We start from the raw sequence: 72,089 nt of genomic DNA on the forward strand, positions 1-72,089 counted from the left end.
GTGCAGATTCCATTATTTCGAAAAAGCTTTAAGGAAGCATCAACTACAGCCTCATTCCCAATGAGTGTAAATCAGCATAGCTTAATTTACTATAGGGCGAGGCTAGTCCTATTTACATCAGCTGAGGATCTAACCCTGTAATTTTTGTGTTTTGTCTGACTCTTAATGAAACTGTTCACAGCTGTCCTTTCACGGTCATTGGGTTCTTTTTCCAGTCTGTTACCCGTTATGACAGGCAATGCCTCCACTGAATGATCTAGCCTTCACTCCTTTGCCCAATTTATATTTAAAAAAAACCCACCTTGAAATCCCAAATCAAAAGTTCTCCTTTTAATAATGTTTTCTAACATCTCTGTGCAAAAATCCATCCTCTCCAGCATAATACAGACTTTAGCTGGGCAATCCATTTCAGCAAAGGTTTAAATCAAAGGTACATTCTTTTTAACTTGTTCCTATGGAATCCATTTTAGCTCCTCTACTGCTGATTCTCAGTGTGAAAGAAGCTATTTGACTGTCCATTTCTTGGAGAGCTTTTAATGTTGTTTTTAGATTTATAAGAGGAGTATTTTACCAATAAGCCTGTTCAACTTCACCACTAGAATGATATTTAATGGACATCCAGTGGTTTCATACTAAGCAGTTTCCTTTCGCTTTTTTCTCCCTAGGGAAGAATACATTGAATGGCTGGAAGCGTTGGTAATCGCATTAGCTGAAACCATTTTAGTGGCTACAACCCCAGGCATATATAGCCCTTACTCATTTTCCTCTTCCTCACTGCTTTTCCAAAAATTAGGGAAACTTCCTGTAGCAAAATAGGTCATAAAACATTATGGACCAATACTTTGCTAATATAAATGGTATGTTTCCATAGATGTCAATAGGGTTTCGCCATTTAAGGCAGCAGAAAAGATGGCCCCATATGGGCAAAATATTCAGAACTGAAAGAGAACAGTGAAGCAAAGAAAAGGAAGGGAAAGTGTGAGAATCTAAGTGCATTTGTAGCATCCTACATTGATGTAGCAAAACTGCATTGAGCTTGGTGAGAGAGATTTTGCAGAAGTATCCCTGTCCACTCTGTTTCCTGCAGATCCCATTGGCCGGGAGCAGCGATTCGTGGCCAATAGGAGCTATGATTGCTAGTAATAGCAGCAGCTTGCTAAGGGCTGACCCTGGCGAACCGCCACTATATTATTGCCTATCCCTGATCAATATCCTTTTGTTTTTGCATGCTTTTTAGGTTATGTGATTTAAATTCAAAACATGCACGCGCAACTCGCTATGTTATGCAAAAGGTATCACAGGTTATTCTTATCATATGTATGTTGCTTCTGTTTCTCTACTATCTTGAAGAAAAGAAAAACAAGCTTTTATATATTTGAATCACATCAGACATGACAGGATATTTGATAGATTGTGATGTAAACTTAAAACCCCCGCTTATCTGAACCTAACAATCTTTAATACTGAGCCCAACATACTTAACAAATGTGCAAACATTTCTAATTCACATTTGCCATATTTTAAAATGGTATCCTTCTATAGATATTTCCTGGGCTATCAGCATGTATCATTTTCTCTGTCAAGTTAGTTATTTAATGCCATGTATATATAGTGAGCTATGAGTCTGCAGAATTATTTGCATAGATAGTGATTTTACTGCTTCCTGGGAATTAAAGACCAAAAAGTGGTATAATCTGGAATTTTCTGCCTTATTTTTCTTAGCATCCAAAAATGTGAGGTTATGCAATTTCCATAGTGACTATGTTGTCAAAGAAAATAGTGGGAAGTTTTCCCAAAAAAATAGTGTAGCCATATTCTTTTTTTCATGCTGTGTTGAAATGTGTCTTATTATTCTACGGACAATCCTTAAGAAAACAAAACTCTTCTGCATGAGAATGTTTAGATGTAGACTTACTATTCTTCAGTGTATTCCATGTCCTCTGTGATTCTAAGGAAAAGTTTGGAATGGGAAGTTTCTATTCATTTTCCTATTAGCTTAACATTTGTAATCTTCATTTACTTGGAGGAGGGGGGACTCCCTTAGGGTATGTCTACACTACAGCGCTAATTCGAACTAACTTAGTTCAAATTAGTTAATTCGAACTAAGCTAATTCGAACTAACGCATCCAGACTAAAAAACTAGTTCGAATTAGCATGTCCACATTAAGTGGACCCTGAACCAGGGCTAAGGATGGCCGGAAGCAGTGCTGGCAGGGCATCAGATGAGGACTTAGAGCATGGCGCTGCTGCCTCAGGCTAGCCGAGGGCTGTGCTTAAAGGGTCCTGACCCCCACCTCGGACAGACAGTTCTCAGGGGTTCCCCACTTGCAAAGCAGTTCTGGCTTGGAGTGCCCTCAGTGCCCACACTGGGCACATCACAGCACTCGGCCATCAGACCGGCTGCACTTGCCGCAGGCTGCCATCTGGGGAGAGGGGGCAATTGGAGGGCTGCAGGAGAGCTTCCACCCCCAGAAGCCCACAGAGCCAGCCCAGTCCTCCCCATCGGGGGCTCGTACCCCATTCCTCCCTCACCTCCTTCCACTTATCCTTCCCTAGCCCTCCTTCCTGATGTACAAAATAAAGAAAACGTGTGGTCAAAAATAGAATCTCTCTTTATTGAACAAAACTGGGGGAGACTGGGAAAAGGAGGTGGGAGAGGGGAAGAGAGAGGCTGGGAGAGGGGAGGGCAACTAAAATGATCAGGGGTTGGGAACAGGTCCCATATGAAGAGAGGCTAAAGAGACTGGGACTTTTCAGCTTAGAAAAGAGGAGATGGAGGGGGGATAGGATAGAGGTCTATAAAAACATGAGTGGGGTGGAGAGGGTGCATCAAGAAAAGTTCTTCATTAGATCCCATAATAGAAGGACTAGAGGACACCAAAGGAAAGGAATGGGTAGCAGGCTTCAAACTAGTAACAGAAAGTTGTTCTTCACAAAGCAAAGAGTCAACCTGTGGAACTCCTTGCTGCAGGAGGCTGTGAAGGCTACAACTAGAACAGAGTTTAAAGAGAAGTGAGATAAAGCGATGGAGGTTGGGTCCATGGAATGGTATTAGCCAGGGGGTAGGAGTGGTGTCCCTGCCCAAAGGTTGTGGAAGGCTGGAGAGGGATGGCACGAGACAAATGGCTTGGTCATTGTCTTCGGTCCATCCCCTCCAGGGTCCCTAGGGTTGGCCGCTGTCGGCAGACAGGCTACTGGGCTAGATGGACCTTTGGTCTGACCCAGTATGGCCATTGTAAGCTCAGGGCTCAGGGTAGGGAGTCTCAGTGGACCACCTTGATTTTCATGCACACCTGCTCCTGGGTGGCCAGGCTGGCAGCTCTCCTGCCCTAGACGGCCGCTTTCCTGTGCCTAGTGCGGAGGTCGTGGACGAGGTCCACGATGTCCGCACTAGACCAGGCGGGTGCCCACCTCTTGCGGTCCTGGGCAAGCTCCCGGGAGCCGCCAGCCTGGTCCCGGGAAGAGGGGGAGGGCTGGGGGGCATCGGGTGGCTGGCTCGAGCCGTGCCAGGTGCAGGGTCTGCTGGCTGGGTGCTGGCAGGCTTGCACCTGGCACGGGCACCGTAGCCAGCCTGTGCCCCTTTAAGAGGTCCGGGGCCGGGAGGGGGGCAGTAGAGTTTCCCTGGTGTTGGCCAGAGTGGCCACCAGGGAAAGCTGGGGAGGGCTAGCCTCCCACTAGTTCGAATTAAGGGGCTACACACCCCTTAATTCGAACTAGTAAGTTCGAACTAGGCTTAGTCCTCGCAGAATGAGGTTTACCTAGTTCGAACTAAGCGCTCCGCTAGTTCGAATTAAGTTCGAACTAGCGGAGCGCTTGTGTAGCGCCTATCAAAGTTAATTCGAACTAACGTCTGTTAGTTCGAATTAACTTTGTGGTGTAGACATACTCTTGATTTGACTAAACATTTTGTTGCTCATTCCAGTGGGCAGGGAAATAATAAACACCAAGGACATGTCTTTATTGTGGGTTGGATCAATGAGCAGTGATTCCTCTAGTAGGAATCAATTTCTCGCATCTAATATATATGTTAGTGCTTTTTGGCGGGTTAACTGATAAGAGATTGCTTATCGGTTAACTATCCTGGTTAACCACAATGCCCACCCCCATGCGTGCTGCATTTAAAACTCAGACCTCCAGCTGATTCAGTCCCTGCCCGTCCGAGTATTAAATGAAGAGCATGCAGGGGAGTTGCCTGCCACCCTGCACTGCTACCTTTGATTCAGATTTTTAAACTAACTCCTCTTGCAGACTGACTCCACCTGCCACCCTGCCTTGCTGCTGCCTTTGATACAGAGGCAGCAATGCAGGGTAACGGGGCTCCCCAGAAGTGGGTCCAGGAGCACACTGACTGCCAGCCCCACCCCTAGAGGGAGAATTTAGTAACCTTGTAACTGCTAAGAATTGTTGCGGCTACATGAATACTAAAATAAACTATTTCTAACACCCGTAATAGATGCGATAAAGCAACTGCCAAGTGCTGTCCTATCGATTCTGGTACTACATCAAAATGGGAGGGGTAAGTGGAGTCAACGGAAAAGCGTCAGCTGTTGACTTACCAATGTGAAGATACTGTGGTAAGCAGACCTAAATACATCATTATTGATGTAGCCGAAGTTGTGTAACTTAGATTGATGGCCTGTGGTGGTATAGACAAGGGCTGAGGGATAGAGTATGACTTGAGGCCCTGCAATAGGAGATGATTTGACTCACAGATACACCATGACACAGTTTCTCCCCAAGCTTCTTCCTTGCTCCTGAGGTGTCGTAATTTTCATTCCCTTCCCAGCTGATGTGAGGAGGGAATATTACTCTTATGCTCCAGGACCCAATGTCTGAATAACTCACTCAGGAAATATGGGGAAGTTGGCAGGAGCAGGGTCCTTACTCCCTGTTAGGGGTGCATTAGCCAAATATCAGTGGAAATCTAAGTCGCTTTGTTAGTATTCAGGTGGGCTACGTCTACACTGGCATGATTTTGCGCAAATACTTTTAACAGAAGAGTTTTTCCATTAAAAGTATTTGCGCAGGAGAGCGTCTATACTGGCATGTGCCTTTGTGCAAAAGCATCCATACCAGTGTAGACGCTCTCTTGCGCAAGAAAACTCCGATGGCCATTTTAGCCATCAGGCTTTCTTGCGCAAGAAATTGATGTTACCTGTCTACACTGGCCTCTTGCGCAAGAACACTTGCACAAGAAGACTTATCCCTGAGCGGGAGCGTCAGAGTATTTGCGCAAGAAGCACTGATTGTGTACATTACAATGTCAGTGTTCTTGCGCAAATACTCGCGGCCAGTGTAGACAGGTGGCAAAATCTTGTTGTTTCCATATAGTAGTATGAAATTGAGTTAATCTTACGTTAATAAAAATTAATTTTAAAAAGTAAAATCCTTAACTAGAGATGAGTATAAAATAATGTTCCTTTGGTATACTAGCTCAGGACAGATTTGTCCATCCTTATCCACATTGGGTGATATGTATTCCATGAGTGGTTTTATTGGAATCAGTGGAACAAATTGTGAGTCAAGTATACAAGCAGCATGAGTAAGCGCAGCAGACTCTGACACTCTGTTTGTAAAATTCAAGTCATTTTAGAAGAAACAGAAACCTGTATAATGCTAGTTGCAAACTCATTTCAATGAATAAATGTCCTTTTGAAAAACAAACAAACAAATGTTTGAGTTTCAGCATGCTCTAGCCAGGGAAATAAAGAGGACTGCATTTTTAAAGGTTCAAAAATTGTATTTCTAGTAGGTAAAGATTTTTTGTTGCCATTCATTATTTATGAATACCAAATCCATTTTAATATAATTTCTGCAAATAGCATTATGTGAATTCTTGTATCCCCTGGGCTAGCTTCCTTCATTAACTTATGTCCTAAAATTCATTCGTCTCTGTATGGCAAGCTGTCAAATGGTTATGTAAACTCCGGTCGATAGAGCGAGTCTTGGAGTGGCACTCCTGACTCTGCAGATAGGCTCTCATCTTGCTTGTCCACAACCTGAGGCTAACTGAAAGGCCACACATAAACAGGAGCAAAAAAGAAGATTCCAAATTGCTTTTCCACACTAGACTTAAGCAGACAGAGATCAGGATGTTGCAGGATTAAGTTTTGCAGCTTCCATGCATACTTATGGATAATGTATCAGATTTATAATAACTGGGAGCCATTAATTCATACTAACTAATACATTACATGCACATTCATAGATGGTGACAAGTTGCAAAGTTATTAGTGGAATATATGAAATTGGTACTTACGCCATGTGTTTTTAGCTTCTCTATAATTTAAACCTAGAAAATTAATGTACAAAAATGATTGATAATTAATATAAATATAGATAAAATGCTTCTTTTCTCCAGGATGCACATAATCTCTCAATTTTTTGTGGCTATTTGGAATCTTTCATCATGTCAAATGATGAATTAAAGTTTGCAGATTCCTTGGTAAATGACTTCTAAATGGAGATTCACTCTAAACTGCCAATTTTTTGCATGAGACAGACTATTGTGAGCAGAGATTTCAGTAGTGCTGTTGCTTATTGCCGTGTTCTTGCTACGTTATTAGAAAGTTTTACAAGTGTTTCATTGTGGCAGGCTTAATTTCAGAAGTTGAAAATAGTGTTCTATTTTTTCTACATAAATATATATTTTAAAATATAACACCTAAAAAGGTATCTTTCAAAATCAAGCTCGTGTTCCTCCATGTCATGATGAAGTTTCAAGATAGGTAACATTTAGCATGTCAGGAGGATATACAGTGATCTTCTGCATATTCTTTCTTTTCATATGTCAATTAGAGTTTATTACAGGCAGTCCCCGGGTTATGTACAAGATAGGGACTGTAGGTTTGTTCTTAAGTTGAATCTGTATGTAAGTCGGAACTGGCGTCCAGATTCAGACACTGCTGAAACTGACTGCCAGTTCTGACTTACATACAGAATCAACTTAAGAACCCCAGGCGTCCCCAAGTCAGCTGCTGCTGAAACTGATCAGCAGCTGATTCCAGGAAGCCCGGGGCAGAGCAACTCTGCCTGGGGCTTCCTGTAGTCAGCGCTGGTCAGTTTCAGCAGAAGCTGACTTGGGGACGCCTGGGGCAGAGCAGCTGGGGTGCTGCCGGGTTGGTCCAGTAGTGCCCAGAGCGGGCGCTGCAGGACCAATCGGCAGCGCCCCAGCTGCTCTGCCCCAGAGTCCAAAACAAAAGCCTGGTCTGCTGGGGGGGGGGGAGCACACTAGCTGCGCCCCCCCGCCCCCCAGCAGACCAGGGACACGGGGAGCAGAGCCGCAGCGGCAGCGGGGTGCCGCGCCTCTGAGGCTTTGCTCTGGCAAAGCCTCAGAGGCGAGGGACCCTGCCGCGGCTGCGGCTTCAGTCTGGGTGCCTGTGGTCTGCTGGGGACGGTCCCCAGCAGACCACAGGCTCCCGGACTGAAGCCGCAGCCGCAGGGGGGTCCCGCGCCTCTGAGGCTTTGCCAGAGCAAAGCCTCAGAGGCGCGGGAAACCGCCGCTGCTGCCGCTTCAGTCTGGGTGCCTGTGGTCTGCTGGGGACCGTCCCCAGCAGACCACAGGCACCCAGACTGAAGCAGCAGCAGCGGCGGTTTCCCGCGCCTCTGAGGCTTTGCTTTGGCAAAGCCTCAGAAGCGCGGGAACCCGCCCAGTGCCCCTGGTCTGCTGGAGACGGTCTGCTGGGCACCGGAGCAGCTTACGAACGGGGCTTTCTCGCCCCGACCTCCGGGGCGAGAAAGCCCCGTTCGTAAGTGCGGATCCGACAGAAGTCGGATCCGCGTAAGTCGGGGACTGCCTGTATATCATTACAGTTGTGAGTTGTCATGTAGTTGAAGTTTCATCCTTTCCACTCTAGTCATCCAAGAAAGCAGATAGATCTCTGCCATCTTATTTCCCTTAGGACAGATGGGCTAAACAGTGAAGTATTTTTACTTAAAAAGACCTAATATGGTTCAGAACAGTCACAAAATACATTTGGTGTAGCGAGATGCTTTATAGGTCCAGTGTAACTAAAATCCTGACCAGTTCTGAGTCATATTTTGTGAGCGTTCATTTCTTAGCGTGCCTTTTGCTATATAATTAAAGACAAAATCTGACATTTACTTTTGGTCTGTGGCTGATGGGATAAAATCATAATAATGTTCTTTCAGAGAGGTAACTTTGTTTGTCTGTTTAAGTAAACACAACAAGGAGTCCTGTGGCACTTTAAAGTCTAACAATTTTATTATGACATAAGCTTCTAGGAGATTAAAAGGATCTCCAGTATTCGGTGTTTGTTCTTACCATTTTTCAGGGTTTCGTTTATGCCAATCATTTTTCAGGGTTTCATTTGTCACTGAAAAAATAGCATATACTCTAAATTTGTCTGTTTAGTTTAAATTTGGATGACTACTTTTGGAAAGAGAACATTCGTTGGTGTTTTCTTTGGTTAAATATTTTTTCTGTTAAATGAACCAATTATAAGTCCCAAAGCTACAGACACTTATTGCTTGCTGTTATGCTTGCTGCGGTGAAACTACCCATCTGTGTGTTTGCGGGATTGGATAAAATGTGTGTCATAAAAATTAAAAACTATTAATTCCACTGCAGTAGCATTTGAAATTAGCAGCAAGAGGTGTAACATGCCAGGATATTTTTCTGTGCCACCAAGGAGCAACTTAGCTCTTTCTTACCAAGTTGCCTCTATGCTATCTAGATCTTTCTCACCTCTCCTTAGCAGAAAAAAAGTCAACTTCAAATGCCTTCTACCTAACAGGGCTACTATACTGGCTGCTGTCCTCCTTGATTAGCCATTCATGAGTCAACATAGAGATTTCAGAGCTCCACAGGAGACACTTACTCCTGTTTAAAAATGATCCATGATGCACTGAAGGTATGTTTTGATCTGACGGTCATACAGGTAATCTCATACAGGTTTTATAAACTTCTTTCTATGTTTCATAAATGCTGGCTAGTATTGAGACTGCTGCCCAAGTATGTTGGACAAGACATGAGACCCATTAAACTTATTCTCAAGGTTAAACAGGTCACAAAGTATAATTCCCGCTCATCCAAGTGTTTCTTTGTCAGATTTGTTAATAATAGACCAGCAACTATGTGGCCACGCGTCTGGTTTCTAGGTCAAAATATCAGGAATGGTTAAAACTTTAATTCACTTATATTAATCTTTTTGATGTATGACATGAGCAACACTGGCAAATGTTGCCAGTAGCTGTCAGATTACATATGCGCTATGAATGAAGTCAGTTTAAGTGCAGGCCTGCATCTCTCTGAAGATCTTAGCATCGTGTATTCCAATTCAATTTATTTTTATATCTCATCTTTCACACGCCGTTTCTGAAATGCTCAGCAGTGAGAGATAGAATAATGAGATAATGCTTTACAGAATTGTGGAAAGTGACTTGCATACAGATAGGAAAGTGGAGATAGACAGGAGCAAAAAAAGACACAGCCATAACTTCAAAGCAACGATAATGTAAATAAGCATTCTTGCAAATGTAACTCTTCTGCCAGGGAGAGCCAGTAGCAGCCAGGGACATGTTCAATGTCTAGGGCTTCCTCTTTATCTATCCAGCACAGAATTGGCTCAAGTCCCCACCTAGTAATCTGAGAAATTCACACACAATCCCAAGCACCTTTGAGAGGCAATTTTTCCTCACTCATAAGCACAGAGTCTGTGTGTAGAAATGAAACTTTTAATAAAAGGAAGGGAAGTATAACGTGGCATTAATTTGAGAAAACACCACAAACAGAGTTCATAACCAAAACCACGAGTAAAAGTCCCTCCCTGTGTAGGTTTGGCAATGTTCTCCCATCAGGTTCTTAAGTCTAGCAATCTAAAAGTCCCTTTCACTGGACCAACCCTTCTGTATACCCCACTCACAGTCACTGCCCTTGGTCAGAGCAGACCCAGAGTTCAGAAATGCATCCCCAGAGTTCACCGCCCATCCTGAGTCGGGGGAGGTAAAGAGGCATCTTACTCCACTGGTCACTTGCCATCTGCCTGCTCACTACTTTCCACTGCCACTCTGTTGGCCACTCATCACACCAACACTGCTCTGCTGGCTACTCGTCACCACTCTGCTGGCCATGCCACCACCATTCCATTGCCGCTCTGCTGGCTGCCCTGTCAGCCGCTTGCTTTCTGCTGTGCCTACCAGCCAACTGCTTGCTGCTTCCGCCAGCTTGTTGTGTTTTTGATTCTGGGCAAAACCCAGTGATTTCAGTTCTCAGTGTCTTCGGCTCTTCGCCCAAAGCAAAGTCCAGCCACAAGAAATTTCTGCATCCACTGGAGTAAAATTAAAATAACAAAAGAGACTCCTTATGGAGCCTATTTTAACTCTATCATTGAAACAGTGGGGAGAAACATGTTGAATCAGTCTTACAGCTCATGCCTGCAGGACATGTAGCCTGCTGATTCAGGGTCCAGCCCTCCCCACTTAGCTTCACAGAGCTCTGGCAGTGGATCCTTTGTTCATCTGAGGTTCTTTACACTGACAATGGGTTAATCTCACTTCATCAGATGCCATCAGCAGAAAGTTGATTTTATTTTTTGGTGGTTTGGGTTCTATAGTTTCTGCATTGGAGTATTGCTCTTTTAAGACTCGGAATCATAGGGTTGGAAGAAACCTCAGGAGGTCATCAAGTCCAACCCCCTGCTAAATGCAGGACCAGTCCCAACTAAATCATCTCAACCAGGGGTTTGTCAAGCCAGGACTTAAAAATCTCTAGAGATGGAGATTCCACCACCTCTCTAGATAACCCATTCCAGTACTTCATCATCCTCCTAGTAAAGTGGATATTAGGAAAAACTAACCTAGACTTCCCCCCCACTGCAATTTGAGACCATTGCTAATCATTCTGTCATTCGTCACTACTGAGAACAGTCACTCTCCATCCTCTTTGGAACCCCCCTTCAGGTAACTGAAGGCTGATATCAAATTTCCCCTCACTCTTCTCTTCTGTAGAGGAAATAAGCCCAGATCCCTCCATCTCTCCTCAAGTCATGTGCTCCAGCCCCCAATCATGTTTGTTGCTCTCTGATGGACCCAGAATTAGACGCAGTACCACAGATATGGCCTCAAGTGCCAAATAAAGGGGAATAACAACTTCTCTAGATCTGCTGGCAATGCTCCTCCTAATGCACCCTAATATGCCATTAGCCTTCTTGCCTACAAGGGCACACTGTTGACTCATGTCCGGCTTCACATCCACTGTAATCCCCACGTCCTTTTCTGCTGAACTGCTTCTTAGCCAGTTGGTCTCCAGTCTGTAGCAGTGCTTGGGATTCTTCTGTTGCAAGTGCAAGACTCTGTGCTTGTCCTTGTCAAACCTCATCAGATTTCTTTTGGCCCAATCTTCCAATTTGTCTAGCTTGCTTTGGTCCCTGTCCCTACCCTCCAGCATATCTCCCTCTCCCTCTAGGTTGTGTCATCAGCAATGAGGGTGCAATTCATCCCTTCATCAAGGTCATTAATAAAGATATTGAACACAACCTTGGGGCACTCCACGTGATACTGGCTGTCAAGCAGACATCAAACCATTAATCACTACCCGTTGAGCCTGATGATCTAGCTAGCTTTCTACCCACCTTACAGTCTGTTTATCCAGTCCATACTTCCTTACCTTGTTTGCATGAATACAATGGGAGACTGTATAAAAAACTTTAGCAAAGTCAATGTATATCATGTCTGCTTCCATGATGAGGTAACTGGCTCTGTGGATATGGGAAAGATGGTAGTCAGGTTGGTCAGGCATGACTTGCCCTTGGTCAATCCCTGTTCACTGTTCGGGATCACTTTCTTCTCTTCCAAGTACTTTAAAATGGAATCATTTAGGATCTCCTCCGTGATTTTTCCACAGACTGAGGTGAGGCTGACTGATCTGAAGATCCGTGGATTGTCCTTCTTCCCTTTTTTTAAAGGTGAGCACTACATTTGTCTTTTTCCAATCTTCCAAAAGCATGCTCTACTCTCATCCCTGTTAGGCTTTGAGAGACACTTTAGATTCTTATACCTTGGGTTGAGTGCTGTAGCTATCTTTAGAAATCTCACATTGATAACTTCTTTGCATTTTGACAAATCTTCAGTGAAAGTGTTCTTAAAAATAAACAATATGTGCTGAGTCATCATCTGAGACTGCTATAATATGAAGTATATGGCAGAGTGTGGGTAAAACAGAGCCAAAGACATACAATTGTCCCCCAAGGAGTTCAGTCACAAATTTAATTTACATGTTATTTTTTTGGTGAGTGTAATCTGCATGGGAGCATGCCTTCTGGAATGGTGGCTGAAGCACAAAGGGACATACTAATGCTTAGCCTATTTGACACTGTACATACCTTGCTATGCCAGCTACAAAAGTCCCATGTATGCTTAGTCTCACTTTCTGCTGACATTGTAAAGTGGACAAAGTATCACCCGTAAATATCAACAAATTCTGTGTCTCAGTGATTGGCTGAAGAAGTAGTAGGAATAAGTGGACTTATAAAACTTTAGGCCCTACACTGTTTTGTTTCTGAGTGCAGTTATGTAACACAAATATCTGCATTTGTGAGTTGCGCTTTCACAATAAAGAGATTGCTCTACAGTATTTTGTATGAGATGAATTGAAAAATGCTATTTCTTTTGTTTATAATTTTTACAGTGCAAATATTTGTAATAAAATATAAAGCAAGCAGTGTACACTTTGTATTCTGTGTTGTAGTTGAAATCAATATATTGAAAAATGTAGAAAAACATCCAAGAATATGTAGTAAATTTCAATTGGGATTCTATTGTTTAACTGTGTGATTAAACCTGCAATTAATAATGATTAATTTTTAAATGTGATTAATTTGTTAGTTAACTGTGATTAAATCAAAAGCCCTAGATCTATTAATAAGAACTTCTGCTACAAGCTGGGAGCTTCTCAGTTGGAAGCAACAAAGCAGGAGAGACATCTGAGTAAGTGGATCGGTCACAAGATGTCTGAGAGCCGCCAGAGTGATCCTAATATGTGTTAGGGAAGGTATTTCCGGTATAGATAGAGCGGTATTAATGCCATTGTAAAAGGCACTGGTAAAGCTCATTCAGAATACTGTCTACAGTTCTGGTCACACATGTTCAAAAAAGATGAATTCAGTCTGGAACAGGTGTAGAGAAGAGCTGCTCAGATAATCAGGGGAATGTAGAGGCTGACTTATGAAAAGTGATTGGAACATCTTTCCTTGTACGGCCTAGCAAAATGAAGGCAGAAGGGGATATGGTTGCTTTCTAGAAACATTTTGGAGAGTAAATACCGAGTAGGGCAAAGAGCTATGAACAACTCTGAGCTGAAATTAGAAGACTTTTCTAACCATCAGAGGGGAGAGGTTCTGCAGCAGCCCCACAATTGGAGTTGTGGACGCAAACAACGTAATTAATTTTAAAAGCAAGCCAAACAAATGTATGAGTGGGTGTGTCTAACATGGATGATGGTGGTGGGCAATGCTCAATAGCCTTTGGGCTCACTTCTGGTTTATGTCTTATGTTCCTAAAGCTCGTGCTGCAGGGTTTCAGCCAGCCACCAGCAGAGGTCAGAAAGGGATTCCTCCCCACAATGAATTCTGGAAGAATTTTTTTTGTTTAATTTTCCTCTGCAGCATCAGGGATGGCCATGGGATATTGGGTAGCGTGGGCTACTGCTGTGAGGTGGTGTGGACCATTTTCTCTCTCAAGTGCTTGACTGTTTGGTTCTTGGTAAGGATAAGAAGCAGATAATTGACTAATTATGCACTCAATACAATTTGTATCGCATAAAGGCCCCCTCTGCGGCTCTGCAGTTTAAATGTAGTAGGAGCCGGGCACTCAGGCAGCCGAGCTCCTACTACATTTAAACTGAGAGCCACAGTGGAGGTAGGTCCCAGACCCAGCATGAGCCAAGACTGTTGAGTTCCAGCTTGCGTTGGGTACTGCACATACCCCACCGCAGCTGCCCATTTAAATGTAGTAAATGGGGTAGGTTCAGGACCCGGTGGAAGCAGGGACTCCGGAGTCCTGGCTCGTGTTGGGTCTGGGACCTACCTCCACTCCGCTGAGACTCTGCCTCCACTACCTGCCTCCCTGCCCCGCCCCCCCCACACACACAGTGGAGACGGTGCTGGGGGGAACCAGCTTTTAAGCTATCTCCTGCTTCCCCCACCCCCACCCCGCTGCCTCTGAGATAGAAATAAAAAGGGCAGGGGTGGAATGTGAGGAGTCAACTCAACTAGCTTATCGGGTAGTCAACTAATAACTAGTCTTTTACATCCCTAGTTCTTGCTCACATGCTCAACGCCTGACCAATTGCTATATGTGGGGTTGGGAAGGAATTTTCCCAGAAGTCAGACTGTCAGCAACCTTGGGCTGTGGATTACTTTCCTCTACAGTGTGTAGGTGTGGAATATTTGGCAGTATTATATGGCACAGCTCACTAAATCATTTTCTTTCCAAAGTGACAGTCTTGAGCACTTGTGCACCTCGGTCCTTCATATTCTCTGCCTGTGGCACGTGAGTTTCATCCAGGAATGGACAATAATTTTCATAAGGGGGCCACTCGATGAATTTTGGTAAGTCATCACAGGTCGCACATTTCTACTGTATTAAATAAGTTGCCTCACCATTTATTGTAAAAAGACTCCATTAGGTTCTTTGCACAACAAAGTAATTACTAGGAGTAACAACTGAATATGCAATTATCCAAAACTTACTTTCGAAGGCCATTATATTGTAAACTGTTTTGTGAACACTTGTAAAATTTGTAATAACTTTTACGCTAAATTTTTACTTACAACTGACATGAATTTTAATAATGTTTTATTGAAAAAATGAAACTCAGTGTGAAGAAAAAAGTCTCTGGTGTGCATTAATAAGATAAGTGAAATCGGGTATCATCCTAGGCAAGGTGTGGAGGGGAGGCCAGTTCCAGAACCCCAGAAGGGGTGGAGCCTCAGATGGAATGGTTGGCACTGAGGCTAGCCTTCCCCAGCCAGCCTTTCAGTGCTACCGGGCCCATGCCACCCTAGGCTTCAGTGATATTTTAAAGGACTCCATCTGCTGCCGCGGTAGTTTCCTCAATTGCCGGGAACCCTGGTAGTCCAGGTGGAAATATCAGATAGGCCGGATCTGGTTCCTGGACCATGTTTTGACCCCCTCTACTTTAATATCTTGTGGGCTGTAATACTTCGGTCTAATTTTGGTTGTTGGGTTTAGTGTGCAGATGCTGGGTGTTATAGGTGGTCTGTGGTATATAGATGTTAGGCTAGATGGTCTGGTGTTTCTTTTTGTCCTTAAACTCTGACTCAAAAAATCCATCTTAGCTGTGGAGTGTTTACAATCCCTGGCTCACAATGATACAAAAACTATTCATACACTCTTAATACCATATGGCCTCCCAAAGATACTTCAAAATGTTGTCCTGTCTCTCACTCATTTTTTGTTTCCTGCCCCATAAGCTTAATTTTTTCTCAATCACTTGATTTTCTCATCAGGTTTCTCCAAGGAGGATGTCCTTCGGTATTTACTTTCACATAAGCAAAGGATACATTGGCCTTTCTTCATTTACTTTGAGGCATTTTGAAGCTGCCCATGCATATCTGTGAAATCTTTCAGCCTCTGTGATGGACCAGACCGGGTCTGGGCACCGCTGAGGGCATCAGCTCAGGGTGAATTGCTCAAAACCAGGACTACTTACAGCCCTCAACTGGAGAGCTTTCTCAAATAGGCCATAAACCAGTCACGCAGAGCGCTTCAGCTGCCAATCTGGCCAGCAGGAAGCCTCATGAGCAAAACCCCTCAGATATCCCAGCTCTCCCTGTGCCACAATCAGTCCCAGGCCTTACACAGAGGTGAGAGGTTATAAAACCCGATCTCACCAACTCTGAACAGATCCTCCCAGTCCCAAATAACTAGCCACAGTCCCCAGTCAATTTAAACTTTAGATCTTACTCATGAGAGCACACCGAGCCAGTCCTTGAGAATCTAAAGGTTTATTAATAAAAGAAAGAAAAGGCTGAGAGTAAGATTAAGGGGAATACGTTACATACATCAACTACCAAGTTCTTGATGCAGGCACTTAGCAGAGATGTTACAAACTGCTAACTTAAATGTCTCTGGTGTACATCCTGTGTTAGGATGGGTCAGCAAGTCCTTCCCCATTTCTGTCCCTTGCAAGGATGCCTCTGGAATCAGTAGCAAGATTGAAGACCAGATGGAGATGGCCTCATGGGATTTTTATATTCCTTGTGACTTCTAAGCTGGAGCTGGTCACATGATCAAATGGCCTATCTGTGTTTCACATGCAAGTAGTCATTATGCACTGACCAGTCTGCAGGTTTCCAGACACATTCCTCAGGTGTGTATTGGCTCCTCTGAGAGCCATTGTCTATGAAGCAGGGCTAATAAGCATAGCCATTTACTGAATAATCCTTTCTAACAATAGGTAGTCCATGCCCATTGCTCTCTCCTAGACAGAGAATATTTACAATACAAGAACAGAGCCCATATTCATTACTTCACATAAAAAAATTATACATGAGTATCATACATAGAAGAAGCAGAGCATAAGCTTTCATTGACACCTTGCATGGCCCACTTTGTGCAGAATTTGGGACATATGCCACCAGTGAGTGCAACAGTGATCTGTCTGCTCACTTTAAAATGCAATAACATGACAACCACTAAGCATGAACTATACATCATTGCTGTGCAGTGGAGTGGATTTCACCCAGCAGGGATGACCTGACTAAGGATGTCTTCATAAAAAGGTCTATATAACAACTTTTGCTCAGCTGCCTCTCTTCTTTCCTATGTGTATTTCATCTGTCATGCTGCAATGAGGAATGACTGTGAAAATTAATAGGATTTGATATTCGTTCCCGTGACTGGCACTGGAATAAACCTGGTTATAATGGTACAACTGCATCTACACTAGAGCTTTTACCAGCATAGTGGTCTATCAGTGAAAAATCACATCCCTAACTGATGTAGCTAGTAAAGCTTTTAGGTGCAGACCAACCCATAGATATAAGTGAACATAGCATCTTTTTGGAAACTACAACAATTGCTCCTATGGAAAATAATATTGGGAAAATAATTATGACTGCATATTCAAAAGTGATGTTGGGAACCCCTTTATAGGTACCATCCTCAAGACACCTTAAAGGGAGCTGATGTTCAGGATTGCAGGTGATATGCCCTTACTCAGAAATTGGGATCCTTTAAGAGTACCCAAAATTTGAAACAACCAAAATCTTTTGTGGTTTATGAATATTTGGGCTTTATGTAGTTTGCCTGTCTTTAATTGGGTGCATATTTTGCTCTCTGTGGTATGTGGTGGGAGGAAAAGTTAATTATTTAGTTTTGCTTTTCATTTTCCTCGCCAATACGTTCTGCTGCTCTCATTTGGAAACAGATCCAACAGCATATGACCAGAAAGATCTCTAATGGACTATCACCAAAGCTCTGTAAAATGTGTTTTTGGGACTTCTGTACTAGTCTAATCAAAGTGTTAGAAAACACAAGACATGGGTAATTCACATATATCACCCCACTCATTGACCAACACACTACTGTCCGTCATAGCTGCAAAAGGTCAGCTCCTCATCAGTATTTTTCATAGACAGTGCCTGATGCAGATGATAGTTTGAGATGCTTCAGAAATAGTGTGCCCTGAGATTTATTCAGCTCTTGATTTTAGATAAAAAGCAGATGTCAAGTAATGCACTTTTATGTAATCGCTACTCAAAAGCTATCCAGAAATGATGCAGCAATTCACAGTAAGAGCACAAGAAGGAAAGGAAAAATCAGTCAAGTTATAACATATGGGCCTCTCAGGTCTGTGCAATCTAAAGAGGAATATGGAAATTCCATTTTAAAAATTAGTACATGTTGCTTTGTCCTGTTACCTGTTCAGAGCTGGGTTTCAAGGTGATTTTATGAAGTTCTGGCGAGATGTGTAACACTGTCATCTTAGGATGTGTAGTAAGACATGTGCATGTATTTTGAATAAACATCTTAATGTTGAGATTATAATGTTATAGTATCTAATTACTGCAAAAGGCATTATTTTTTTCTGACATGACTTCCTATAAATTAACTAGCTGGAAATCTTTGTGCCATAGTTTTATTTTTTTCATAGATGCATCTGAGTTTGTTGCAGCACTGTAATATAATTAGATAATAGCTGGCAATAATATATTACCTAGTAATAAAAAAATCAAACTATTAATATTGTTACACTTAAAAAACACAATGACCTTCAACACATCAGACTTGACTTGAATTATTATTGTGTACACAGACCTCCCACCACTCTGTAAAGTGCAATGTGCCATTCCATTTATAGTAAAACTGCTTGAGACAAATTGTTCTTTTATGTACACAACTGTGCTATAATGCAGATTATGGAAGTAACAGTGCATAAATAAGCCCTGCTTTCTACTTCTCTTCATAATGTCATCCACTTTTGGAAACTACAGAATACTTTTGAAATGCTAAACCTGTAATTTATCTGTGAATCCTGGATCTTTCCTTTATCCTTTTATCAAATGGCTTTGCCGCAGCCCCAGTAACAGTGCACCATGATCAGAAAGATTTTATATCTGAAAGATTTTATCACCTTAATACCACACTAAATGGTTGAGCTAAGTTGCACTCTGGGTCTATGGATAATTAATAAAATATGAACTTAGCCCACACGCTAATATTGATTTCCCTGGAAAAGACTCAGTTGTTACTAGATAATGATGGTGCATATGGACAATAGATGACTTAAAAGACCCCCTTATCTCTTTAATCTTCACACTGCACTTTCAAGAAGTTCTCCAAATATACCTGTAGGTTCCCTATCTGATCAACTGTGTTATGTCTGTTATGTCTCTTTTTTTCAATTTTGAAAAATAGGTTGACTTTTTCTTGATATCTCACTGAGTTAATATAGGTCAAGTTGTGTGACTTGGGGTGAGAGGCTCGGTTCAAACAAAGCAGAGATAAAGCCTCTGATAGTCAAAATCAAAATGTTTCCGTATGTATCTTGAAATAATAAAATCATGCTTTCATGATCTGAGAAACCGCGTGAACAAGCTCTTCTAAAAAGGGGGTTAGAGTATGCCTTAGCCATCCACCTGGGGCACAAGAAGACCAAGCCTTTCTGTACCTTTAGTTCAGAAACCTGTAGAAAAAGAAGCCTGCATAAGAAATGTGAGTGTCACTGTTACTTTCCATGTGCATAAGTGGCAGCTAGGGGCATGTAATAAAAATTCCCACTGTTGGCAAAAAAAATCAGATTTATATGGTTTCTCGGGAATGCAAAATATTTTTGAAGCTTTGCTTCAGAGTTAGGGCTGGCTTTTGTCAAGAAAATACAATACACATTTCCCCAGGTATAAATTGTCACTGTGCTGCCTAGAATCTGCCTTTCACAATGACTCAAAATCACAACTAGCTGTGGAAATCTAAGTTTTTACATGTGAATAAACATGAATTGAGAGGTAATTTCACAGAGCTCAAGTGTCAGCCCAGCCTCTCCATCTGAATCACCATCATTTCAAGTGCCAATTTCTACTCCTTTCTTATTCTTACTAAGTCCTTAATTCTTGATGAGTGCTATCACCAGGCCTCTGTACACTATAACCATCTTCTAGATAATTCCCACTCATCCAACAGACAAAAGCCTTCCTACTAGGTTATGAAGACAGGAAGGCACTATTTTCACATTTCCTTACTTCAGGGGAATCCCTCATGCAATTAACTCAAACCAAAATCAATGTGATTACTAACAAGCATGTAAAATATTTTTGTACTTTGTACATAAAATATTTTTAGGTCTATCCAAGTCATTTATAAATAGCATTCTACAAAATCACTGTAGCCCACATTAAGTGGATTAAAAGCTGCTTAATTGATAAATCACAGTATTGCAATCTCGTGGGGTGGCTGATGTGGGGTTTGTGGGGATCTGTTCTTGACCCAGTGCTATTCAGTGTCTTTATGCAGGAAGGAAATAGAAAGTAATTGCTGGTAAAATTTGCAATTGACATGAATATTGGTGGAATGATAAATAGCGACGGGGGTTACTGCAGCTAAACACAATAATCTAAATCGTTTGGTAAAACGGGCTCATTGGCAGAATGTGTTTTTAACACAGGCAAGTGCATAGTTCATACGTGTAGGAACAAAGAATGTAAGTCACACTTTGGAGGTGGGGTACTATATGGTGGAAAGCAGCAACTCTGGAAAGGACTTGAGGGGTCATAGTAGGTAACCCATTGAATATGAGTTCCTAGTCTGATGCTGTAGTTAAAAGGGTCAGTGCAATTCTGGGATATATAAGCAGGGAAATATCAAATAGGAGTAAAGAGATGGTATTTGTAACACTTCCTGGGGGTACCTAGGGCTGAGACACACCTTACTGCTATTTGCCTTTAACACGGGGAAACCTTCTTTGTGCCTGCTGGGGATCAGCTCCTTTACTTTCCCCACAGGCTACAAGGTTGCCACTTCTCTAGTTCCAGAAAACCGAACATCCTTGCCCTGCTCAATGCCCCACCAATTCCCTGAGGCCTCACCTCTGCTCAGTCCTTCCCCCACCTCTCTCCATTGCTTGCTCTTCCCCATTCTCCCTCACATGCTCATTTTCATTGCAAGGCTCACATGGGCATATTTATTGTTCTGATAGATGCATTGTGCTAAATCGGTGGTCACCAACCAGTAGATTGGGATCTACTGGCAAAGTTTGGAGTCTCTGGCAGGTGATCCTGACAAGTCTGGCTAGGAGGCGATCAAGTGCCAGCACTTCATCTGCCCCTTGCAGCACTACCATGCTGCTCCTTCCCTCTGCCTTGGAGCTGCCCCCAGTCCTTGGAGCTTCTTACTTGCTGCGCAGGGCACAGGAACAAGAGGAAGAGGGGGTGCTGATGTCAGGGTGCCCCTCCCTCCACCCTGAACCCCATCTCCACAGAGCAAGGGGGGGGGAAGGAGCTTAGGGTTGGAGAGACTTTGCTGGCTGGTTTTGGAAGCAGAGGTGAGCCTGCCTTAGTCCTCTGCACCACGACCCAGAAGCCACCTGTGGTAAGCAGTGCCCAGCTGAAGCCTGCATCCAAACCCCGGCCCCAGTCCTGAACCTCGCCTGCACCCGCACCCCAACCCCCTGCCCTATCCCTGAGTCCCCCTGCACCCAAATTCCCTCCCAGAACCTGAATCCTAACCACCACCCCCTGCTGCTCAACTACCTTAGCTCAGAATCCCTCCCACCCTCCAAATCCTTTAGCCCAAGATCAGAGTCCATATTCCCCTCCCCCTCACCCCAGCCTTCTGCCCTCAGCCTGATAAAAATGAGTGACGAGGAGGAAGGAGGAAGGATGGCGCAAGCAGGGGCAGGGTCTTGGAGAAGGAGTGGGAAGGAAGCAAGGCAAGCGTGTTTGGGTTTGAGGTAGATCCTGGATTTCACTTAAATTCAAAAAGTGATCTCATGCTTGAAAAGGTTGGAGGCCACTGTGCTAAATTGCGGTTTGATTTGTTACAGGACACTGGAGCTGGCAACAATATAGTCAAAAAGGGTGTTTTTTTTTAAAAAAAATATTTCATAAATATTTTCATCATTCTTTCCCTCCCTTCTTCCCAATTTTCATAACCAGCTCCATGTGTTTGTTCACAAAAGTTACTGTAATTTTATATGTGGATTTAGTACCACACATTATCGCAGCTGCGATTGATCCATTGAAGGCCCACTGCTAAAATCCAAATACAAATCCATAGAGCACAAATATAGAAACGCATGCCTGTCCAGATACCTATATAAATAAATCTGTCAAAACTGATGCCCACATCTGCACGCAGATACACATATATGCATGAGTACACATCTAGCATGCACTAACACACATTATTCCACATTATTTAGTATTAGAGTGACTAGAGACCGAATGGTTTGAGAGATTCAAGTATTGGCAGAGTCCATATGTGGGAAAATAAGAAGTCTATATTGTGTAACCTACAAAAATGATAAAACCGTCATGTACATCATCGCAAACTAGTGTGTATATAATATGGTTCCATGTGTCAGTCTTTTCATCATTAAACAAATCATCCTAGAAAGGGAGGTTCACCTTCCTCTGCAGAATGTGGTACAGATCACTTTGTGGGCATATCCCACTTCATCTTTTCCTTGCCATTGCGGGAGGGGGCTCTGTTTGGTCCCTTCTATTCTCTTCCTGTGGCACAAAATAGTCTTTGTCTCCGGTGGGTTGTCCTGCTTGCTTTGGTGTAATTCTGTGGCTGTTGGGTTTCATGTGAGAGTGCTGGGTTGTGTCGGTGGCCTGTATGTACAGAATGTCAGACTATCTGGCTTGATCTAAAAAATGTTCTGAAACTTTTCATATCAGTTTTAAAAGATCAACCTCTAATTTGTTCTACATGTATTCCAACAAATAGAAAAATGAGATTGCCTCTGTCTCTCTTAATTTTTTAAATAAAGTTACTGTAAAAATATCTTCATGTACATTGGTTATTAAAATAAATAAGTCGCTTCACTGAGCAAGTTACTGCTTAAACGTGAAAACACTGAATCACCCTAAAGTAGCACTAGCAAAGAGGGAAGTTATTTTGAAAACTTACCTTTAAATCAAGGTTCCATCCAGGGTCTCTATATTCTTTGGAAATGGATTGCGACAAGCACGTAACATATTCTGTTGTTGCAATTTCTTCACTACCACTGAACTGCAGCCATCCAATCAGATGGACCATTCGTATGACCCACTGCGGCCATTTTTATGTTTATCTCTGGGGTGGAAAGGAGCAACTCTTATTATTCACTGTATTCGGATAAAACATTTTGCACATGAAGTGACAAATATTGTATTCTATTGAAACTGTAGCAGGAAATATGGCAATGTTATTACTCAAAGACCAGGACATGAGGTTAGCACTTCTGTTGGGGAGATGGGAGGGAAGGTGGAGAAAGTGGTATGAGATCTCTCACTTCAAGTGGCAAAGGACCTCAGTTGTAAGTCTAATTTCAGACAGCATCTCCTGCAGCAATAGTCCCTTACAATGTGCTCTTGCACTGGTTCGGTACCATTTCAAAGGGAAGAGTGCCACCTACTGAATCATCAGCACCACTTCCTGCAGCACTTGGGTTTTCCATAGCATCATCCAAATCCAGAGTGGAATTCATATATACCAGACCTACTTAGTGTTTGAGATTTGAAGAGCTCAAAGCTCTGGGTGCATTGCTGCAAAATAAATGGCCATTACTGTACCATGGCACACAGATACATTAAGGAGGTAGGAATCCTTTATTCACGTGGGTATTGGAAGTTGTAATTCAAAAATACTAATTATAATATACTGCAATAAAAGTAAAATGAATAGCTCCCCATGTAGCATTAGTGTCATTTGCCCTGGATTTGAACCTTTCATTCCGATGCATATGAAAATACACTGCTATTAATGGTTTCCTCATAGACTTGCTAATAATTGAGGTAATATTTCACTTCTGTTACCACAAAAATTAGAAATCTTAAAAAATTAAAGTAATAAACCTCTTCTTGCTTCCATGTAAACACTCTAGTGTATTTCATAAGAGTCTCTCATGCAAAATATTTCACATAAGTATGGATGAAATAAAAAAAAACCTCATATATAGTTGTCCCATAAACTCTTCTGTTCATTCTAACATGGCTAAATATCATGACTTTCTTTATGGAATCTTTTCTAACAACTTTATCTGGCACAGTATGAAAGCAAACCTTCCTGTCTTTGCCATGTGTTTGCCCATCGAAACCCAAAATTGGACAACCTTTAATATTTCAGTAAAGTTAAATAAACCTCATACCTTGAAAACACTTGCTGAACCTCCATTAGAACCTCTGAATATATGTTCAAAATATATATCTTTTTATTTTTGCAGTGGTCCTCTGGCTGATACGAGTATATTAACTACATAAAATTAAACCAAGAATTTCCAGAATACCTGACCCTGTGCTGTATGAATAGTGTGTTGAAAAAGGATTATTGAAATGATTACAGTATGAACACCACATTTACTTACTGACTGAAAAATCACTTAGCGTATTCTTAAGTAGAGAACTACTTAGATTTTTTACCACAGCCTGACAAAGTCCTGCCCCATTTTTGACATTAGACACAATCTCCAGGCCTGGCTTGACAGCTAGGACTTTTTATCTCAAGTATAAACACATTTAGTTAACTCTGCAGTGAAGACATACCCTATATTTAATTCCTAGTAGGTTTAAAACTAATGGAATTTTAATATAAATTCTCCAGTGTAAACTAGGCTTTTCTCTTGATTTAACTTTAGGTTTAATACTTGGCTGAGAAGACTTGAATAGAAAATACCATGTGAGTAGTCCAGGTGAGGTCGTTGTTGAAAGCTTAATGTTGTCCAATTCATCTGATGAAGTGGGTTTTATTCATGAAAGCTCATGAGTCTATATTTTTTTGTTAGTCTCTAAGGCAGGGGTGGGCAATAATTTTTAATAGGGGCCACACCAAGATTTTTGGAAAGTGGTTGAGGGCCACATTCTTCCATGATATTAGTGGAGGAAGTGCGGGGTCTGGGATGCAGGCTGGGTGCAGAAGGGAGCTTGGGGTAAGAGATTGGGGTGCAGGAGGGAGAGTGGTGTCTGGGAGGGAGCCTGGGTAAAGGAGGTGGTTTTGACCTGGGATGGGGGACTGGGGTGCAGGGGTTTGTGATGTGACCTAGGGCAGGAAGGAGTTGTGACCTGCGACAGGGGACTGGGATATAGGAAAGGGTGCAGGGGCTTTGGGGTACATAGTTTTCCCTGGCCTCACACACTGTCTGGCAGATTTTGATGCATAACAAGCTCCAGGAAGACTTTCTTATTCCAATGAGGTGCGGTCCCCTTTACACTACATTTCTGGTTAAAAGGCACCAACTCTTAGATCCACATTACAGAGATCAATTCAACAAGGTGCTGAAGAACATGTTACTTCAATGAAAGTACTTACATGATTAAAGTTAGAGATGTGTATGGTACCTTACTGAGCTGAGGCCCAAAAGGATACCCTTGAATGAACAATAATTAGTAGAGAGGCTTGTCTCTAAATACTGATTGCTGGGTGAAATTCACTGACGGCTGTTTTTCCAAGAAGGTCTCTGTTAGGAGCTGATCCTACATGCAGAAGAAATTTAATAATCCTGGTTGAGATCTCTTCTACATATTTTCATCCTTTTCTCACATTTTGTTTACTCTCAAGATTATCTTTTCTATTTATCATAAATAAATATGCAGGATGCTAGAAGTGCCTTTATATGTCAGGCTTGTTATTGTATTCAGCAACAAACTGATGCTTTATTCTAGTTCATAGCAAATTGTCACTGAGAATAGAGTGTATAGAGCATTGAGTTTCATGTGTTTTCTTTGTTTCTTTGCAGAAAAATGATGTGACAGGTGCTTAGCCTCATTTTTCATGCTAGCTTTGCCATGCCATTTTCACCAGTAATGAAGGCAGCTGCCAGAGCTCGAGGAAGTCAGGCGAAAAATTCAGCTGGCAGGTAGACCCAGTCACTTTAAGAAACATAATCTTATGTTAGCAGATGGTAATTAAAAGGCAGAAGAAATAAAATTTTGTCTCCGTTTTCTGCACTGTTACATCAATTAAATCTGCAACTGAAATGCAAGCAGAAAATAACATTTATTTCCATGTGGCTACACAACATGATTGTATTAAAATCTACTTATTTATTTTGCAAAAATTATGGCAATTTTTAATCTAAGCAAAATAACTAATCATTTCCAAAGACAATCATAGAATTATAGGGCTGGAAGGAGCTCGAGAGATCATCAAGTCTAGTCCCCTGCACACATGGCAGGCCCAAGCATCATCTAGATCATCCCTGGCCGGTGTATGTCTAACCTGCTCTTAAAATCTCCAATGATGGAGATTCCACAATTTCCATTGGCAATTTATTGTAATACTTAACCACCCTGACAGTTAGGACGTTTTTGTTAATTCCAACTTAAACCTCCCATGCGTCAAGTTAAGCCCATTGCTTTTTGTCCTACCATCACAGGTTAAGGAGAATAACTTTTCTTCCTCCTCCTTGTAACACCCTTGTAGGTGGTACTTGAAAGCTGTTATTGTGTCCCCGCTTAGGTAGTGTTATCTGGACCTTTAATAACTTTTGTTGCTTTTCTCTGGAATTTTTCCAGTTTGTCAACATCTTTCTGGAAATGTGGTACCCAGAACTGGACACAATACTATAACTGAGGCCTAATCAGCTCAGAGTAGAGTGGAAGAAATATTTCCCGTGTCTTGCTCACAACACTCCTGTTAATGCATCTCACAATCATGTTTGTGGGTTTTTTTTTTTTTTTTTTGCAACAGTCACTGTTGACTCATATTTAGCTTGTGGTCCACTATGACCCCTAGATTCCTTTCAGCAGTGCTCCTTCCTAGACAATCACTTCCCATTCTGTATGTGTGAAACACTGTTCCTTCCTAAGTGGAGTACTTTGCATTTGTCCTTATTAAACGTAATCCTATTTACCTCAGACAATTTCTGCATTTTGTCCGGATCATTCTGAATTATGACCCTATCCTCCAAAGCAATTGCAACCCCTCCCAGTTTGGTATCATCTGCAAGCAGGTAAGCTGCTGGAGGGCTCATAATGCTTTGTTTATCTAAGTGTCCATAGTTACGGAACCTCACAGTGCCTGTTCGCTGCAGTTCGCCATTTCCAGTGAGGGGGAGGAAGCAGCAGCTTCAGACAATTAGACAAACAAAATATTGCAGGCCCACCAGCAGCTTACCCAGGCAGAGGCCTGCAACCCTACTTTGAAAACCACTGCTCTATGACAATCTAAATCCTTGATAAAGATAGTAATCAGAGCCAAACCCTGAACAGATCCCTGCAGAATCCCACTTGTTATGCCCTTATAGCACGACTGTGAACAATTGATAACTACTCTCTGAGAATGATTATTCAGCACGTTATGCACCCACCTTACCATAGCTCCATGTTTATATTTCTCTAGTTTGTTAAAGAATGCATAACTAAATATTAAATTTATAACTCATTATTAAATCTGCAGTCTTTAGACCTTGTGGCTGTGTCTAGACAGGCCAGTTTTTCTGGAAAATCAGCCGCTTTTCCGGAAAAACTTGCCAGCTGTCTACACTGGCCGCTTGAATTTCCGCAAAAGCACTGACTTCCTACTGTAAGAAATCAGTGCTTTTTGCGGAAATACTATGCTGCTCCCGTTCGGGCAAAAGTCCCTTTTGCACAAAACTTTAGACAGCTGAGATTTGTTTTCTGCGAAAAAGCCCCGATCACAAAAATGGCAATTGGGCCTTTTTTGCGCAAAAGCGCGTTTAGATTGGCCACGGACGCTTTTCCGCAAAAAGTGCTTTTGCAGAAAAGCGTCCGTGCCAATCTTGACGCGCTTTTCCGAAAATGCTTTTAACGGATAACTTTTCCGTTAAAAGCATTTCCAGAAAATCATGCCAGTCTAGACATAGCCTGTATGTCCTAGAGGTATCTAATAGCATTTCCTCAAGTATCAGAGGTAGCCATGTTAGTCTAGATCTGCAAAAGTGACAAGGAGTCCTGTGGTACCTTATAGACTAACAGATGTATTGGAGCATAAGCTTTCATGGGCAAAGACCCACTTCGTCAAATGCATGTAGTGGAAATTTCCAGAGGTAGGTATAAATATGCAGGCTAGAGATAACGAGGTTAATTCAGTCAGGGAGGGTGAGGCCTACTTCTAGCAGCTGATGTGGAGGTGTGAACAACAAGAGAGGAAAAACTGCTTTTGTACTTGGCTAGCCATTCACAGTCTTTGTTTAATCCTAAACTGATGGTGTCAAATTTGCAGTGTCTACACTCATTTTGCAGTAATCTCAGCAATTTTTAGTGAAGTGGAAAACTGCAACAGGTCTCAGGAGGCTCTTCCTGTTAAAGAAGAGATCCAGAAACTTCAGAGATGAATCTGTTCACATCTGCTATAATTTGCTGGCAAGGGCAGTTATAATCTTGCAAGAGTATAACTTTTTGATTTGGACAAGAATCCTGAGAGTTCTCTATTGTGTACATACCATTTAAAATATTTAGTGTTTAAAAGACAAAACTTAGTAATTCTTAACATGTATTTATCTTTATGAATGCAACTAGACTCATGAAAAACATGTGCATATCAAGAATCTTCAAATCAATTGAAGTGTGGAATAATTACATAATTAAAGCTTATTATGGTATTGATGAAACTGAAATGTTGTTGAAGTTATGTCACTCTTTCCATTACAAGCCCTAATTTGCAAGGGTTTATAAATCAATCATAAACATTCACACACATTCAAAATGTACCTTATAAAGTCTGGCTGGAATATATTTTCCAAAAACGCATTTGGTCACTTTAAAATTATGTATGTTTAAAGTGGGGGAAAGGTATTTGTGAGTTCAGATACTTATTTTGGGTTTCCACAACACAAACTAGATTTGGTTTTTGTGCCTTATGAAAAGTCTCTCTTAAAACAAATGAAAAAATATCAAGATATGTTTCATAAAAATTAATATATCTATGCATTTTGTATTCTGTGTTTGATGGATCGATTCCTGCTACAATAAAAGGTAATAGAAGTTTATCTTTTGTTTTGAATAAGATTGGGATTTAGAATTAGTTTCACAAACATTTTTAAAGTAGTTTTTTAAAACATAATTGATGAACTGAAATGTAAATGATTGAGTAAGCAGATAGTTACATACCTGATCAATTGCTCATTTGTATTCTACTCCTCTTGATAAATTAGATCTGAACTAAAATAAATGTATAACACATTGGATGATTGAGTTCATGTGTTGAAGAATGTACATCACTTTTGAACTAAAGATCACATTAATACCATGACTCTAAGTGATTAGAACCTTTAAATTTGAGAAATTCTATTTGGAAATTCATTCATGCCTCTCTGTTGAATGATCCACATTTTGTTGCAAAAAACAGAAAGTGACTAATACAATTAATGACTGTTAACAGTTAAAAAGGAAGGAACGTTTGCCACTTTTTTTTAGACATAAGTGGATAAAATTTCTGTGAACCAACAATGCGATCTCTGGTTTTGAGAGATGGACTGATATGGTGGATTCTGTTTGTGCAAAGTGCACAGAAAATAAATCTTTGAGGGCATTGAATTTCTTTGGAGGCACATTACCTGTAGATCACAAGCTTAATGTAGGATGGGGGTTAGCAGTGACTGAATGCATAGCCATCTTACAGATGTGATGGATGAAAAATGAGTCTGTGGTTTCTTTTCAGTTGGTCATGATGGATTCTCCATCATGGACAACTTTTAAATTGAGATTGGCTGTTTCTCTAAAAGATTTACTCTAGGAATTATTCTGGGGAACCTCTACAGCCTGGGCTATATAGGAGGTCAGACTAGATGCTCAGTGGTCCATTCTGGCCTTAGACCCTACTGTTGAACAGGTGTCATTGTCACAAAATAAGCCTTCCATCACGGTTGTCGTTAATCGTTCATGCCTGGAGACCAAGCAGTGAGTGGAGATAAAAATACTTCTTAGTCCTTGGTATGCTCCCTTCCATGTCAAAGTTGGGGTTTGTTAATAGAGTACTGTTTGGAAGCATATAGAGAGGACCTTGGTTTCCAGAGCTGCCAGCCTGTCCCAATCACAGCATGTACAAAAATGTCTTGACAACAGCTAGAACGTTCCCTTTTGATCGCAGAGCACAGGTGTGATGTGTGGCATGTCCTCATAACTTACACCAATGTTCAAGCTTTGTAATTTAATTGCTCATGTAAGTGAGGGCCTTAGGGTGCTATCCATTGTTAGGTGCATTATCTGCAAAACCCTCTTCATTCCAGGCCTGGGTCTTCTGCAAGCAAAAATTACTATTTTTTCCCAAACTGTGTGCTTCTGAAGTAAAGACAGAGGCTCACTAGAACTTAGGGGAGAACTTAAGGTGAGATCACCAAACTTGGCTTCACCAGTGACCTAAGATAAGATTGAACCCGGGACTCTAAGGGTATGTCTCCACTACATGGCTCCGTCGACAGAGCCATGTAGATTAGGCTACCTGGCATAGGAAAATGAAGTGGCGATTTAAATAATGGCCTCTTCATTTGAATTTAAATGGCTGCCGCACTGTGCCGATCAGCTGTTTGTTGGCTCAATGCGCTAGTCTGGACGCTCCATGGTTGATATCAAAGGCATTTGTCGACCTCCCCGGTATGCCTCGTGGGATGAGGTTTACCGAGGAGGTCGATAAATGCCTTTCATGTTGACCGTGGAGCATTCAGACTAGCGTGCTGAGCTGACAAACAGCTGATTGGCACAGTGCGGCAGCCATTTAAATTTAAATGAAGCGGACATTATTTAAATCGCCGCTTCATTTTCCTATGCCGGATAGCATAATCTACATGCCTCTGTCTCCAGAGGCATGTAGTCTAGACAAACCCTAAAGTTGAAAGACCAAGGCATAACTCATCCTTCCAAATCTTAACTTCTAACTACCTAGCTTTTGTCATTACTTTAATGAGATCTAAATGTGTTTGTATTTAATAGCTTACACATGGAATAAAGGAATAAATGAGCCAAAGAAAATGTGAAAGAAAACTTCTATAACAGATCTGTTATATTGGGTTTCCCTTGATAATGCTTCTTACTATTTTCCCTTTCCTTTAACAGGCATTGTAATTTGGCATCTAGAAAGATATTCTTGCACTAATAAACCCTTCTCTTTCCTTAGACCCTAAGCATCTCATCTCTGATTTGCTCAGTGAATCATAGATAGGTATGGAAGCTACGTATTTGACTCTCCGTACCTTCAAGTGTGTAACAGTGTATGGACTTCTGGGACAACTGAGGATATGTGGTAGTTCAGTGCTGTACAAGGTGAGAGAGCTTGCTGCCTTTGCATTCAAACCAGGGTCCTATGGGAGCTTACATCTGCTCATATTCTGAAATGGGCAAGAGTTGTTCAGAATGGGGTCTTCCAAAAATTAACCTAGGAACCTATTCTGTATATTTCATGCTGAGGAAGGAAACTGAAGAGTGGTTTGTTTAGTGTCTTCTTTTACCAACAAGCCAGGGAAGAATGAGAATGGGAAGCAAGAGATCTGGAAAATATGAAAAGTGAAATAGATCCAGGTAATATTTTTAAAAATAAGCCTAAGATTTTCAAAAGGATTAGTGGTTTTGTGTGACTTGGATTTTGGGTGTTCACACTGAGAGTTAAGTGGGCCTGCTGCTCCAGAAAGTGCAGAGTTACTGCCCTCTTAAAAAATCATGCCTCTTTAAAATGTCTCCTGTATTCCTCCCACCCACCCACCCCAAAAAAAACCCCACTAGTCACTTTTGAAAATCAGGCATAGGTATTTACAAACCATGGGGACTCTTGGTAAATATTACCAGAAAGCCCTTTCTCCACTGATAGCTTCTTAAAGACAGAAATGATTGGTACAGTGCGCTGGTGGTAAAGGGAATGTACTTGATAAATCAATTCAAAGGAGTGAGATAAAGGGGGGCAAGGTGGAAGGTAGAGAATAGTTGGAATTTAGTCTGACATTTTCTTTTACAACACTTGTCCTGAGTGAGTTCATGCAGGAATAGTAATTTCTCAGCACTGTGTCAGGTACATGAAGAAGTGTGACAGCCCTCTTTGCTAACTTGCGCTGCCTGCTAGACATTTTTGTCATTCATTATTCTTATTTTAACTAACTATAAGCATGCTCCTGCTCCCACTAAAGTGGAATGACAAAAATCCTACTGTCCTCAATGGTGCAAGCTCAGGTCGGATGTTTCCAATTGCTGTTTAAAGTAGTACAAGTGCTGTCTGAGACCGTATTTATATTGTGGTGATTGGGATTTATGTTCTGATTTGTTAATGAAGTGTATGAGAGGGACTGCTGTAAAATAGTAGCTGCTTTTACACAGAGAAAATGAGTTTTATGTGAGTCCTGAGCATTGATATTATTCATTACCAGATGTAGCCACTCCATCAGCATAATAGCTTTTCTTGGACAGTATTCTGATCCAGTGGATAAACTTAAATAATTACTCTGCCACCACACTAAAAAAAAATAAATCTCCTCTAGATTCCTGATTTCTAATGTGTTCCAGTTTATAGGAAACTGATAGGCCAGCGTTTCAATGCCTCTGACATGTTCTCAATCAGCAACATTGAAATGCAGAATATTTTAAAACCAAATCCGTAAGCCTGCAAGCTACTTTGAAGAAATATGTCAACAAATGCTGCCAGCTCCTTGACTCCTGACAGGCTGTGCAGACTTCAAAACATTCTGAGCTGTAGTTTGCCCATTAAATCAGAAAATGTGTTTGGTGGGCTATTGATAGTTATTTTCAGAAAGGCAAGGACTAGACAGTAATTGTATCTAATGTTTAAGATCTGCTGTCAGTGCAAAGTGCAGAGGTGAGCAAATGAAACTTCATTCAAGGCATGAAAGCAATAGCATTCTTGCCATAGAAGGAAACCCTGCAGATAGTCACACGTTATTAATTTGAATTAGGTGGGGATGAAGTGTCCAGAATGGCTAATTGAAAACTGTTTCTCTTCCCCAGCCATGGAGAAGGGGTGACATGTTTTAGAGAGAAAAGGTGGATGAGGTAATACCTTTTACTAGACCAGCTTCTGTTGGTGAGGGAGACAAGCTTGTGAGCCTACACTGAGCAGTTCAGATGTTTTGGAGCAGTACTGCTGTATGTCACTTATCTTAATGCTTCTTTCTGCTGTCCTTGTAGCATGTAATTTTCTGGCTTTTTCCAGAGGCACAGCACTATAATGCCACAGATTCTGTATTATGAGAAAATCCTTTGCTCCCAAGGTACATTTAGTTGCCAAGTGAGCTGGCTTGGCAAGGTACATTCAAGTATTTCTGGTTTGCACTCAGAGCCATTGGACGGTTTGGGGGCACTTGCCCCAGATCCATGCTTTGGGGGGCCCCATGATCTCCAGAGTGGCTTGGGAGGCTAGTGGGAAATTGGATACCTGCAATAAGGATCAGGCCATTCCCTGCACTCATCCGTGGTGGTGGGAAGCGGAGCAACTCGGTCGCAGCCTGCTCCACTGCCCCAGTCGCATCACTTGGGAAAAAGGCGTGGAACCACCCCCCACACTGACAAGCTGCAATGGGAAGGAGAATGATGCGAATAGGAGTCGGGAGGGGGGCGGCATAGCAGGTTGGGACTGAGTCGTTCCACTTCCTGCTGCAGCTGGTGAGTGCAAGGGTGGGTCCAGGCTTTGCTGCTGCTCCCAGGCTCCCTGTTAGTCCCTCAGACCCTGTTGCTCAGGGGTGGAGGTTTGGTGGAAAGGGCAGGAGGGGGCAGAGTTGGGGAAGGAAGAGGCAATGCAGGAGCAGGGTCTGTAGTGGAAGGGACATGTCCTGAGCCCCACCTCTCCCTAGGGACAACCCTGTTTGCACTGAAGGGGAAGATAATACATTGAGTTGCTGGATGCAATTGGTTGAACATTTTGCATGCCAGTTTAATAGATTGTAAGACTGGAATATCTTATTACAAGATCAAACATGGTTAAAAATTTAAAGAAATTCTGTCTGTTTGTTCCACCGATTTACAAGAGACACATCCATGTGCTTTCCTTATCTCGTGCCTTCATGAGTTCATAAAAATTCTTCTGTTGCCAATGGCCTAATAACTGTGTGTTTCTCCTGTAATGCAAACTGAAAGGCCACTTCCATTAAGGTGCCACAAAAACAGAGGTAAGAATTCACTATTATTATATTTACATTATTTACTGTAAAGCTTAGTCATAAGTTAAGATAAGACCATGAAACTGTATACACCCAAGAATTACAGTACATATTTAAAATATGCCTTGATTTCTATCCCTTTGTTCCTAAGTTAAATCTGATTTTCCTGTATATCATAATAGCCTATACTTTTATTTTTCCTGGCACAAAATTCCTCATGTAATGTCCTTCAGTTAGTGGAAGGCAGAATTCTCTCCCTGAGAGAGAGGGAGATTAATTTGTTTCACTGGAATTTCATACTGTAGGATGACAGTCTTTTCTGGCACACATTAAGTTCACCACAGTCAACAGCATACATGAAATCATAATCAAAGACAGATGCCTTTCCCTGTTATAAATAATCATTGCTTCTTGCACAGGCCAGGAAAAATCCTTGTTTAGACTGGTCTGTCTTACTTTCTTGGACCTCAGTATTTCCCTTGGCCTTCCCCTTTTTCATCTTTTCTCTGTCTCTAATTCTTGATATTTGCCTAAGGAAATAAAAGGAACGGGGAAAGTATTTCTTGGCACTCTCCATATTCTCACTGGATTACCCTATAGCGTGAAATTAAATACACATGACATGTAAAAGGGGAATGGCCTTTTAATTTATAGAAGAAAAACACAGTTCAAAATAAATCTGTGCTTTCCTGTTTGTGCATGTGTTTGATGGGAGCATGTCACATGCTTTTGCAAAACCAATATAAAAGCTCTTTTGTTTGGAATAGGATTCATTTTTTGGAACCAATGAAATATTTCAGATAATACCAAACAGCAAATGAGAAAGTTTTAAATTGGTAATCAAATGTACTTGATCTCCAGCAAAACCAGTATATTATTGTTAATAAAAATATTTTCTTTGCTTCTTGTGCAAGGCACAATCCTCCAAGTTATAAACACCTGCAGATACAAATGAGATTTGAGGGCATTCAACTCCAAGTAGGAAGCAGTTATCTTCTTGCTGGACTGGTCCCCAAGGCCTGGTCTATACTAGGACCTTAGTCCAAAATACCCCCCCCCCCCCAAGTTTGAATTAGTAAGCAGTGCGTCCACACTACCAATCCCGTTATTCTGGCATAAGAGACTGTAGAATTCGAACTCTGTAGTCCTGCTTTCCATGAGGAATAATGCTAATTTTGAACTTGTACGTCCGAAATAACATTAGTGGGGATGCTCCCATGCTGCTAATTCAAATGTATTGGTCTCCAGGAGGCAGCTCTCCAGAGTGCTTCTGGGGGTCCTAAGTCCAAGGTAGCACATCCACATTAATGGAGTCTGCCTTGGACTAATTTTGATGCATCCCGGTAGTGAGGACACACTAGTTAGAATTTATTAAATTGTGGGTTCATAAATCAAATTTTGTAATAATTTCCTAGTGTAGTTATGGCCTAAGTGGTTTGTAAATGAGAATACTGAGTACTTATTAGAACATAATAAGAGGCAGCACCTAGTATAATTAAGGTAGCATAATGGATTTTCATGCTCGTCTCAAATTGCAGCTTTCTGTGATTTTGGCCTTTTGAAATAAAATTTGCCAGCTTTGTTTTCTGTCTGAATGTGCATGTTATTTTGCAAGTGTGAGCAAAAACAGCTCAGCTATTTTTGAGTATAGGAGCCAGGGTGGAAAGGGGAAATATAGCAATCTCATTCCAAAACTGAAAAAAAAGCCACTGTTATAACCTCATTATGATCAACTCAACAACTAACACAGCAAGAAATTTGGCCTGGAAATAGTGCTCATTCTGAAGTGGTGTCTTTGAGTGACCAGTGAAAATTGGTTTGATTTGCACTTGAAAAATTGCATATTGCACATGTACAATATATTTTGCATGGGTTTTTCTGATAAGCTTGCAAAGCATAAAGCCAGGAAAGCTTCACTATTCATGGCTAGCTTAGTAACCCAGTGAAAACTGTCCTGAGTTGTGTATAATGAGCCAAGGGTTTTTAGGGGCAAAGTTAAGGTTGCATATGCATTTCTTGACTTTCAAGTGCTTTATCCAGTCAACTGTAATATTGTCTTACAGCAGGTTTTTTGTACAGAATTTTATTTTTGGGATGAAGCCTGTTGCATCACTTAAATCCTATGGTGGGGTTTTGAAGGGATTTCTCTGACTGAGCTGTGCACTGAGGAGGGTCTCTCTGTGCCAGCCTCACATAAACTGGCCAGAGAGCGACAATAAAGAAGTCATAATAATCTATTACTACTACTTGGGCAATAGAACAAAGAAGGTATGTAGAGTGTGTGCTGCAGTTCTGCCAAGAGTTTCATATTTTTTTAGGAAGAGGGAGGTCCATCTTCACCCCTACAAAACCTTTAAAATCTATATAATCTATACATCTAGATTTTTTTACCATGTGTCTGAGCAGTTCATTCTGTATGGCTGCTTCACCTCTGCATGTTGCATTCTGGACTTCCCACTCTTCAATCCCTATTCTTTTGTTGTGTTCTGGAAATAATGATCTGTCTTTGGCTGCTGCACAACCAACATTATCTTTTTAAACATCTAAATGCTACTGCTGCTGAGTCCTTCTCATGTTCATTGTAGCTGTTGGATCTGGGGCAATGACTTGTCATTAAAATACAAGGGGTGTCTCATGGTTTTGCAGGAAAGTTCACTAGGTAGGCCTACTATGTCAGTTTTGTGGAAATATCTGCTTGTGAGATGCACTATGCTTTGACACTGGTGGGAGGGATGTTGGTCCTGCAAAAATAGTAGGTGTGATCATGTTCGCAGCATTTATCCATCAGTACAGCTTTCTGCTGAGAACAATAATTTAATAACAGACAGTAAGATGGGGCAATATGATTATATTTTTAAGTCCCATCAGAATACTTTTTTAAAAATGGTATGATAAACCAGCTGCTGGCCTCCTTCCACCAAGTTGCCACACGCACATTAAAAGTCAGCGCTGAACACTATGAGTGTGTCTAAACTACATGGCTCCATTGATGGAGCCATGTAGATTAGGCTGATCGGCAAAGGGAAATGAAGCCACGATTTAAATAATCGTGGCTTCATTTAAATTTAAATGGCTGCCGTGCTGAGCCGACAAACAGCTGATCAGCTGTTTGTCGGTTCAGTGCGCTAGTTTGGACGCTCCCCTGCCGACATGAAAGCCCTTTATCGACCTCCCCATTATGCCTCCTAGGATGAGGTTTACTGGGGAGGTCGAAAAAGGGCTTTTATGTCGGCAGGGGAGCGTCCAGACTAGCGGCGCTGAGCCGACAAACAGCTGACCAGCTGTTTGTGGGCTCAGCGCGGCAGCCATTTAAATTTAAATGAAGCCGCAATTATTTAAATCGCGGCTTCATTTCCCTTTGCCGAACAAACAAATCTACATGGCTCCATTGATGGAGCCATGTAGTTTAAACGTACTCTATGTTTTGAGTGTCGACAAGGGCCACTTTTGGAGGGGAAAGGTGGAGAGGGTGAAGTATAAAAATAGCCACCTGGTTCCAGTTACCTGATTCATTACTGGCACTCTTCTGTTTTTCCCCAGAGGGAAGGGAAGAGAGAAATTGCTAGAGGCAGATGTCCCTTAGTATTTACAGTTTTCACCTTTCTCTGGACTCTTTCTCCTTCATAAAAGCATATGAAAATATGGAGTCAAAGAAGGATTCAATCAGTTTCACCCTTAAATCACACTTAATCTCATCAACAACACCTATTAATATTAATAAAATGTTTCAGTGACTCAGATTTCTTAGCTGTACATCCTTTGATTTATTATCTCGTTCAGGTGAACAGTTCAGATATCTGATAAGCACCCTCTCCTGGCATGAAGGTGGCTTATCAGAACCCATCTCTGAGAGAGCCCTGCAAATAGGCAGACTATAACCAAATGGACTCTCAGATTTCAGTGAGTGGATGTCAGGGCAACATCTGTTTTGCCTATTATCATTTTGCATGGTTCTCTGCTGCTCCAGAAATCACTTAAAGATATAGTAATAGAATTCTAATGAACCAACATCCCGTTTCAGATGTCTTGGCAAGATTTTTTTCTTTCTACTGCAGACTGAAGAATCTGCATGTATTATGCTTACCTATATTTTTCTCTCACTATCTACTATACAGCTGATTAATTGTGCAGAGTACAAATCACAATGTATATATGCAGTCAGGCACTATCTTACAACATGTTCAACTTTGACACCATTCTGTGATAATTTAAGTCCAGGGACTAGGAGAATGAGGAAGAAGCCAAACATTAAATTATTGCTGAAATTCCTGCTGTATCTGAAATACACTTGAGGCTTTCCAAAGGCTCTATTTATAAAGGGGCCTATTTCCTGATAGCTGATATTCTGTGTTTTGGGTAAAGTCATGGCAGAGGTGTCAGACTGAAAAATTGCCTAATGTATATTTACACCCATTTAATCTTCCTTCAGACAAGTGGGCCACATATCATTGATGAAATGAATATAGTGTGTGACTCACCAGCTTTGATGTAGCTTAATCCTATGTCTAAATTTACAAAACCAGTATATAAAATAAGTTATCTGGTTTTGGTTTTTTGTTGGTTTTTGTTTTTGTTTAGACTGCTGCTTGAATTCTCTAAATCCTGGTGACAGTGGGAAACTAGAAGGCAAACTCGTACAGTAATTATCTATGACCTGTTGGCCCTGTGAACCAAGATACTTTCGGACTAGAACAGGGGGTGGGCAAAAAGCAGCCCATGACTAGATGCGGTTCATGAGGGTTAGCCCCTGGTGGGCTGCCAATACTTTATTTACCTGCACATCCACAGATACAGCCGCTTGCAGCTCCCTTTGGCCACAGATCACTGTTCCAATGGCCAATGGGAGCTGCAGGAAGTGGCGTCCCATTCCTTGCCACTTCCTGCGTACAGCCTGCCACTAGACTAGAAACACTTAGGCCTTTGTATATTCAAAAGTTGCACCACTTCAACTAGAATCAGGTTTTTAATCAATTTAGTTAAATGAGTGTACTATATATAGATTGAAATCTGTATATCGTTATACTTATATCTTCAATCTGGTTTATATTGATTTAGTTCAAATCAGTCAGTTACCAAATTAAGCTACATTGATACAAACCAGTTGTTTGCTGAAGGAAGGGCTCTACACACTTGGAGTTTAAATCATCCCTTAGTTTACTACTATTTTGGTAACTGAACAACAAAAGCTAAATTAATATGATCCAGATGTAAACATGTGCAAGGGCTTGCTCTGGCTTAGCTAAATTGCTTTTAAAACCTGATTTTAGTTAAAGTTTTGTCTGCAGACAAGGCCTGAAGTGATCTGTCCCAAGCAGAGCTATTGTAGGGCATAGTATGGCTGCCTGTCCAGTCTTTACTATGTATAAATACAAATAGCAGCTTCTAGAGCTGTCAGTCCAGCAGTGTTTGTGAGGGCAAGTGCACTCTCTCTCTCCCTCACTCAGGTGCACAGACACAAGTAAAAATGCCCACTCTTGTGCATTCATCCTTGTGTATCTCTACTAAATTTGCCTTCATTTTGATTGATGCTTTCTAGTCACGTGCAGCTGAATTTCTCTTAATTCCTTTTCCCTGTCAGCTAATGGAGGATAGCTATAAATTGAAACCCAAATGAGTATACCTTTTCCATCTTAATACATGTTACATCAGCAAGAACACGTGAGACGAAAGAAACCCATTCATAGGTTTGTGCATGATGATGTACCATTTAGAAGTTCAAAGGCAGTTCTGTCAATTGCAAATTCAATATCGAAAACCCCAATAATAGAAAAGCTCACAGCAACAGCACTCTAGAAGAATCTCCACTAATTCTTACAGGCATTAGGTTACATCACTTACAGGACTCAGCAAGGCACACATGATTTGGTTTCTGGTACACATACATACTGACCCTAGCACGGTCTCTTTGCAGGCATTGGTACCTTACCAGCCTCTATAGATTTAGCTGGAAATCCATCTCCTCCAGCACATCTCGTTTTCCCAAACCTCTCCTCCTGCACCTCACCTTATAGGCTTTGTAGGAGGATTCAACTCCTGTTATGGCTGGATAGTCTTCTCAGTGGTTCTGAGGTAGTCCCTGCTACTTGCTCCTTGTCTCAGCAGACTTCTAGTGAGGCTGCCAGAGAAGCAACTGCAACTGTCTTTTTCAGTCCTTAAGAGTCTTCAAGGAAGCAAAAGTCTAGAATTATTCTTGCTAAGACGGGGTGGCAAGAAAACGGTACTTTTCTACCTACCCAGCACAAAGGATGAGATTCTACCTTCCTGTGACTATTGACAGAGTTGAGCTTGGCTAGTTCTTCACTCCCGCTGCCCATTAGAGAAGGGATGTAGGTGTTCCCAAATTAAGGTGCTCTTGGCTCCTTTGTGGTGTTTGGTTTTTCCTTCCTGCTGGCCCTCCCAAGGGTTTACTGAGCCACCCAACATCCTCTGAAGAGCCCAAGGCATCTGTTCTTAGCAGGGAGTGGTAGCAGGATCCCAGCCTCCCAAATATATCCACTGTTGAGTGTCAGAACTATGGACCGTACGGGTCGCTGGAGTATTTGCCAAGAGAAAGGACTGGGAGTGCAAGGCAAACTGAATTCACCAATGCGTGTCTGACCTGATCTTCACATGCATTAAAAATCCTGATTCCAGCTTGCTTTAGGTTCTGAGCGAATGTATTTCACCGTCATCATATCTTTGTAGGTCAGCCATTATGGTGAAAGATTACTGTACACTTGAACAAGTCTGAATTTCCATTCAGGAGGGAAGGCATTTGTAGACAAAACCCATCAGGCATCACATTAGTGCATGCCAGTCTGTGAATGGATTTGGGGTGATCAACGACTTGGTGTTGCCTGGAGTTGCTGATTACTCCAAGTCCATTTATAAATCACTGTTTAAACAGTAGCTATTTTCAGGAAGGTTTGATCTTAAAACAATTAGGTCGGTGTTTCTATAATAATGCACTGCCACAGTAGTTTTGCACTGCACTCTTGAGACTGTGACATTCCGTTCTTGCTGGCAGAAGCCTCAATCTATGCAGGCAGTGTAACTGACATTCTGAAAGAAAGGAAATGAGTGATAGAAGAAGATCAGGTTATTCCGTTAATTATTCTGTCTCTCAGGCTCACAAGTAGTCCCTGTTCAGATGGATTTAGACACTTTCTATGAGCAACACGGCTGGTCTCCAGGTATTATGTTACAAGATTCTGAAATAAAGTCAACACCACCCTGTTGGAAACTCCATGCTGTGTTTGTTTTTACAGAATTCCGCTCCCTCTTCCATGGCTCAGCTTCTTCCTTTCGGTTTGGTAACTCAATCGCTTTGGAAGGGGCCCTGTGTTTCTTTAACACAAAAGCGCACGCACACAAAGGTGGAGGCAGAATGACTCCATTGGTGGCACTCGCACTTTTGAGCAATGGCAATCAGTCTATCACAAGTACCTGGCTCGCAGCCAGTAGTAACACTGCAGTGCATGGCTGTGACTGGCCTTTTGGGTATGTCTGACCTGCATGCTCTTAGATGCCCATGCCTGGTCTGTGCCAGCTGAGTTGGACTTTCAGGACTTGGACTAAAGTGCTGTTTATGGAGGTTCAGGCGTGGGCAGCATCTTGAGCTCTGGGACACTCCCCTGTCACATGGCCCTAGAGTCTGGATTCCATCCCAGCCTGAATGTCTACATCACAGTTGAACAACCTCTTAGGAGCCCTGGAAGTCAAGTCACCTAGCACAGGCCAGCAGCAGGTTTTTATTGCAGTGTGGATGCACCCTAAGTAGTACTATTCTTAAGAGGAGACCTTAACTAAAGTCCCTTCCTCCCATTTTTGGTGGAAGTGTGATGCTTCAGCAACATTTGTCAGACTGGAACATAATCTCATAAAGTTTTATAATGATCAAGGGACTTTGTGATTTACACCCCCCCCCCCCCACACACACACACACACGAGTGCATAATAGTTGCCACTTTTGCCTGGTTAAACACTGCACATCTAAGCTAGGGCAGACATTTTGTCCTCAGTGGTTGCCTTAAACCCCAGTGATATTGAAAACCTTTCTAAAATTTTAGTTGGAGACCCATTGAAGCCAGTGGAATTACATGGGAGTGATTTGGGGGCAAACTTTCCCCTCCACTGGTGTGTTTTACTCAGTTGGTAAAGTAATCTGAAATACAATGGAAAAGAACAGCTGAAACTCTCATCTTCTAAAACTACTCGGCTTTGTCGCATCTCTTCCATTTTTAGAATTTTTTGTTGTGACATTTCAACTACTGCCTCAAAGTTTAACAAAGAGATACCTTAGCCCATTACTTTGCAGCAAGGCAAGAAGGTGAAAGTGGAAATTAGCCCCATACAATATTTTTCTATGATAGACTATAGTGTTGTGGCAGTGATAGCTGAGAGATGGACTGGCAGTTGCCTGACGTTGACATGACTTTACAGCTGGTAGGCTGTGTGAAGAGCGCACTATCTACCATGCTGACTAATACTGTCTCTTTGTTTATTTGTACTCACCTCTCTGTATCTCGCTGTTGTCTCTTGCACAAGTGCAAGAACTAGGGGTGTGGAGGGTGCTGCAGCATCCCCAGATTTTGGGTATCCTTGCCTTGTGTCCCTGCCATCTGAGGTCCTGGCCACCAAGCCCACTACTGCCTGGAGGCTCTGCTGCTGACTGCTGACCCCGTGCCCCACTTAGGTCTGGGATCCCACCAAAGTGTCAACCACACGGCTGGGGGCTCTGCTACTGGGTCCCACATGTGGGGTCCCACTGGGCCAAGAGTCCTGGCCACCAGCCCTGTATGCGGAATCCTGGCTGCCAACCCTAGTTTCGGGGGGGCATGGACAGAAGAAAGGGGGGGTGCGGCTCAACATCCCCCTTACTGTTCCAGCACCAGTGATCTCTTGTCTTGTATTTAGACTGTAAGCTCCGTAGGGCAGGGACCATCTTTTTGTTCTGTATTTGTACAGCACCTCGCACAATGGGCCCTTAGACTTCGTGGTAATAACAAAAAAGGTATATTCTGATCATTGCTTCCAGAAAACAGTGAGATTTGACACTGAATCAACCAGTACTTCTGTACTAAAAAAATGAAAAAAAGTGGAGGGTGATCAGGGCCGGCTTTAGGAAGTGCGGGGCCCAGTTTGAACAATTTCAACGGGGCCCTGCAGCAATTTTGGTTGAGCAAAACAAAAAACCTGCACACCCCAGAGGTAGCGGACACCCCCATCCCACCCCACCCACCGCGGCGCAGGGAAACCCTGTGATCAACTCACACCTCCTGTGGTGCAGGCAGCCGCCACACTCGTCCTCCAGGGTCGACACCCCCTCCCGCAGTGCGCCTGGCACACTTCCGGGCAGGGGCAGCAGCTTTGTATAATTTTTGGTGGTGCCCCATTAGCCACACCCCTGACCCCTGTTAACCATGCCCCGACCCCCATTAGCCACACCCCCTGACCCCCGTTAACCACACCCCCTGACCCCTGTTAACCATGCCCCGACCCCCATTAGCCACACCCCCTGACCCCCGTTAACCACACCCCCTGACCCCTGTTAACCAGGCCTCTGGAGTTAACATGCTCGGGCAAGATGGACACATAACTAGGGATACGTCTAGACTGCCATGATTTTCCGCAAATGCTTTTAATGAAAAAGTTTTCCATTAAAAGCATTTTCGGAACAGAGCGTCTAGATTGGCACGGACGCTTTTCTGCAAAAGCACTAAGTTTTGCGCAAAAGGACTTTTGCCCGAACGGGAGCAGCATAGTATTTCCGCAAGAACACTGACAATCTTGCATGAGATCGTCAGTGCTTTTGCGGAAATTCAAGCGGCCAGTGTAGACAGCTGGCAAGTTTTTCCGGAAAAGCGGCTGATTTTCCGGAAAAACTGGCCAGTCTAGACACAGCCCAGGAGTAAAAGGTGTCATGTCACCCCTCTTGAAGGACTTTTCCCACCATCCTCATACCAACAGGGATTAGTTTGGCCCCCACCAACCCCTCCCCCCCACTCATGCAACTATCCTGAAATTGCATTAACCCAATTTGTGTGTCATTAACTGGGGGGCAGAGAGGCTGGGGGAAGTATTCCCTCTAAGGCTATGTCTGCACTTGCGGCTTTTTGCGCAAGTACAGCTGTTCTTGCGCAAGAACCCACAGAGTATCCACACTGCCGCCTGCTCTTGCACAAGAGCATTTACAGTACAGTGTGGTAAGAGAGGGTGTCTTGCACAAGAGCAATGCTCTTTTCTAATAGGTGTAAGCTCTCTTGCGCAAGAGGGCAGTGTGGATGATCAGCAAGGATTTCTTGTACAAGAAACCCGTATGGCTAAAATGGCCATCGGAGCTTTCTTGCACAAGAGAGCGTCCACACTGCCATGGATGCTCTTGCTCAAAAGCACAGCTCGCACATGGCAGTGTGGACGTGTTCTTGCGCAAGACTTCTTGCACAAGAATGCTTGCGCAAATTGTTCTTGCGCAAGAAGCCGCCAGTGTAGAAATAACCTAAGAGTTTCCTCCCATGAGCAGAATGAATTGTGTTGTGCACCAGTACTGTGTTCATTGGTTTGTTTGGATGTGCCACTGTGGCACCCAAGTTATTTATAAATATTTTATAAACCTTTACCTTTTCTCTCTGCTGCCATGTCTTCTCCCCTTGCTCCATCAGCTCCCCTGGTGCCTGCTGCCCCCCAACTTTTCACTCTCCTCTGCTGTCCTGACTCCTGCCCTTCTCACTGCCCTCAGCCCTCCTGCGACCTGCCCCCCTTCACCAGCCCTTCTCTGCCCCCTGTGCCCACTCCTCTAGTAGCCCCACTCTGATCATGTGAACTACCCCTCTTCATCCCCTCTTCTAACACCTCTCTCTACACACCTGCCCTGCCTCTCTCCTCTGGTGCTGGTTCCTCCCCTGCAGGTGTCTGCCCTTCTGCTTCACCCCCAGAATCCCCTGGCAGCTGCACCTTCCCTTACCCCTGCACCTTCCTGGTGCCTCCCCTTTCCCTCACTGCCCCTTCGCCCTCTTTTTCCCTGATACCCACCCCCTCACCACTCTCTGCCCCATTCCCTTCATGTCCCTCTGTCTCCTCACACATGACTTGCTCCATCCCCACCTTTCTCATGCCCACCCCTTCTTTCAAGCTTTCTCCCATCACCTCCCCCTCCCCTCTCTAGCCCCCAATGCCCGTACCCTCTCCTCTTGCAGCATCACCCTGGCCCCCCTCCCACTGACACCTCCTCTCCTGCCCTTTTCCTCATTGTCTGCACTTGGCCCCCTGGCATTTGTCTCTCCTCCACCCTGTCTCTTGGTGCCTTCCCCTTTCTTCCCCCTCCCCCTCCGCACAGCCCCCTTCCTCTCCCACCCCTTCCCCTCTTCCCCCCTCCCCTTCGTCCTCTGCACAAGCCCCTTCCTCTCCTGCCCCTTCCCCTATTTTCTCCCTCCCCCATTTTTCCCTTCCCCCTCTGCACAAGCCCCTTCCTCCCCCTCCCCCATTTTCCCTTCCTCCTCTGCACAAGACCCTTCCTCCCCTTACCTTCTGCTTTCCACTTTGTGGGGCCGGAGTCTGCGCTTGGGCACCAGAAGTTCCCAGACTCAGAACCCGGAGCTAGGCCATGCGGCGCAATGCAGCACCAAACAGTTTATAGTCCCAGGCCATGTCATCACGTCACGCCTGGGCATATCCCCGCTCACCTGGGAACGCTGCGCATGGCAGCAGCAGCTGGCAGCGGGGAGCTGGACTTCAAGCTGTGCATGGCAGGGACAGGCTGGGTGGATGCTCTGGGGACGGGGTGGGAGGACACGCAGTGGGGGGGCTGGGGCCCGCTCCAGGCAGGGCCGGGGGAGAGACCCAGCTCCATATATTGGTGGAGCAGGGCCCCCGGCGCTGAATATTGGAGCATGGGCACCACGAGCCCATATAACTCACCGCCCATGCTTCCGGGTTCAGGGGCAGGGCTCCTTTAGGTGCGGGGCCCGATCCCAGGGAATCGGACAAATCGGCCTAAGGCTGGCCCTGAGGGTGATAGACACCTAAAATCTAACCATTTTCTAACTGTAGTTGGAAAAATGTCAGTAGTTGGCTCAGGGCGCTGTTCCTCTCCTCTTTGCTACTACCACTGAATGAGAAGTGTTTCTGCTGTGAATACTGCCTGTCTTCCCCTGGCCGGTATTGTCTGTTGGATGTTCTTTGGCATTAATTGTTTAAGCAAAATGCTAATTTGCTTCCGATGTGTGTGCAGTTGATGGTACCATGTTTTGTGTGCACAGCCTGGCTTTAAATGCTTGCCAGACCTGTTGGCACTCTGCTGTTTGAATTGAGCAAAGAAGTGTTTGTCTGTGTATACGCAGTGTCTGTGCATTGCACTCTTTGTGGATGCGGTTGGTTTCCTGAATAAAGTAGGTGTACAAAATTCCAGGTCAGGGCTGATAGCTTGACATGAGTATACATTTTTGTATTGCATTACAGTAGCACTCAAAAGCCTCAACAAGGTCCCTGTTTTATTACACAGTGTGGCAGTGTTTCTCAAAGTGGTCCACGAAACCACTTTGAGAAACATGCTAACTGTCCATGCCGGGGGAGGTGTGGGAAGTGGCGTGGGCCGGGCCACTGTTTCCTGTGACTCCCCTTGGCTGCAAATAGTGAACCAGAGACAATGGGAGCTGCGAGGCTCCGTGGCCACAGCGCCAGTAAGTAAACAAACTGGCACAGCCAGTTACCATGTTTCTCAAAGTAGTTTTACAGACCACATTGAGAAACAGTGCATTATGGACACACACAGTAAAAACAACAGCATTTGGCCCAAGGGGATTGCCATCTAAACACATGACAAGAGACAATAGGCTGGGAAAAACAGACAGAAGGACCATAACTTAAGCAGAACACGTATTTGGAAGAAGCTTCAGGGGGTAGCCGAGTTAGTCTGTTACGGGAAAAAAACAACAAATGGTCTGGTAGCACTTTATAGACTAACAAAACATGTAGATAGTATCATGAGCTTTCGTGGGCACAGCCCACTTCTTCAGATGGCCTGTGCCCACGAAAACTCATGATACCATCTACAGCCGGTCCCCAAGTTATGAACACATTGATTTATGACCATTTGTATTTACAACCAACGTCCTATACAGCCAGAACCTAAGTTACAAACGAAATCCGCACTTAAGAACAGCGCGGCCATACGTCAGTGAATGTAATCCGACGTACGAACACATCGAGTTACGACCAAGTGCTTGGAACATAACTCATTCGTAAGTCAGGGACTGGCTGTACGGCTACGTCTACACTGGCCCCTTTTTCGGAAGGGGCATGCTAATTTTGAAAGTGGGAATAGGGAAATCCGCGGGGGATTTAAATATCCCCCGCGGGATTTAAATAAACATGGCCGCCGCTTTTTTTCCGGCTTTGGGAAAAGCCGGAAAAAAGCATCTAGACTGGCCCGATCCTCCGGAATAAAGCCCCTTCGAAGTAGGAATAAGAGATCCTCCGGAATAGGGCTTTATTCCGGAGGATCGGGCCAGTCTAGACGCTTTTTTCCGGCTTTTCCCAAAGCCGGAAAAAAAGCGGCGGCCATGTTTATTTAAATCCCGCGGGGAATATTTAAATCCCCCGCGGATTTACCTATTCCCACTTTCAAAATTAGCATGCCCCTTCCGAAGAAGGGGCCAGTGTAGACGTAGCCACCATGTTTTGTTAGTCTCTAAAGTACTACCAGACCATTTGACATATTTGGAAGTAACTTTATAAAGATCCCCTCTCTATCCCTTAATCTAAATTCTTAAACTGCTTCCAGAGATCATTTTATCTGAGGGCTTTGTTAGATTTTGATTATCAAAACAACCAAAACTTTCTCTCCCCATACTGGGAGTAAAGAGATTATTTGAATTACTTAGCAAAAGGGTTGGGTTTTTTTGTTTGGCTTTAAATTACGGGAGGGAGATCCAAGTGAAATGAATCTTGCCTTTTAGATCTGAAAATAACAGGATCTGAGATCATTTTTCTGTCTTGTGATATTTAATTCCACAACCTCCATCCAGCTCCTGAGACAGCTCTGTCTTATGGGTCAACAGATTCATTTTTCATTCATTGGTCAAGAGTTTCATTTTTCCGATGGGATTTAAATGTTGTGGGAAGTCAGAACCAAGAAGTTTTAGGGCAATATTTTCAAAAGTGCAAGGGACCTCTGAGTGCCATTGAAAACTAATAGGACCCAAGTCACTGAAGCGACATCTAGACTGCAGAGTTTTTGTGCAAAACCAGCCATTTCTGTGCAAATACTCGAGGAGCATCCACACTGCAAGCGCGTTTTTGTGCAAGACAATTTACAGTAAATCAGAAGAAGAGAGAGGTTTTTGCGCAATAGTTATTCCTCTTTCTATGAGGAATAAGTCTTTTTGTGCAAGAGCTCTTGTGCAAAAAGGTGTGTGTGGCCGGGAAACGTTTTTTTTTTTCTCAAAAACAGCTCAGAAAGAAGCACAGGTGCCCTGGTGGCCATTCTGTTAATGGCAATCAGCGCTTTCTTGTGAGAGAGCATCTATGCAGTCTGGACACTCTCTTGCACAAAAGTGCATTGCTTTTCCAATGAGCTTTTGCAGTCTGGACACGCTCTTGCGCAAGAAGCCTGCAAGCTAAAGATGCTATTGAAAAATTTGCCTTTGGTTTTAAAACAATTATATCTACTATTCTAAAAGAATTATGTACAGAACATTATTCTGTAGCAATAGTGGCTGCAAGCATGTGCTTAAAATATTATGCTGAAATTATGGGCTGGTAGAATTGATATATAAGGGTGCATGTTTGGACAGAATTGTGATTTTAAATTGTATATTATAGAATAGAACAAAAGCAATGGCTGTGAAACATACAATGTAAATTACTACAGTCTTGCAGTACTACAATCTTATTTTTAATGGGACCATGGGCCATGACAGTGGTTTTTCCTCTGTATATATTTAGTCTGATTTATTTTCCCTTAACTTTAATCTGATATTTCTCATTTGTTTGATTTCCCCTTGTACAGATGTAAAAGGTGTACAGAATGCTAATATTACACTGACTTCAATATTTACCCTTTAAGCTACACTATTGTGAAATCTAGTGGCTGCTGTTTAAGCACTTATTTTTTTATAAGTAAACACGTATGTATAGAATGAGAAAGTGTTTATAAAAATATTACTTAATGGCTGGGGCCATCAAGTTAATAAATCTGGAGTTACACCTTCAGAATCAGCAATCGGCTTTTTTTCGATCCTTATTTCAACCCAAGATTTTCATTAGCCAGGTATAAAATGCTGAGGAGTTTGTTGATCTCCCAACACAGGGATTTTTGTATAATATGTGGGCTGTAAACTTCTCATATTCCGACTTCGGTTCTTTTTTTCTAAATGATAATAGTAATAATAAAAAAATTCAGGTTTATAGAATTTATTTGAGTGGCCTGATCCAAACCTCTGAAATCCATGGAAAAATTCCATTTTGCTTCAATGCGCTTTGGATAAGTCCCTTTTTTGGGCATAAAAAAAATGCAGACTTCTTTTGACCTCTCTGCGTCCTTAAATCTGGATAAATAGAAAATTGCTTTATAAATCATAGCAATGGAGCTATGGGTTTTTTTAATCAGAAGACTCAAATACTCTATAGAGGTCATAGATTAGCAGGATGTACTACAGGTAATAGTAAAAGGTGAAAAATATGACCAATCAGATCAACTGCTTCGAACGCTATATCAACCCTTAGCGATTGTAAGTGTGTCCATGACAGTTGTTGTGCCAAAAGCCCCTCAGTTGTCCACATTCAAACCCTATAATCATGTGCCTGAAGGTGAGCAGAAGGCAAGTAACTTGCATGGTGTGGATAAGTACCAGTGTGTGGTGAGGCCAGGGATAAGATACTGTTACTAGATCTTGAGTTTCAATAGTCCTCTATCCCCATGTACACAGTGCACTGACCCTTGTTTTTCCTGAGCTTCACTCAGCCTGTAGAGGTCTCCATCTGTCTGTTTTCACTGGGCAGTGATCGACATCATAACAGCTCTCTGCTGCATTCTTTTGATCAATACAAATGAACATGGCTTCTGTTCCAAGAGCAGTTGCCTGGTCCACCCAGCACCACCAGCTGCCGATCAATGTGTGGTCAGGTCCTTTGCCCTTCATGACTTTGTCTGGAACAGCACGAACTTTCATTGATCCCAGAAATATTCCAGAGTCTAGAGGAGCTGTCTTTGACATATCACAAAGTTCTACCCAGATTCCCCCTAGCAACGCTACATAACCATCTGCTTCGTGATTAGGAGTAAAACCACATCACCATCCCATTGCTTCACCACAGAATCAATACCACCCAGCAAAGTGGTTCCTAGAAGGTCTCCCTGTGACATGCAGAATTCAAAGGTACCACTCCTGAAATAGCAGAGCGAATCAGTATTCCCTCTAATTTTTCCCACCCCAAGGCAGAATTAATTTTCCTGGGTGCATCAGTGTGGAGTTAATGTGCGAGACAGAGGTAATGTGCAACACATCACCCTCACATTGGTGCATGTAAAAAAAAAATTCATGTGGCAGGAGCAGAGGCTGTGAGTGTGGAAGAGGCTCACGGCTGGGGCAGAGGGTTGGGGTACAGAAACCAATGTTGTGTGACAAGACCAGCCATGTGGCGGTTGTCATACACGCATACACAGCATTATATCCAGAAAATATATAGACACCTGGCATAGGTATTGCGAACATGAACAGACATGTAGTGGTTCAGCAACCATATATGCATGCCTGTGTAGGAACTAAGAAACAATTTATAATATGGTCAAAAATGTATTACAGAATCCAAAATTAATAGGGAGGAATCTGAAATTTTTTACAAATCAACTGTAAATGAGAGACACAATTTATTAACAATTGGATGAAATTTCATAGCAAGTATATTCACACGTTTTACAAAACACATAATTTGTAAAAGAATAAGAGCTTATTTCAGTGTTTGAAATTCTGCATTCTGAATGCTGATTCAACAGCTGCTCTAAAATTCATCTAAATTGACTTTTTCATCAGATTTTCTTCTGCATAGAAAAACTGAAGATATTTTACCTTTCATTTGAGACTGCAGAGAGAAACTGGAAGATATAAAAAGGAATCCTGGGATGATGATAGTTCCCATGGCTTATTGGCCAAAATTTCAGAGAAGCAAGTCTTGAAACATTTAAATCTTGGCAATCTAACATCTTGTCACATATAGACAGATAGTCCTCAGAAGGACAGCTGGGCGGAGGTGGGGGGAAGGAGGCCAGTGATTAAAGCAATTCATTCTGTCTGGGTCTCTAACTTCAAATAGCTCTATGCTTTTATAACCTGTGAAAATTAGGAGTGCTACTTGCACTCCAACCTTTTCATCTGGCAATGATGATTTTAATGTACTTTTTAATACAACTCAGAATTGCTATAAAGACAGAAGACAGTCATTTCTAAAGAGGAAATAGCAATAAAACATGTACATCTCCTGTTTCATATAACATAGGCCTATTTTATTACCTTGTATGTTTTCTTCCTTTTTCTGTCCCCATTATAATTACAACTAGAGATTAACCAACACAGAACCTTCTTGCAGTTGCAGACAAACAAGAATTTTCAATCATGTTGCAGAACGGTGGCCAAAAAAATATAGAAGACCAGCATCAAGAGTCTACATAATAATAATAATAATAGTTAATAAAGTGATCACCTTACAACACAGGTGGCCTGTCTCTATAAATGTACCCCAAAAGACACTGTTTCCAGACAGTTTTGCCATTGTATTTGGTATCCTAAGATTACACAGAACAGCTGGTATAAGCTTAGCAAAAGGTTATGGCTGCATTAAGCTTGATTGAATAAGGCATCCAAGTTCACGATATTCCTTGAGTTCCTCTGTTGACTACCACTCTGTTGTAAGCTTTACGCATGACCCTTTGGTTTGCTACAGAGAGGTGGAATAATAATAAATAACCCCTGCCCACACAATGTTACTGGTTGAGCCATTGAAATCCAAATCATGTAGTAATGGGAACTGCTGAGACACTAAGAGCTCACTAGGAACTGAGTCCCTTTCCTAATCTTTCAGACTAGACTGAAGCTGCACTTGAACAGGTTAGTGAAAGGAAACAAGAAATTACATTTCCTTGTGTGTGTCTGGAGTTCAGTGGGCAGCAGAACACTGCAAGCAGAATTTGGCTTTGTCTCCAAAAGTGTCAGGAATATGGAGTGATCCTCAGGATGAATCACAGGAAGAGAAGGGGGGCAAAGTAACGTGTTTACAATCAAATGTATATAGTCGGGCTTGTTCAAGCTTTCGGAATCTAAAAATATTTTGTTCATGCCTACATTTTCTACCTTATTGACTTACATTACATATTTATGAGGTTCCTCGACCTGTCTAATTTGGAGAACATTTGATTTACATGGAAAATAAGAAGTTCTCTGAGCTCAGCTGAAAATACCAGTACTCATTATTGTTCTGCTTCTTCCAGATTTCGTACAAAATTATTTTTATAGGGAGAAACCTTCGACCATGCCCTAATTTCAGACAGGACTGTTAAAACAACTCCCTTGAAGGGTTTTGGCCATCCTTAAGAAAGGAGGGTACGCTTTCTATGGCTGTGATTCAGTATAGAAACTCCACGTGGCATTCAGCCAGCCCTGCAGTAGGAGCAGACTTGGAGGGAGTGGTTAAAAGGGGAAGGCACAGTTCAATTCAGGATTGTTTGAGAAGGAGAGCAGATCTCTTGCTTTCACTCCATGAGAGTCTTAGCTGGGGCCAGGAATTGCTTGAGAGACTATCTATCAGAAGCTCTCTGAGGGAAGATATGTCTGACACTTGACTATCTTTTTGTTTTGCATCCAGTGACTTAGCTTTGGAGACATGTGGCTAAAGGTCGTGTCCTGCCTGAAGGAGATGGCCACCATTCCGCCACCCCTTTTTTATTTCTTTACACCTAAGCAAAACCTCAGTAATGGTTTTTCCCAAGCCTAAAGCAACCTGGCTCATGTTGGCCTTCCCTTAAAAAACAAACAAACAAACAAAAAACACTTTTGATGATCTGTTGGAAGGAAGCCAAAAGGGGCTTTTTGTATGGCCCCTGTGCCAGGCTAAATCCTGGGGGTCAGGAAATGCTGGCCAATCAGCACCATTCTCTTCTCCCCGCCCCCCGCACTAGCCAGAGTACCATAAAATCATCAAAGGGCTTTTATATATATGGTCCTGATCATGCAAACACTTATACATACGCTTAACTTTTTAATATGTGAGCAGTCTTCAATTACAATTGTTGATTTTGTTGTTGTTGTTTCACTTCAGTACAATTATACTCCAGCTTTAAGTCAAGCATGCACATTTGCCGTGTAGGAGCCTCTGTTACTTGTTTTTGTTTTCCTTTTGTACTCTTAAATCTAGAAAGTTAAATTACCTTTGTTTTCCCCTACAGCTTCAGATAGTTAATAAGATACAATAATGGCCCCAGCTGCCCAGCCCCCATCCTTGCACACACAAATGCACGTGAGTAACTCTACACATGTGAATAGTCCCACTGGGACAATATTGAAGGAAGTTACTGTGGAATTTGGGCCTGTGTGTGGGTGTCATAAGCGCTTCTATTTCACCTCTTCACTCTGGGACGTAGTTTCCTCTTCAAGTCTCATATTCCCGGGCTATGCTAGTTCTTTCAAGGCTTTGTATACTAAACCAACAACAGCCTAAGGTTTTAGAAGGGAGAAGCATGGTCAGCTTCCTTATACTATTTCAGTATTGATTTTTATCGCATAATGTTTTGATAGAAAACTTCCCCATAATTTTTTTTAAAGGTTTTGTTTTTGTTTGTTTTTTCCCGCTCTTTTCTTTCATAGTTTTCCTTAGCATCTTCCAATATGATTTTCCTTGTTTTTTCCCTTTATAATACTTAATGAAATTTCTAAGATACTTTATGAAATCTATAATTCCAGGGTTGCTAACAATAGAGTCATAATAAATATTTATAAATAGATCTGACTGGAAAAACATTTTTGGAGGAGAAAAACAGGATATGTATACGTAGAAGGCTTTGACTTACTCAGTTTATTTTAGTCTTGCATCAGTCCAGCAGCAGCAGTAGCTAAGATTTTTCAATTTCATTTAACCCTTTCATCATTTATTTGAAATAGCTGTGGAACTATCCTATTAAAACCATGTGCCAGTTGTTCTGCATATCAAGTCACATTTTGCTTTGCATATCAAAACGGTTTAGAGTTGAATCTTTGGAGTTGCATCTTTCCCTTCTTCAACACTGTTTTAAGTGTTGAATAATCTTACTACTGTATATATTTTAGAAATGCGCATCTGTTTGTCCATCCATCTGTGAGTCTGTTGGTCTGAGCACACACAAACCATAAGAGCTACAACCACCAAATTTGGTATGCAGCTTTCTCTTATCCTAATTTAAAGCAAGGTCAGGGATTGATTGTGCCAGAACTATAAGATGTGCATGGAAATTAATTGTTTCTAATAAAATGGAAAGGGAGAAGGCTGGTAGGAGGGACAATTGTACTGCAGAATAACCATAGGGAGGTAGTAGCAAAGGTTCAGAGACGGGGACCAGGACAGCTATAACCCCATTGGGCCAACAGAGGACATGGGGGGAGAGAGGGTCAGCTCTCTACTATATATTTCAGGTAGTTTGTCTGTGTGCCTGTCGCCCCCCGAGGTGATATGCACCCTTTCCCTGGGCCTTGGATAGGCGCTTTTTGCCTGACCCTAACCTACTGAGGTGAGAGAGGGCTGGGGTTGTCCTCTCTCCCTGGGAAGCCTGCATACTGAGAACCACTTATCCCCAGTCGCACCCCAGAACAATGATTTAAATGAAGAAAAACAAAACTTATTTCAGTTGAGAACCTGAGCAACACCATGTATATTTTCATTTACTGGAGAACGTTCATAAAAATATCTGTAAAAGTTAAATACTCAGTTTTTGTTATACATGGTTTAACAAAGGATATTTTTACCGTTTGAATCTGTCACTTGAAAATGGAGGGGGGAAGTCATCAAAAAGTGATTTATTTTAGTAGCATACTTAAAAAGGACACACCCAGCTGTAAAAAATATTAAGAGAAACTGCCTGCAGCTAAAGTACATAGAAAATTTCCCTTGAATCTAGGATAGCTGTTTCTGTTTTCCTCCTGTGAAGTCACAGAAATTTTAGAGAGACCTAGTCAGTCTTTCAAGCAAGAAATAGTCTATTTTGATATTATTAGCTGATCGCTGTTCATTCAGTCCAGAGAAGCACTATCATTTCTACTCTCTTGTGTTTGCACATATTCCTCATTAGTTATTCAAATAAAATCTAAACATATGAAATTTGCATTACTATGAATATATTTTTGCTATGAAACCATCCAATGATACAGAAAATAATTGATCCTGAAATTAGATTTCAAATACAGCTTAGGAAACTAAGTCTCTTGAAAAAAATCTCTTTTTTTTTTTTTTTTAATAAATAAAAATTACTATCAATAGGACACTGAAATAGCCACACTTAAGTCTGGTCAGCTAAAGAATGCTGCTTCCAAGCAACTCTCCATTATATGCCACATTTAATTTCTTTTGAATTGTACTTAATTAAATGCTTCGTTTCATAACTGCAGATGTATTATGTCTCTAATCAATTTTAATTTAATACATTCTAATACATTTTCTAAATTACAAGGTTTTCATTTTTCTCTTGAAAAAAATCAGATTTATGGCTATTTTGGAAAAATGGAACTAATACCGTGGAAGTTTCTCAATCTCTTTCTGAGTTCTTGTTTAATTTGTCATTTAGGGCTTTTACAACCATTGCATGATGAGTTCAGCTGACTTCAGTTGGCCTGCTCATGTAATCACCCACTTACCATGGGAAGTTAAGGGGTTCACAATATGGCCCTGATTGGATTACATGGAAATCTACTGTGTTTGTGATTGCTACATTTTTAAAATGGTATGAGACACTTACAAGCAGGAGCACTCAGAATAGTCAGGCAGGGAGTACACATTCTTTTACTGTATGCCATGGAGGCTGGCTGCAAACTGACTGTGTGTAAAGTAGTGTGTAAAGGAGCCTAGGAGAGGGACTGCCAGGATGTACTAAAACCAAAGGCTGCAAACAAGAGACACAAAACAAACAAACAAAAACTCCCCGCCCATACACAGGTGAAGGGGAGAGACATCACCTACAGAAGAGTTGCATTGCTGCTTTATGGTGTGCTTATGAATTGGGTTAGGATTCTGTTATTCCAGTTTATTTCCATACACCCACATTTACATGCTGATTTGATGTGATATTGGTGCCTTAATACATTTAAAATTTGGCTTGCTAGATAATTATATGATCACTAGTGATACAATGGGGAAGACTAGAGGGGAAAATGACCTTTTACTTGGGACTGCTATTAGTTTCTCTAGTATCCTAGACTTCAGCTCTCCCAAATCAGAATCCACTGGCTTATGCACATCCTTCACTGGTGGATGATTTAGCATGCCTACTCTCTTTAGCACATGTTTTACAGTTTACATTTGCCCTGTTTCTCCCCCTCCCCCCAACAAAAATACTAACAGACATATTTTTTGACCAGCTTCCCTACTCTGCATGCTGTAATTTTCTGGAAACGTGAAGCTAGAAATATTTTCCTAACATCATTTGCCACCATTTCAAAAATTGTCCTGGAGAGACAGCAAAATGGCTTTGTCAGAGTTTCTGTAGCCTTGGACTGTGGTGTGAAAGCAAATTGAACAGCAAGCATCAGTTAATTTAAAAAAGGATTCATTTAGATCATACAGACTGTTCCTGTAAATTTTCAGTGCTTGACTTCTGGGGCACGCTGTAGAGACCGTTTAATAAGAAAAACACATGGCAAAATAAGCAGACGGTCAAAGCAAGCTTTTAGACGGGGTTATCAGTCACCATACAGGCACTTACATCTAAACTTCAAAGCCAGCAAACTTTTTAAAGAACAGTTTCTATAAGATACATGGCTCTTGTGGTCCTGCAAAAATTGTGTAGCACATTAATCATTTGCTACAAAAGAGAGAGAGATGCCTTTTGCAACAGTGAATGACATTAAGCATCAAGTATCATTCTGGAAAGTGACAAGCCTATATTTCCAAGAAACATCTGCTGCATGTGAAAGGAGTGCAATGAGTAAATGTGGTTACACTGAAATAACCTTATGCCTCTAGTTTGGTTTTACTTTTCAGTCCCTTTAAGAGTGAGATAATATTCCAAGTGACACAATAACTATGAAGTATATTATGTACAATATTTAAAAACACAATAATGCAACACTTTTCCCTTTTGTGTTTTACATATACCATTAATATCAGGAAGAGGGTGTAAGCAGCAGTTAAAATAACTAGAGGCAAGATTTTTCAGTTCAGCTCCCAGCTCTGCTACTGTTTTGTTTTGTCACCTTGACAAGTCATCTAACTTCTGTGTTGCAGTATGAAAATCTGCAAAATGGGTACCACCATATTTTCCCCACAGTACATTGCTGCAGTGGACTCAGTGTTCCCTATAAGCTGTGCGATTATGCAGCTGCTCAGGAGAAATTCAAATGTCATCCAGCTGATTAACAGAGCACCCATGGCTAGATTTTGTTTCTACTAGTGGTGCATATTTGCACATGCCTCAGTGTACAGAAAAACAATTTCTCTCAGGGCACATCTATACTGTGAGATTAGGTCGAATCTACTATGTTCGATTTCTGGGCACCCAATTTTGAGAAGCCAAAGGTCCGTATGCCCTCACAACAGGGAAGAATCAAATGTTTTCCAAAGTGGCAGATCTCCCATTAGGGAGGCTACCGTTGACTCAGATAGCAAGGCACCATGGACAGCTTTGCAGTCTGAGCTATGCTTCTGGTGCCCGTTGGGCCCAAGACTGCTGCGGTTTGTTAGAGAGGCTCATCAGCTGTATCCTATAAGGCACTTTTCCTAGTCCCTCCTCCCTTGCGTGAGATGAAGGGGATGCAGGGTGCTTAAGCCTTTTTGTGCCTTTGTTCCACACACAGATGCCAGAGCACTGCAATCATGGAGCCTGGCATGCAGGAAAGCATCATCATGCTCATGGGTGTCGTGGTGTGCCTCATGGCACTGTACTTTGAAAAAATATGCATGTTGCTCCACCTGGAAGAGGATGAGGACAAAACTCGGTGTGGCACGGAGGTGCTATTCCAGCAAGGCGTGGCACTTATGCTAGCATACCTGCCGGTCAATCCTCTGGACAGGGTGGAATGCCAATTCTGGCACCATGAGACTAGCTTAGGCTGATGGGACTGCATCGTGATGCAGAGATGAGACGATCAGCAGAGACCACTGGTCTAAATCAATAGTACAGACAAAAGGAGGCAGGAAAAGATACATCATACAAGGAGAAGATAGGAGATGAGGCACATAAAGTTGAATAACTGGTTCCATTTTATGCAGAGTTGGAAGTTGAGACCTTATTTCAACCCAATACATTATCTATAAGACCTTCCATCCTAAGGGTTAACTAATGTTTGCATAGCTTTTTTTTTCACTCCTTAGATGAAGTACAAAATGTAATCACAGCAAAAGAAATTTATGATCCAGCAGGCATATATTATTTCTAAAAAGGCTACTCTTTGAGATTAACAAAAGAATATTTTTAGTACACACTGAGGTTTTAAAGAAATGCCCAGATCCCAATTTATCATGAATGTTAATGCAAAATTAACTTTTGCCGCTATATTCATTCCATCCTCCCACTTCAGTCTCTGGAGTTGGTTTTGACAGATATGTAGATTTATTTAAATACTGTATCAGGAGTCAAGTAATCTTCAGACATAAGCTTTTTAAATTAAAAACTTGCATGCCCATGACCCACAATTGGGTCAGCCAATAGCAATACCCATCAGGTGATGGAGGACATTGTTGCTAGTTTCCTTTATTCTCTGTGCACCATTTATAGACATGATCTGATCCTCCTTCTCCCTCTAGAAGCTAACTAGAAAATTTGCCAGTGAGAGCAGAATCAGATTTCTATAAGATGCATTTAGAGATATTTATTATTTAAGCTAAATCTCAGACAACACAAGGATCGTGGTTTGCTCTCCATCTCGCGATCTGACAAAATCCTTAAAACAGAGTGTCTTCTGTTAACCAGGGCATTCAAATCACTGTGGTTGCACATGAACAACTTAAGGCAGAATTTGGCTCCTATTTTGCATGAAGGAAGTCAGGGACTGGAAACCAGCAATAACCAGACCTGTTAGGTTACAGATCTGGATTGGAAGATTTGAAATTTCCCATTTCACGCCCACCTTTTATTATGACACGTGTTTTGGCTTGTGTTCTCGTTCTCTCTCCAGCTTCCAGGGTTTTGCTATCATCTGCCTTCCTTACCACAGCTCTCCAAATTGATGGCATCAAAAGGAGGGTTATAAATGGGGGTGGTTGGTAGAGGAGGTAAAAGAGTTGGAGAACTCAGATGAGAGGGTGATGAGCACATACAGGGGTGCTTAGCCAGTAGACTGGGGGAGAATAAGACAGGGTGCCTCTCAGTTCCATGTTCCCCCCTTCTGTGTTTACACTCCAGGACTGAGGGGGTAAAGGGTCCTAAGGCTCTTTTCTTCTCTGCTCCTTGTGAGCTGGTGGTCTAGTCTGGAGGGCTATGTCTACACTCGCGGCTTCTTGCGCGAGTAATATGCAAATGAGGCTAAGTGTGGAATATCGCCGAGCCTCATTTGCATACCTAATGAGCCACCATTTTTTTCAGAAGAGGCTCTTGCGCAAGAAGGAGCGTCTACACTGCCCCTTCTTGTGCAAGAAAAACCCGCTTGCGCAATGCCGTTACACCTATTACTTTTCAGGAAGAACGGCATTGCTGGTGAGTAATGGGAGCAAAGGGCCCAGCTCAGGCTACATAACTAAGGTAAATGTGACCCTCTAGTAAGCTGCTGCCTGTGATATGTGTTCACAGCGGCACAGGGCAGGGGACAACAAGGAGCAACTTATTACAGGTTAATGGCTTTCACAGTGCCAACTAATGGATTAATGAGCTGGTATGGGGAGAGGATCCTGAAAATGGTGGTGAGAGTAGAGGCAGCTACAGATTGTACAGGAGAGAGTAATCTTCTCTCGCACACACTTAAAGATACTGTAACAACCATGTAATAAAACTGTCAAGGTTTTGGGACTTGGGTTAGGGATGAGATTTCTCTACCCAGTCCTGCTGGCAACTCCATATTACGAACACTTTGAACGTGACCATCATCACCATTCCAATATAATAAAATGTATTGAAGTGGGGACGAGCACTGAGTACATAACAATGCTGTGGCCAGCTGGAAAGACCATTACACTAGGACTATTTCTAGCTCTGCCACTGAGCTACTGGGTGACATTAGACAAGACACTTCATAACTCAATGTTCTGAAGGGCCCAAGCTGTCACTTGGCAACCTTAACTATGTTTTAACAAAGGTTTGTTGCCATTTAATGAGGGAGTGGTAGAGTAAGGAGCTTCCTTGTTCAACACCCACCTTCTCAAGCTTGCAGACAGTCTGTGGGGGAGAAGTGGTGGATCTCCTACATTATTGGCAAACTTGAGAGGAGACAGAAGGCAAGGGTTATGCCAACTTTGTGTCATCTTTTGAAAAATTCACTTTGTTCACTTTGTGCATGATTCCTGCATGCTCCCAAATTTTTGTTGTGCTGCCTCTTTACACATCCTACTTCTTCTATTTGCCCTCTCAGTTTTGTTGCTTTATGATCTTTCCAGTATCTTCCACTTGCTCACTGTGGTTTTGAGTCTATTAGCCCTCTTTGCCTCAGTTTCCCAATCTGCAAAATGGGGATAATACTTGCATATTTTCAGCTGCTGCACACTAGAGAATTAATTAATGTTTATAAAGTGCTTAGAATGTTTGAAGTACTATATATTATTTTACTTTAGTTACTGTTGATCCATAAGGCCTTTATTGTAAACACTTCTTTCTATGGCTATATACATGTATTATTAAGAGATCCTCTCTATTTTGACATCTGTGGAGTTTGAACGGATCTGAATGTCACAGGAACAAAAAACTAACTTGGTATAAATCAATATGGGTAAAGAACACCTGAAAATATGGCATATGTCAGTCTTTCATTGTACTATAAGTGATATTAAAAGTAAAAGAAGCTCAGAACAAAAACCATTTCGGTTCATAAAGTGACCGTTTGAAATATTTTTTGTTATTCCAATATTCTTCTCCACTGAGACTACAGCTACACTGTGGTAGTTTGTTGGAAGAGGAAGTGCAAATGGAGGGCTAATTTGCAAATCTCGTGCTCTCATTTGCATATTCTCTTCCGATCCTTTTTGCGGAAGAGGTTTTTGTGCTAAAAAGCCCTGTGTAGATGGGGCCCTTTGTCGGGGAAAACCCCTTTTTGCACAAGATCCCTTATTCCTCAACAAAATGAGGTTTATAGGATCTTGTGCAAAATAGGGTTTTTCCAACAAATGGTCCCGTCTACACAGGGCTTTTTAGTGCAAAAACCTCTTCCGCAATAAGAATCGGAAGAGAATATGCAAATGAAAGCACGAGATTTGCAAATGAACACTCCATTTGCATTTCCTCTTCCGACAAGCTTCCGCAGTATAGACATAGCCTGAGTATAGATAAAATATGCTCATATTCTGATCACATCAAGGCAAATTGATAGTTTGGCACTCTATAAAATATATGTAATTGTGTTTTATTATAGTTAGTACAAGTAAATGAAAAAGAATCCAAACAAAACATGTAAGAACATCCAAATAAATTTTGCAACTTTGTTTCTAAATCTAAAGGTATTCTTTTCTTTTATAAATTAATACTGCAACAAATTCATCTGGAAAATTTATTCTAATTAAGATATATATATTACTGTAATCACATCCACTTTTACCTTTTGTTAGCAACTTTAATTCCATATTTTTGGTGTCCTGCTTCTAACAAGGGATTTAATTCCTTGTCTTAAGTAACTTCAAAATGAATACAGCTCTGTGTAGCTAAGGAAACTTCTATACCGGAAAAAAGGCAGAAAATCTCAGAGCACAAGTCAGCAGAGCTAATAAGAGCAGTGCAGACATTCAGGCTACGGCTGGAGTCCAGCTTCTGAGATCCTCCTCTTTCCCTGGATTTCAGACCCCAAGCTCCAGCCCAAGGCTAAATGTCTATACTGCTATTTTTAGCCCTGCAGCATAAACCCCATGAACCGAAGTAAGTTGACCCAACTCTGAAGAAGAAGACCTTTTATAAATACATTAAAAGCAAGAGGAAGACCAAGGACAGGGTAGGCCCACTGCTTAGTGAGGAGGGAGAAGCAGTAACAGGAAACTTGGAAATGGCAGAGATGCTCAATGACTTCTTTGTTTCGGTCTTCACCGAGAAGTCTGGAGATGTGCCTAACGTAGTGAATACAAGCAGAGAGAGGGTAAGTTTAGAAGATAGGATACACAAAGAACAAGTTAAAAATCACTTAGGAAAGTTAGATGTCAGCAAGTCACCAGGTCCTGATGAAATGCATCCCAGGATACTCAAGGAGCTGATAGAGGAGGTATCTGAGCCTTTAGCTATGATCTTTGAAAAATCATGGCAGACAGGGGAGATTCCAGAAGACTGGAAAAGGGCAAATATTGTGCCCATCTATAAAAAGGGGAATAAGAACAACCCAGGAAACTACAGACCGGTCAGTTTAACGTCTGTCCCAGGGAAGATAATGGAGCAGGTAATTAAGGAAATCATATGCAAATACTTGGAAGGTAATAAAGTGTTAGGGAATAGCCAGCATAGGTTTGTGAAGAACAAGTCATGCCAAACTAATCTGATAGCTTTCTTTGATAGGATAACGAGCCTTGTGGATAAGGGAGAAGCGGTGGATGTCATATACCTAGACTTTAGTAAGGCATTTGATACGGTCTCGCATGATATTCTTATTGATAAACTAGGCAAATATAACTTAGATAGGGCCACGATAAGGTGAGTGCATAATTGGCTGGATAACCGTAGTCAGAGAGTTGTTGTTAATGGTTCTAAATCCTGCTGGAAAGGGATAACAAGTGGAGTTCCTCAAGGGTCTGTTTTGGGACCCGTACTGTTCAATATCTTCATCAATGATGTAGATATTGGGATAGAGAGTACGCTTATTAAGTTTGCAGATGATACCAAACTGGGTGGGGTTGCGACTTCTTTGGAGGATAGGAACATAATTCAAAATGACCTTAGCAAGTTAGAGAAATGGTCAGAGGTAAACAGGATGAGGTTTAATAAAGAGAAATGCAAAGTGCTCCACTTAGGAAGGAACAATCAGTTCCATACATACAAGATGGGAAGCGACTGTCTGGGAAGGAGCATGGCGGAAAGGGATCTAGGGGTCATAGTGGACCACAAGTTGAATATGAGTCAACAGTGTGATGCTGTTGCAAAAAAAGCAAATATGATTCTAGGTTGTATCAACAGGTGTGTTGTAAGCAAAACTCGTGAAGTCATTCTGCCGCTCTACTCTGCACTAGTTAGGCCTCAGCTGGAGTACTGTGTCCAGTTCTGGGCGCCACATTTCATGAAAGATGTGGAGAAATTGGAAAGGGTACAGAGAAGAGCGACAAGAATGATTAAAGGTTTAGAGAACATGACCTATGAAGCCAGGCTTTACGAACTGGGCTTGTTTAGTTTGGAAAAAAGAAGATTAAGGGGGGACATGATAGCGGTTTTCAAATATCTAAAAGGGTGTCACAAGGAGGAAGGAGAAAATTTGTTCCTCTTGGTTTCTGAGGACAGGACAAGGAGTAATGGGCTTAAAGTGCAGCAGGGGAGGTTTAGATTGGACATTAGGAAAAAATTCCTAACTGTTAGGGTGGTCAAATATTGGAATAAATTGCCAAGGGAGGTGGTGGAATCTCCCTCTCTGGAGATATTTAAGAACAGGTTAGATAGACATCTGTCAGGGATGGTGTAGGTGGAGCTTGGTCCTGCCTTGAGGGCGGGGGGCTGGACTCGATGACCTCTTGAGGTCCCTTCCAGTCCTATTATTCTATGATTCTATGATATGTGCTGCCAGCCTGACACCTTTGTTGCAGTATAGACATTCACTGAGTGTGTAGCTTTCTCTGTTGTGGGGGAACTGTGCAAAGGATAGCAAAATTGTACATGTATGTGCAAATCAGCTGCATGTGGTAATTCACCTAACTTGTATGCATTGGTTACCCAAATTTTGCATATCATGATACTATCTTATGCAAATTTAAATGCTAAGTTTAAAAAAAAACTGTCCCTGTGCCTTCCCTTGCCTAAAATAAATAACTACATTTCTTTTTTTTTTCAAAAGGGGAGAACAAATATGTAAGATATTGTAGGCGGTAACTTAGTAGACAGTCAAGTTACAAAGACTTTTACAAACCAATTTCCTCTTCTGCTTTACAGAAACCTTAACATGTATCTGGGCATTGCACATATGCCTACAGAGCACCTCCTTAGAAAAACATGGACATTACAAATCTTCAAAACATTTCTTATGTCAGTACAACTGCTGCTGTTTTCCATATATTTAGAACCAGCTGCTTTACTTCTCTACTTGGTCTTTCATTGAAATTAACATGGTCTTTTATGAGACAAAACCACAGAGGAAAGATTCTGTTTTGTAGTTTGTCCCTTTTCTTACTGTTGCTGCGGGAGAGAGGAAATACAATGCAATGGTGGCTTCTAAAATATAGATTTGGACATAAATTACAGGTGTTTCCCTTGTTGTTGGGTTTTGATTTTTTCCTTGGGGGCAAAAAACTGTGTTCCAAGTCCGAAGTTGATTCATACTGATATTTAATTTCGCATTTGCTTAAATTCAGTATATTTCTGGTATCATTATTGGCCATCTGAGGCTATGTCTACGCTACAGAGATTTTCCGGAATACCAGAGGTATCCGGAAAAACTCTGCCTCAGTTTCCAAAAAAGCAGGCGCATTCTTTCGGAAGCCCTGTATTCCTCATTTTATGAAGAATAAGGGCTTTTCCAAAAGAGGAGGCTTTTCCCACATTTAGCCCCGTGTAGACGGGCCAAATATCGGAAAAGCCTCTTCCGAAAAAAGAATCGGAAAAGTTATGCAGATTGTGGTTCACAATTTGCGTACCTTTTCCTGAAAAATAACTGCAGTGGAGACATAACCTGAAATATTAGTCTAGTAGTGAACTACTGTTGGTTGATTATACAAATGGTGTTTGGTATTGTCCAATAAAACTAGTTCCTTTCTTTATCGAATAACTTACTCTGTTCTTGGGAAAGAAAAATTAAAAATAGCATGTTACAAAAAAGTAAGATACTATAGTTAGATAAGGCCCCAATCCAGTAAATATTGAGGTAAATAAATATTCATGTGAGTAGACCTATAGAACTTTGAATGTGGGAAACTTATACACATACTGTATGTTTTTGTGAGCACATCCTTGCCCCCAACAAATGAATAAATAAACAAAAAGAGAGCACACTAAAATAATTTTATATACAAACATCAAATGGATTTTTTTGGTTATAGGTGTTCCAAATCAGAATTTAATCTAGATTGAACTAAGTAACTGTTTCAGATTTTTGATGTAACCAGTGATGATTTAAAATGTTTTGAATTTTGCATGTTTATTGCATAGCTGTTAGAGCTGTGTTAGCATATTTTTGGTGCTTACTTCATATTTAATGTAGTCAGTATCTGTTTGATACAACCCTACAGCATCTACATTTTGTTTAATTTTTCCTAAAGCGAATTTATTCTCAAATGAAGGTACTGGATTGACTGATTTATTGAAGGGACAGATACAGTTCAGTCTTTTGTCAACATTTCATAAGGCTTACATTGTATATGTTGGTTTATTAGTAATAGAATACAGGTTGTACCTCTCTAGTCCAGCACCCTTGGAATATGACCTGCGGTAAACCAGAGGGTTTGCCAGACTACGGGAAGTCAGTATTGTCTAGCAGCATTACCAACACTTCCGCTGCTTTTTGAGCACTTAGAAGGCATTTAGGGCTAAATTAGAGTTAAATAACAGCACGGAACATTGAGAACCAGGGTTTTGATGGCTGTAAACAAACTTCATGGGACTGCAAGAAACTTTGCAACACCCGTGATAAGTGGACATCACTAACTAAAATCATGCCAGATCATGGATGTTACTGGACCAGAGTGCTGGACTATAGAGGCTCAACCTGTATTAAATGCACATATAAATGTTTGTGTATATGTCACAGCTATGCTATAGTAATACTGAAAAAAGTAACAGTTTTACTTAAGATATAGTTACTTCGGTATCTGCAGTATTTCCTGTTACTTCGCTGCACATTTTGATATTAGCCAGCTGAAGTTCTTACTTGTGTCTACAGCATTTTGTGTGTTCTACAATATTGGTAAAATATTTTATGTAATTGATAAAATATTTTTTCACAGAGTCAGTAGAATGGACTACAGAACACTTGACTTCTTGAAAATGATCAACAGAATATGTTCATTGTTTTGTCCATAATTACTGGATTGCACTGTGGTTCTTTCTTTGAGATAAATATCTACTTTACTTTAGACTGATCTCCATTTTACCTGATTTAAGTTGAAATCTTTATTTGATCTTCTAGCAATGAGAAAATTGACCCATTCACCTCATTATGAGGTCTCAGCAGCACTTACCTTCTATTTAAATTGTTGGCAGATGGATTCCAGTTGTTTTCTTTTGGTCACCAATACAAACGAGGTTAATTAAGTGACATACATGTAGATTCATTTTGAATTTTTTAATCATAGCTTAACACTTGTCAGTTTCAAAGTAGACACTGTGGGGAAATTAGTGTCCTAGTATGTCATATAGCAGTTGAAAGTCTGCAAAGACAAATTGTCTGATTTTTCCATAGGTAGGGTTAACTGTCTGGACAGCTGAGAGTCAAGCCTTCAGGACACGCTGCTTTATTTGATTGGTTTCAGTCTTGATCTGGCACATGAAAGGAAATGTGAGGAAGTTTTAAGTACAGATTCTTTCTGCTAGTCCAGAGATTAGGGTGAGGTCAAGTTCACTTGCATTTTCACAGTATCTCATTACAAGCATAAAACAAAGTAGCATATAGGCAACATGCGGTTTAGTATAGCCACGATTTAACTTTCAGGAGGCTTACATTGCTGTAATATTTTAATTTTCTGTTTATTAGCATAAACCTCCTACCATAGTAAAAAAAAAAAATAGGGGAAATAATAATTGTGTATGTTTTTGTATGTTTTCAATGTGAATTGCCTGCCCCAAATCTGAGATGCAACATATGTATACTAGACCAGTCTTGTACGTGACTGCAGAATAGCTTAACATTTAGTAAGGTGTAGGCAATTTATTCAGGTTAAATTGCCACTATAGTTATCCTTAGAGTGATGTGAAACTTGGTTGGGCCCGTGTGCAATGCTTTTTGTTTGTTTTTGTTGGTGCTTTGATTTGAGTTCAGGATTCATAAGAAACAGTCAAATGACATGCGGGGAGCAAGCAAGGCTTAGGCATAGTCCCCCGCACTGAGCTGCCCAGAATTAAAAAAAAAAAAATGTGGCCCAATCCCACTGACTCAGGCTTGCGGGGGCTTGAGCTAAAGGAGTGTTGAACTGCAATGTAGACATTAGGGCTCACGCTGCAGCCAAGCCCTGAGACCCACGCTCCTTGCTGGGTCCTAGAGCCGGAGCCCAAATGTCTGCAACGCAATTAAGCAGCCCTGTAGCCCAAGTCAACTGGCATAGGCCAGGATAGCCATACCCTTCAACACCACTCCTTTTTTGAAGGGTGCACAATAAAAGGGATCTGGTAAGTGCATATGTGGGAGCTATGTCCTTATATGTGACCTTCAATACTCCAAGCAGATGGGTAGGTATATACTCCTCCTCTTTGGCCTTAAGAGCTGTGTTGAGGCAGGAGAAATTAGGTGGGTACACAATTGCCTGTTAATTTGTATGGCACTGAGTTTCTCCTAAGTTGTGTGTCACTTCTTACCTTTTACTTCACAGATTTGATCCAAGGCCAATGAAAGCCTTGTCGTTGCTCTGGATAGGCATTGGATCAGGGCCTATATGCATGGCATTCCAGGCCTGTATTGTGTCATACCAAGTCCCAACTATTCCAGGATTTTCCTCTTAAGCCATACAGTGAGCTCAGGTTTACTTTTAAGAGCAGGTAAGACAGACATCTATCAGCAATGGTCTAGATGGTACTTGGTCTTGCCATGAGGGCAGAAGACTGGACTCGATCTCTCGAGGTCCCTTCCAGCTCTATTGTTCTATGCTTCTATTATTCTAAATTCAATCCAGGCTCACCGAACGGTTCACAAACTTCAGCAAAGCTATTGGTTAGAGATGAGCCTTTACTAAACAGCCAGTGCCCCCGCTCTCTGCACTGTGGAAAAATACAGAGTCCAGTATGAGGGCCAGATCTTCATGTGATGTACTTCCATTGAATTGTTCTCCTGAAGTTTGAATTAACTATATTGTTGTTTTTTTTAATTTACTCTTAAAATGTGTGTTGCTCTATGAATACCTTTTTTTCTGATGCATGGATTCCTGGTTAATAGAACTCATCATGAAGCCTCTCTTTAAAATAAGGTAGGCTAATTTAACTTTAAAATCTCTGTGTAAACATAGTTCTGTTTTTTCCAGTACAATATTATGAATGAGGAATATATCTGTATGTTTGTGTACAATAAAATAAATGCTTCTTTTTCCTTAATGCATAAAAGCATATCACAAATAAGACAGAAATAGAAGTTGCTGCATTAAAAAAGGTTTGAGTTTTGCAAAAATAGAAATGCAGAACACAGTCCCCTGTCTTAGGTAACAGCTGTGGAACTCCACTGAGGTCAATGGATTAACTTTTAAAAACTCTGCACATACAAATGTACCTGTGGGTAATGACCGTGCGTGCGATTATAGGAAATGCCAGGCAAATGCAGCTAACTGGTAAACGTGTACATACACTGACTGCAGTTGTTCATGTAACTGCAGTGCAAATGATGAGGATGCAAAACTTTACAAGTCTTGGCCTCTGCTGTTTAGTAGTGATGTGCAGCCAAGAAAAGCACTTTAAGGTTCCTCAGCCATTTTAACCACAGCCAACTTTTTATTTGCTGTTCTATGAAACCTTGGAATAGAAATGCTGTGATTAGATTGGATGAAACATCCTTTTTTTTTCAAGGTTTGAAATGTCATGCATGATTCTAATGTTGGAAGATGTATCTAAGGTCTTACAATACTGCCCTTAGCCTGAAATTAACATGATGCCTAGCCTCAGATTTGTGAAATGAAATAACAGCTGGCACAAGATACTGATCATTAATGCCTCTGAAAATTTAAGCTGCCATTCAAATTAATCCACCACTCTTATCAAAGAAATAGGATTCACCACGTTTTGTATAAAACCATAATAATGGACCTCTTTCTAAATTCTTTTTCGATCTCTGTTTTATTCTTTTACATAAACATTCAGAAGGGAATGTTTAAAAAAGGTGAAGGCCCTAACCTCATGAGATACTGATCACCCTTTCCAACTGCTGTAGAAGCTAAGCACCTCAAGAGACTAAACCCTAAGGATGAACATCTCATATGGTTTTGAACGGTGCTTTTTCACTTCTGTTAAAGCAACAGCTTTTTCATCTATTCCTTCGTCTAGAATGATGTTGATCTATGATAGTGATGGATTACAGTGGGTATGCTTGTGCCTTTCTTTTCTGTGTTACTCTCATTGTATTAGTTCTGTCTCCATGCTTGACTTTATGTAATATCTAGAGTCCTACCAAATTCACAGTCCATTTTGGTCAATTTCATGGATATGGGTTCTTAAAAATTGTAGATTTCTTGATTTCAGCTATTTAAATCTGAAATTTCATGGTGTAATTGCAGAGCTCCTGAACCAATGAGTTGTTGTATGGTCACAAGGTTATTGTAGGGGGAGTTATTGTATCACCACCCTTACTTCTGTGCTACTGGTGGCTTGCCTTCAGAGCTGAGCAGCTGGAGTGTGGTGACTGCTGGCCGGAAGCCCAGCTCTAAAGACATCAACAACTGTGCAAAAGAATCTCCACAGAAAGCTGACCTTTCTATCCAATTAATTTAGATTATGTACTCTCTATATCCAGTCCACAGTGAACAAGTCAGTCAGAATTAAGCAAGATCCGGGAGGCTGGGATACTCCATCTTGATAGTATATGTAGTATGTGAAAACATCAGAGTTCTAATTTAAACAAAATGTCACATACCAACTTCCCCAGAGAATAGGGTGACCTCCTATAATATATATTATTTTTCTAATGTGGCTCAGCTTGAAATTATTGTTCTCCATTGTTAGTCTCCAGTTAATTTATATGTTCTTCTTCTTTTCCATTTCACGCATAGAGTACAGAACATTTTCCCAACATATGTTGCCCAGATTTCAACTTTGCCTCCTTAGGCCATTGCTGTTAGAACATTGATGCAAAAAATGTATTTTTAAGGAGAGGCAATTTTCCTTCCTTTTCATGATAGTGACTAGTCTTTCAAAGGGTCTCCATCAAAGCTTTATTCATGTCTTCCACTCAGCTTTGTGTTTTAGAATAACAAATCAGTCGGACTACACTCTTAATTTTTTCTCCAATTTTTTTCTTACTCCCCATTTGCATTAAACATAATTTTGTTCTTTGCTGTCTCTCTTCTCAAAGCTTTATTGAGACATTCCTGACTCTTACCTGTGTGAACTGTCTATCAAGTTTTCTTCTTAAATGCTTTGTATTTCTGATGGTAAATAATGCAGATTAACTACTGTCATTATACATAAAGGCAAAAGTTAGGACTTAATTCATTTCACATGTATTCCAAATTTGCACCGATGTGAATCAACAGAATTTCAGCTTTTTAGAAGACATCATCAGACATCTCTTAATATAACGCAGGATATCTTCCCTTCTAGTTCTCAATTCTAATAATGATGCTAATAAAAAATGCTTGAAAAGGTAAGTGGTATATGCTCCTGGAATGTGTTCTTGATTCAGAACTGGAGTAAACCCTTGTATGTTAGTACTTCTCCAATTATTTGGACTGGATTATATTTTGAACACATGATCTAAACTTGCTCTATGTTACACTAGTGAGAAGGGGCATAGCTGGTGCACTGTCTTGGGAGGGAAGATGAAGGGCGAGACCTTGAGGACCTGATTACCAGCTATTAGAAAGACGGCAACTCCAATTGAGAGATTTATGGAGAGTGTCTTTCTGTCTTGAAAATTATAACAGAGGTGAAATAAAGTTGTCAAGATTGTAAAACCAGAGGAGATGACTCAGGGTCCAGCAACCAGCTTAAGAAAACTTGGACTGAGGTCATTTTACTCAGTCTAAAACTTCCCATCTGCTCTGGAAAGACTATTCTGACATAGGTACTCTCAGAGGAAGCTTTGTGAGGAGGATCCCTTTGTAAGCTCTGGCACTTGGAGACATGTCAGAGCTGGGGTCACATCGTACAACCAATGCATCTAGCTAATACAGGATGCTGCCCAAACTTTATCTTTTTGCATAAGTGCTCTGCCATCTGCCTTGCACATTAGTTAGTTTTTAGCTGAAGATATCTTCTTTCATTGCATATAAATATGCCAACCTCCTTCTGTTCATTTCCCTCTAACAAACAGTAAGGTCATGTCTAAACTAGAAAATTATTTTGAAATAACTCCTGATATACCTGTCTTGAAATAGCGTGCCTACACTACAGGAAGGCCTCAAAATTAGATCGAGGCAGGCTCCCTTAACGTGGCTGTGTTGCCTCCACTTAGAGCCTCAGGAATCACAGGGGAGTAATTACTTTGAATGACTCTGGGGAGTAGTTATTTTGAATAGCAGCAATGGAGTGTCCACACTATTGCTATTTCAAAATAACTACAGTAAAACTCCAATAGTCCGACATCCAATAGTCCAGCACTCCTGATAGTCCGGCATCAAAATGGCAAGAGCTTAGTGAGTGAGCTTCAGCAAAAAACGAGTCACAAGGTAACAACGGCAGCAGCTGAACTGAGCAAAAAGGGTAAAAAAGCTTAAAAAAACTAAAACATTACAGTATACTGTATACAGTATGTACAATAAAAAGGGTTAAGAACACTTTATATACAGTAAATAAGGTATACAGTATATATATAACCATCTTATAGTACCTCCTGATAGTCCGGCATATTTGATAATCCCATAGGTGCCGGATTATCGGAAGTCTACTGTACTTTGAAAGAAGTGTTATTCCTCATGGAAAGCATGAGTTGTTATTGAGAAATAACCAGCTGTTATTTCAAAATAATGGACTTGGTACTGTTGGTACACCCCTTGTTATTTCAAAATAACTCCCTAGTGTAGACCAGGGCTAAGAAATTTTTTGTGGTCATT

The 72,089-nt window shown here is 41.6% G+C and overlaps 1 long non-coding RNA gene across 1 annotated transcript; it reads left to right on the forward strand.

The window, feature by feature from the left end:
- Positions 1-14,253: 14,253 nt before the first annotated feature.
- Positions 14,254-28,420, forward strand: LOC106733083 (uncharacterized). The gene is made up of 3 exons (XR_001369337.4): positions 14,254-14,568; positions 24,318-24,371; positions 25,416-28,420. It is a non-coding gene; the product is annotated as an uncharacterized LOC106733083 (long non-coding RNA).
- Positions 28,421-72,089: the final 43,669 nt, after the last annotated feature.

This window comes from Pelodiscus sinensis, chromosome 14 (assembly GCF_052426305.1).
Source record: "Pelodiscus sinensis isolate ZL-2025 chromosome 14, ASM5242630v1, whole genome shotgun sequence".
NCBI classification, from domain to species: domain Eukaryota; kingdom Metazoa; phylum Chordata; order Testudines; family Trionychidae; genus Pelodiscus; species Pelodiscus sinensis.